The sequence below is a fragment of the Phacochoerus africanus genome, chromosome 16 (assembly GCF_016906955.1).
Source record: "Phacochoerus africanus isolate WHEZ1 chromosome 16, ROS_Pafr_v1, whole genome shotgun sequence".
In the NCBI taxonomy this organism is placed as follows: Eukaryota; Metazoa; Chordata; class Mammalia; order Artiodactyla; family Suidae; genus Phacochoerus; species Phacochoerus africanus.
In genome coordinates, this window is record NC_062559.1 from 28,053,337 (window position 1) to 28,125,425 (window position 72,089).

Here is a 72,089-nt window from a genome sequence, read left to right on the forward strand (position 1 = left end):
CTTTTCTGCACATCCATTCCAACATTTGCTATTTGTGGAGTTTTTGATGATAGCTGTTCTGACAGAGATGAGGTAAAATCTCATTGTGGTTTGGATTAGCATTTCCCCCATAGTTAAGTGTTGTTGAGCATCTTTTCATGTTCCTGTTGACCATCTGCATTTAGTATTTTTAATTTTCACATCCATACTCTATTCTAGTAGGTTTTTTTGGTAGATTTCTTTAGATTTTATATATGTGCAAACATATCATCTACAAATAGGACAATTTTTTTCCTTCCAATCTTTATGCATTTTATTTCCTTGTCTCGCCTTTATTGCACTGGCTAGAACTTCTACTACTATGTTAAATATGTGAAGTCATCTGAATCTATAAAATTTTGTGGGCAGGTATTTAGCTATATATCTTTAATAGACTTAAATTCATGCTATATGTTTCTTTGTGAGTGAGTTTAATGTTTTATATATTTTAAGAAATATATAAATATTTAATGTTTTATATATTTTAATGTTTTATATATTTTAAGAAATGTTTTAATGTTTTATATTTTTTAAAAAATGCATATGTTTCATCTATACAATTACATTTATTTGTATACAGTTAACATGAGATAGGCATATGTACACTGTGGTATATGGAATGACTGGCCAACAGGGAACTGCTGTATAGTACAGGGAACTCTACCCAATATCTTGTGATGATCTCTGTGGGAAAAGATCTAAAAAATAATAGACATGTGTATATATATAACTGAATCACTTTACTGTACAGCAGAAATTATCACAACATTGTAAATCAACTATACTTCATTACAATGTTTAAAAAATTTTTAAATTAAGTTATTAATAGCATTCCCTTACAATCCATCTTATGTATGTATGGTCTGTAGTAATGGCTTCTTATTTCATTTGTGACATTTACAATTTGCATCTTCTATTTTTTTTATCATTATGGCTATAGGTTTAGTAATTTTAGTTTAAGTGATTTTTGTTGCTAGCTTATTGATTACTACTTTTAATTTCTTTCTTTCCTTATGCTTTTCTTTGTATATTTTTCTTCTAGTTTTTTTAAGAATTTTCTATCCTCTAGATTTTGAGGTGGAATTTAAAATCACATATTTAAGGCAATTGTTCTATTACTATAAGCGTGAATAACTGTCTTTCCCTCTCAGTACTATTTTAGCTGTTCCACATAATCTGCTGCAGAGGCATCCCACAAATTTTCATTTAATTTTCTTCGAATTAAATATATTTTCCAGTGTACCTTGTGGGGTTTTTTTTTTTGGCATGTGGTTAATTATAAGTCTGTTCTTGAATTTCTAAATATTGAAAGATTTTCAGGATATATTTTTATTGATTTCAAGTTCTATTATTGTCATTAGAACATTCTTACAGTTTTTTGTTTTGTTTTGTTTTGTTTTGTTTTTTTGTCTTTTTAGGTCCGAACCTGTGGCATATGGAGGTTCCCAGGCTAGGGGTCTAATCAGAGTGAGGCCAGGGATCGAACCCACAACCTCATGGTTCCTGGTTGGATTCGTTAGCCACTGAGCCACAACAGGAACACCTCTTACAGTATTTTAATCTTAGTAAACCTCTTGAGATTTACATTATGGCCCAGAATATGGCCAACCTAGGTGAATGTTCTTTGTGCATATTTTAAAAAGTATATTCTGCTATTGCAGCTAAAGTCAGTTATATCAATTGTCATATGAATGTCAATTATGTCAGATTGGGTAATAATGTTTCTATATTCTTGCTGATATTTTTGTCTACTTGTTATTTAAATTACTGAAAGAAGAAAATTAAAGTTTGAAACTGTAATTGTAGATTTCTCTCTCTCTTTTTAATCATAGCAGTTTTACTTTAATGTACTTTGAAGCTCTGTTACTATGCACACACACACAAACACATTTAGGGTTGGATATCTTCTTCATTAAATAAACCCTTTATTAAACAATGTTTTTCTTTAATCCTGGTAGTATTTCTTGTTCTGAATCTACCTCACCTAACATTAATATGGCTACTTTAATTTTCTTTTGATTTGTTTTAACATGGAATATTGTTTTCTCATTTTTAATTCGTCTTTGTCTTTATTTTAAAGTGGGTGTACAGCATAGAACTGGGTCCTGCTTTTTTATATGATATTGACATTCTCTGCCTCTTAATTGAGATATTTAGCTCACTTACATTTAGTAAATTATTGACATGTTTAAATTTAAATCTACCTTATGTTACTTATTTTCTACTTATCCCCACCTTTACGGCCCTTTTTTTCCCCTCTTCCTACCTTCTTTTGCTATAACTGCATGATTTTATTTCATCTCTACTATAGACTTATTGGTTATATCTACTTTTTAAAATTTTTGTAGTTGCTCTTAGATTTAATACACACATACACCCCTTATTACAGTCTATCTTCCAATAATATTATTACCATTTCACATGTAACATGAGAACCTTATAACAGTACACATTTATATTCTCTCTGCTCTGGGTTTCAAATCAATATTTCCATGAGCTGCATTCTTAACTATGCTTAGGGGTCTCCTCCAAGCTCATATAGGTGCTGGAAGAATTCATTGGTTTGTCTGCAAAACTAAGTCTCTTTTTTCTTGATGTCCCTCAGGGAATGCCCTCCGTCCCTAGAATCCATTCCTGTGTTCTTGACACATGATCTCTTCATCTTCAAAGCCAGCAGGGTAATTTTCCTCTCTTCAAATCTCTCTTATACTTTCATCTCTGACTTATTCTGTGTATGACCTTTAGATCTAGATTTAAAGGATTCGTGTGATTAAGTCAGGCCCAAACAGGAGAATCTCCCTTTGCCATTTGAGGTTATATAATCACAGGAATGATTTGTCATCATATTCACAGGTTCCATCTACACTCAAAGCATGGGTCCCTGAGTGTCATCTTATAATTCTGCTTATCACACAAGGCATACAGACTCATATAAAATGTAATTTCTTAAAGAGTAAAGATAAGAAATTTTCAATCTGTAATGTCTCCAGTTAACTAAAAAATCATATTAAACTGTAAGATGCTTTTTGTCTAATACTGCCATGTCTTGTATATGCCTAACATATAATGGGAACTCAGTAAGTACTTGTTGAATGAAACACCTGACTTCTCTTTGTGAATAATAGACTTCTAAGGTATACTTTGATTAAAATTATTCTCCAGTGTTCTCAATTGCCTAATTGCTCAAAGCAATCAGGTATCCTTGATCCTACTTGTATGTCTCTTTTGGTTAAATGCTTCAACAAAACCACAAGTGAAATAATAGTTCCTAGTGAAATAAGCACCACTCCACTTAACCATTTCACTGTACTGTGAGAACTTTAAATATGAAAAATATGGAAGGAGAAAATCAGTCAACACACATGCATGTGTAATCTAGGCGTGTGGTTGATCATAGTAATCAGGAAGTAAGATCTATGGGATACTTTCTTAGAATCCTACAGAAAAAATAAGAGAGGTGGTGCTTCTAGATAGCTGACACATGTTGCAAATAAAGCACCATTTTTATAGCCTCAGCTCATTTCTCATCCTATACCACCCCCTTGCCTTGGACACATTTTTATTCCCTTTCCCATTTCAACTTTGTCTAGTTGCCACTTTACCCCAGATGCCTCTATTCCTTCTTTGCAACTTCTTCTCTCTGCCTATTCATGTGTTTTCCCATCTCTGGATTGATCTCCACCTATCCTTTCTTTCCAAGTATCTTTCTCCCTCTCCTCTTCTCTGTCTCTCACTAGACCCCTTATTCTCCTCATTAATATCCTATCTACTGGATCACCTCCTCTCCTCAACAAGTCCTTGCTCTTTTAAACAATTATTGCTTGCTATTACATAAATTAGTTTTTCACCCTCATTTCCCGAATACTAAGTCTGTAATAAGAAAAACTTGCCTTATCTATGATAAGGATACATATCCCTAATTTCAGCCTATAAGGACAAATTAAAAGAAAGATTAGGCATCTTAATCTTAATAATTTGAACTGGTGCACACTAATGGAAAACATATATTGTGCTAAAATATCTCTGATCAATTTCCATCTCAATCTCTAGTTATTTTACATAGAACCCTATTTTGTCAAACCAAGCAGCCCTTAGACTGTCCACTAGATGGCAAACAATTACATGAGGAGACAATAGAAAAAAAAATAGAATTATTGATCTTGTTATAAACAAAAAGTAGATTTTTTTTCTTTTTTTTACAAATGAAGCAAGTATAAAATATCCTAAAACCACTTTAAATCTTTAGGAAAAATTTCTTCCAAATTACTTTTGCCTTATAATTATTTATGAATCAGAAACAAAGCAAAGATAAACAGAGGAATGGTTATGTAGAGGAAATATTTCTCAGCTGGAGGGATTAAGCAAAAGGTTCACAATTATTCATCACTGAAACAGGAATAAACAAAATGAAAGTGTACCATAAGCAGCCCTGTAAGTAAAATGGTCTACATTTAAAAACTCTATAATCACTTAAAAGTAATAACTCTGTCTGGAGGGGAAACAATGATCACATGGAGGATGTGTTCAAATAATGTTACAGTTCAGTGAAGAATGAATACATTATTAGAGGTGGATTCGATTACCACAGGACATCACTTAAAGTCTGTTTAGCCAAATTAAAGTCATCTCTGCATGCTCTATCATATGCAATAAAATGATAAATATAGGTCAGAGGCCTTGATATTTCAAGTATTCATGCAAATCAGTAAACAAGTAGAGCTACAACAAGCTGAAAAGCTTCTGCATAGCAAAAGAAACAATCAACAAAATGAAAAAACCTATGGAATGGGACAACATATTTGCAAATCGTATATCAGATTAGGGGCTAATAGTGGAAATAGATAAAGAACATATATAACTCAAGAGCAGAAAGTGCAAAAAAAAAAAAAGCCTGACAACCTGATTAAAATATGGGCAGAGGAACTGAATACAGTTCAAAGAAGACATACAAATGGCCAACAGGTACATGAAAAGGTGCTTTGACATCACTAATCATCGGGGAAATGCAAATCAAAGTTATATATCTCTTTATACTTGTTAGAGTGGCTGTCATCAAAAAGTAGCCTTCCATAAGATATATATTATTACATGGGGAAAAAGCTATGAATAGGTTAAGGAGGTTAAGGGTCTTGAGATGGGAGACCGTACTGAATTTTCTATGTGAATAATGGAAGCATGAGAGCCAGAGAAAGAGATGGGAGAAAGAAGCAGAGGTCACAATAATTTGATTTCTGCAAGTCAGGAGCCAAGGAATGTGGGCAGCATCTAGATGCTAGAAAAGGCAAAGAGGAGTTCCTGTCTTGGCTCAGCGGTTAAGGACCTGATGTTGTCTCTATGAAGATGCTGGTTTGATCCCTGGCCTCACTCAGTGGGTTAAGGATCCAGAATTTCCACACCCATTGCCGCAAGCTGCTGAGTAGGTAGCAGATGAGGCTCTCATCTGGTGTTGCCATGGCTGTGGCATAGGCCTTAGCTGCAGCTCCAGTCAGCCCCTAGCTGGGGAACTTCCTTATTGCCATAGGTGTGGCCATTAAAAGAAAAATAAGAAAGAAAGGGCAAAGAAAGAGATTCTCCCCTAGGGCCTCCAGACAGGGATGAATTCCACTAATACGGCCTTGATTTTAGCTTTGTGAAACCCGTTTTGGACCTCTGACCTCCAAAACTGTAAGAAAAAAATTTGTGGTATTTTAAGCCACTGTGCTTGTGGCAATTTGTTACAACTACAGTAAGAAACTAATCTAACTCTTTAGAAATTTCAGGAATGTTAAAGCAAGAAAATAATTACCTAAACCTGAGTAAGATTCACTTACATCTCAGAAAAGACTGCAGGATAAAAGCAGTCACCTTATGTTACTCATAATTAAAAAGTTTTTTCCCTGCAACTGGTAAAATAATTGTGAAGAAAGTACTGACTTCTTGATGTAATTGGATAAGCACATTTGCAAGTGGGATTTACACACTGGAAGTGACAGTTCTCTTCCTAGTTTCACTGGCAAGAGGAAGATAATTCTGCACAATAAGGGAGACCAATGAGGGAATGTAAGACTGAGCTGCTTTGAGACAATTAGGGAAGGGGATATGTGGAATCCAGGAGCAGGACACAGAGTACATGTCCTGGAGACTGTGTGAATGAAATACCAGGAGCTATATGCTATGACTGACCCTCTCCCCATGGTTCTTTTATTAGTCAATTTTTGCTGGGACAATAAATAATCCCTAAGTCTCAGTGGCTGAAACAATGAACAATTATTTCTAATGAATGCTGGCTAGGCTCTGCTGGGCCTACCTGGGTTCTTGGTACCAGCTAGGCTTTAGTTCATATCTGCCCTGTGTCTCATGCTGGAACTCAGGGTGAAGAAGTAGCTGCTGTCTTACCGTGTTGTTCTCATGGAGGATGGTAGGAATACAAGAAGGTAATGGGCTCTTGATAGAAAAATGCAACCTGTCACTCCCACCCACAGAAGCCACATGGACAAGCCAAGTCAATGGGAAAGGGAGTAGAGTCAGGGAGAAAGTGGATATTTACTGAACAATATTTCAACCTACTGTAATCTGTAAAACTTCAGTCGAGCTAGGAAAATAATGATAAACCTGGTGTCATGTGAAAACTGGTGAAAGCCAGAGTATATGGTGAGTTTTGCATTAAGGTCAGCACATAACTGACACAGTAAACCCCAGAGAATAAGAAAAACAGCAAAAAAAAAGAAGAAAAAAAAACCTGGTTACAGTTTTATTTATTTAACCCAAAATAAAAGGAAAGTAAACTAACATTTTATGTGACATCTCTCTATCAGGTACTGTGCTGAATAATTTCATTCTCATTGACTTTCACAACAAATTTTTCAGATGAGGAAACAAGTTCAGAAAGATTAAGATTCTGGCCCAAGTTTCTATAATTTGTGTTCCTGGTGGTGATCCAAGAATGCAGCATTAAGAAAAGTTGAAAAACTAAGCCGAAAAGGGGGTCCAACTGGAATCAGTAGGCATAGAAGTGACTCTTTAGAAATAGAAGACCAGAAAAACACGAAAACTGGGAAGGACTTGTTTCTTATAGAAATGACATGGTCCATGGATTTCTGGGAGACATCAGAGCAGCACCAGCACCCAAGAGACTGGCTGGTGCCAATAGAGGCTGCAGTTTTAGCAATAACTAAAGGAACAAATTAAGCAAAGTTTGTGACAGAGCTAAGACAAGGCCACCCCAGCCCATTGGAAATACCCTTGAGGAGTTCCTGTTGTGGTGCAGCAGAAACAAATCCAACTAGTATCCATGAGGATGCATGTTCGATCCCTGACCTCGTTCAGTGGGCTGGAGATCCAGCATTGCCATGAGCTGTGGTGTAGGTCGCAGACTCGGCTGGGATCCCCCATTGCTATGGCTGTGTGTAGGCCGGCAGCTGTTGCTCCAATTCAATTTGACCCCTAGCCTGGGAACTTCCATATGCCATGGATGTGGCCCTAAAAACCAAAAAATTAAAAATTAAAAAATTTAAAAAAAGAAATACCCTTGAAAATTAGAAAGGTATGCCCTTTCTTCCTTGACATAGATCTGTGATCTGCATCAGGGCACATAGACTATCCCACTTAATCCCACTTAACCCTGTCCAAGAGGGTCCCACTTATTCCCACTTACTTACTTCCTCCAAGAGGGTGGCCTAAATCTATATACCCTATGGCATCACCCCAGTTTGGTTGGGATGAGAAGGGGAAGGGTGAAGGTTGAGGACTTCGTTTATAAAGAAGAGTACTCCTCCAAGCTATTCACATAAGTGAGAAAAGTGATCTACTTGTATGGCTACCTAGAGGAAGTTTAAATATTCACCTAAATTTGGCCATATATTAAACTGCTGTTTTCTCTTGTTAAACTTCTTAGAGTTAATATGCTCTGTTTTAGATACGCCAGGTACACTAAAAAGTCGTTCTCATCATTCTCAATGTAATAGCATTCTAAGATTTTAATATTTAGGAGAATTAACAATGAGCTGGTGATTAAACTCATGTCAAATATTGTTGCACTACACATTCATTACTACGTATGTTCAGTACAACATACTCTTTTAAAGTATGCATTTTCTCCAATGTGTGGTAAACACAAATTCAATTATAAAATATCAAAGTTCTTTCTCCATCCTATATAGTTTTTATGAGATGTCCCATGTCAAAATTCCATCCAGGTCTAGCCTTCAGGACCCGATTCACATTCTCTCTTCAAGGTTAACCTTGGTCAAGGCTCCACAAATGAACCCTCCCTCTTCTGACTCTTGGGCTCTTTGCTTGTACCTCTATTATGAATACACTTTTATTATGATGGGTACATTTTGATTGAAACATCCAGAGAAACTCTACCTATGAAGGCAAGCCTGGCCCAAAGTTTCTCTTTTATTTGAAATCACCTCTGACCACTGCCCTCCCAACCTACTCTAGGTAGTTTATCACTCCCTCCCTCTATGTTAATATTAAAGATAGAAACACATGGCTTGATCCTCATTAACTTGCAAGTTAATGAGGGGTTGGGGTTGGAGAGAAAACTAAACATCTGTGAGATCATTGAAGGCAGGCAGTATAGGATGCCTTTTTCTTCTTTGCTCCCCAGTATATAATATAGAATCTAGATCAGAAGTTCTCAGCCTGGGTGTTGTTGCTATTTAAGATGAGATAAGAACTTGTAGGGGGCTGTCCTGGGCATTATGGGCTATTTAGCAATATTCCTCCTCGATCTTAACAGCCAAAAAATCTCCCAGACATTGCCAAATATTCCATGGGGGACAAAATTGCCAGGACTTGAGAACCCCTGATCTAAACCATAGTCGAAATTTAAAGTGTGTTAGGTTGCTATCAGGAACGGTCAGGTTTTTCCCTTCACTTTAGTTCTTCCACATCCCTGGCACTAGTGGGGAGTTGAACAAATACATTTAAATAAGTTGCAAAAAATGTACAAATCTTTCCTCTGAGCCATTAAAAATAGAGTTTTTAAGGATGACATATATTCATCCATTCATGAGAGAGATGTTATGGTATGTTGATTAATGCAGCAAATTCTGGAGTCAGGCTGGGTAGGTTCAAATCCAGAGCACATGAGTTCATCTCAGCTTCCTAGCTCAGTAACCTTGAGCAAGTCATCAAACCTTGCTGCACCTTAATATCCTCATCATAAAATGAGCATACAGGTAGTACTTACCTTAACAAGACTGTGAAGACTGCATGGGTTAAGATATGTTATGTAAAATGCTTGGAACAGTGCCTGACATGCATCAGTTGTGCATTCAGCAAATTGAATACCTGCTATGGTCCAGGCATTTTGCAAGTGATGGGGATTTAACTATGAACAAAAAGCTCAAGCTCTCATGGGGCTCTCAATCCAAAAGGCAAGGAGGAAAGAGACAGATAATAAAGCACTGTAAGTGACTGAACAGCAGGGCAGACACAGAAGGCTGCACGGAGGATCCCATATGAGGCAAATAAACCCTTCCAGGAGACAGGTAAAGGAAGAGTCCGCCAAATTTAAAAAAAACTAAAAAAAAAAAAAAAAAAAGGCCAAAAATTTAGCAAATGTTTTGTTTAGAGGATAAGACTATAGGTGATGTATTATTTTTTCCTTTGTATAATACTCAAATATTTTGGATATGTATTACTACAGTATGTCTAAAAAATCAAAAAGGCTTTATCAGTGAGAGTCCTTATAAATAAAAGAGAATTTCTATTTATGTAGTAGTATTTATAATTTTTCTTCTCTTTGTAGCTGAAGTTTTATTATCTTTATTTGAATGTTCTGATGCATGCTTAAGACAGAATGTTGCAAATTTTACTTTTACCAATATCTCATTTAATATTTTCTATGCCCTTAAACCAAACACAATTTTTTTGTTGTTGCTTTTTCTTCCCCCAACTGATGGGTCACTATAATAGACATTTGTCTTTTGAAATTTCTTCACATCTTCTAAGGCAAAAATTTTTTCTCCATTTAACAAATTTTTCTTCAATGAGTAGTCAGCAAAAAGCTGTGATAGTTCCCTTAATTGCTCTTTCAAAATAGACTTTTCTAATCCGAGGCAGCAGCAAAGGATTCGTAAAGAGATTATAAATCTAGAAAACAAGTAGGCATATTTTTAGTGCCTTCATTAATGCTCAAAGATTTTTACTCTTAAGTATATTTCTTATATTCAATTCCTCATCTACAATACAGTTCTTATTTAGCATTGATACTCTGCATGTGATAGTCATGCTTTAAATAAATACTTGTCACTCCCTTTGAATGTGACAGAAATAAAAGTTAAGCTTGCCATCTTTTGTAGTATCTTCTGATAATTTTCTTGACCTAGCCTTTCCATTATGATTTGACACATACAAAGATTAAAATCTCACTACAAACTAGAGGTACATATTGCCAGGGTAAAATGATTCGGGGTGGATTTAACTGTTTGCTCTCAGGCGATACACATACACAAAAGATACGTAGAAGTAGTGTTTCTATAGGATATACTGCTTTATTTCCCTAAAGAAATGAAGTATAAATCACAGAAATTCTTATAGCTGTGCAGACATAGGAGAGGAAGAGGAAGATACAAAGATATAGATCAAGAGTCCAATAAACCAAAATGTCATGAAAGATTGTGTAAGATTAAGTTTGCATAAGGGGAATGTAGGGAAATTCTCTCTTAAATTTACTCACCTAGAGTCAATAGGGCCAAGCATTGTTCTAAGTATCATAACTTATACACATGAGTGGGTGGAGAGTGTCTAAATAGTTGTGGTGTTTGCATGATCACCTATTATCAGGCTCACTCTCTGCCTTATTTTTTTTCTTTTTTACACTATAGGTAAAGGATAGTATGGGACTCTGGTTGCTGGTATATATAGAAAATAAATGTATGAATTTTTATTTCACCCAAATTTTTTTAAATGCCAGTGTAAGATATAGTCACATAATGAATAAAAAGCTATTTTGCAGACCTAATAACTGTATTTTTTAAAATAAGCACAAAAAATATTTTAATGGATTAATGATATTCTCAATCCTTCCCAAGTACTGTTACTTAATTTTAAGTTTTATGCAGTGGGATTAGGTACCTATTATATTGACTATTAAATGTACTTATGTGAACTACTTTTAGAATAACATAAAAAACATAATAGTTTTATATCCTTGAAAATCTCTCTATATATGCAAAAATTGTTTTTATGGAGTTCCCATTGTGGCTCAGTGGGTTAAAAATCTGCCATTGCCATGATTTTTAAAGTCCAGCATTGTCTCAGTGAGGATCCCTGGCACTGCTGCAAGCTGCGGCATAGGTCACAGATGCAGCCTGGATCTGGTGATGCCATGCCTGCGGCATAGACCACAGCTCTGATTCAACCCCTGGCGCAGGACCTTCCATATGTCACAGGTGTGGCCATAAAAACAAACACAAATTTTTTTTGTAACTAGTCAAGAAACCGAATGAAAATGTTTTAATGATTCAATGTATCTTTATATTACATTTTCACTCAACAATGTCAATATTTTAATCACCGGTAGTGTTAATAAGGACAGTGCTTAAAAATATTTAGCATGTCAAAATAGGAGAAAAGTTCCAGTTTAGATATTACTTGCAAAAGCTGTGTCCATTCCTAAAAATCAATTAAAAAAAAAAAAGAGAAACTACCTGTTCATTTTCTATCTTCTTACCTTCCTCCAGTTCTTCTGTATTAAATATAGTGTCCAAAATTGTGTCCACTGAGGTGGATATCTGTTTAACTTGCTTCTCCTCTTCATAATTAGCAATTAATTGATGGTATCTATCCATAGAGAAAATATATGTGAATTCCAGCATTCATAGTCAGTTAAATTCATAATATATAATTATCAAGTGAAAACCATAGACATTAGCTAATGCCTTCCCAAGTATTTCATACACTCACTGCTGTCCTCAAGCCTCCTCTCAATCCAACTCCATCAACAGACACCATTTTTATTTCATGTACTCCCATTCTCTGGCACTTCTTATCTTCCTGCTACCACCAAAAAGCCACTAAGAAGGTAGAAAAAGTGGCTTTAGGTTATACTTGATATATAAATTTCTAAGGCTTCCATAATAAAATACCACAAATTGGGCGGCTTAACTGAAATTTATTTTTTATTTTTTGCAATTCTGGAAGGTAGAAATCCAAGATCAAGGTACCAGCACTTGGTTTCCTATGAGGTTTCCTAAAAAAGGGATCCATCTGGCTTCTCTACTTGGCTAGCAGGTGACTGTCCTCTTGCTGCTTCTTCACATAAATTGACCCTCTGGGCAAGAGCACCCTGGAGGTGTTTCTTTATGTCCTAATTTCCTCTTCTTATAAGGACACCAGTCAAAGTGGATTAGGGCCCATCCTAATGCACAGTCATTTTAACTCTTTAAAGACCTTTTCTCCAAATACAATTATCCAAATTCTGTGGTAGAGGAAGGTAGGACTTTAATGAATTGGGAAGAACACAATTCAGTTCCTAATACTTGGGCTTAACAGTAAATGGACAAAGTAAGGACAATTAGGCCAGTCTGAGACTGAAACCTTTTCTCTATATCTGAAAAGAGCCCCAGTCTAGCCACTAATTAATAGGCATGTGATTTCAGAATTTCAGTGAAAGGAACGAAGAAATGTATGAGTTAAAGCGAACTAAAATAAATATTGGAATATAATCCCGTCATTTGAGAGTTTCACTTATTTTTTAAAAAAGTAGGTTTATGGAGTTCCCGTCATGGCTCAGTGGTTAACAAATCTGACTAGGAACCACGAGGTTGAGGGTTCGATCCCTGGCCTTGCTCAGTGGGTTAAGGATCCTGCGTTGCCGTGAGCTGTGGTGTAGGTTGCAGACGCGGCTCGGATCGCGCATTGCTGTGGCTCTGGCGTAGGCCGGTGGCTACAGCTCCGATTCGACCCCTAGCCTGGGAACCTCCATATGCCACGGGAGCGGCCCAAGAAATGGTAAAAAGACAAAAAAAAAAAAAGAAAAAGTAAAAAACAAACAAAAACTAGGTTTATGAGAAACGTATTCTATGTTTCCACTCTTACTATGTTTCCCTATGTACCAGGAAAGAGAGCTAACAAATGGTACCAACAGCAGAGGCTGGATACTAAATATGGTAGATAGGCAATAGCAACTTAGGCAACATAAATCACAATTACAGAAAGCTTAGTGTCCATTACAAAGAGGGAAGAAAAAAAAAACAGGAAATTAGATTACAGTTTAGATTTATTTGCAATTTTTATTAAATGCAATTAGTTCCCACATTTTAAAGGTAATTGCTAGTCAATTGCCTTTTATTTTTACCTTTTTTGCATTTTACCTCTTTGGAAAATAAAAGTAATATACTGCTCTTAGAATTTTCAACATTGAAAATATTAAAGTAATATTGAGATAAAAATTCCATGGTCATTTATGTATTCTTAAATTATTAATGGAGTAAGCTACAAAAAAAAAAAAAAAAAGCACTAAAAACCCCTTGGGGAATATGAAAGATGACTGAAATTTCCTGCTTATCTACCTACCCAATAATAGCTTAACAACATATACAGATGTAAACAGGTTACTTAGATATACAAGTACTATTTAAAGAACAATGGATAGATATATTAGTGTACAGATATATGTTTCCTAGTTTCATATATGCAAACTTTTTTTTGTTTTTTGGGGGGATTTTTTTAGCTGCACTTGCAGCATGTGGAAGTTCCCAGGCCATGCTACAGTTGCAGCCTGCACCACAGCTGTGGCAATACTGGGTCCTTAACCCTCTGTGCTATGGGAACTTCCATATATCCAAACTTTTTACATGATAAATAAACAGGGAGAGCTATTATAAAGCAAATAATCCTTTTTATACTGTAGGTATTCACCAGTAATTTATCTATTTCATTTAAACTTTTAAACATATGGTTTGCTTAAACTAAGGTAAAGCAAGGTACAAATGTCCAATATTGCAAAGAAAGAGATGTTGTATTCAATTATGATTCACATATTTAATAGATTATGAATTCCTTAGTTTTGAAAGTTCAATTAAATTAACTTTTAACCTAAACATCTGAATGTGTATGTGAAAATTATCTTACTTTCTCTCTCTCTGTGATTTTCATATGAAGTTAATGATTAAAAGGTGAATAAAATAGGTAGGGGAAGAATAAGAAAACAACAAACTAGAAATATACCTATGCATAATTTAAAATTGCCCTTAAAATTATAAAGAAAATATAATATTTGGTATGTTGTTTAAATTCACTAGCTATAAAATACTTTCTGTTCATTGCATCTTATTTCTCATTAATTATTAAAACCAGAAAATCATGTTCATCATGAAAAGTTTTATCTTTGGGGTATGAGAATATACTGAAGAATTCTGGGAGGTTATGCTTAGGTGCAGCAGGTTAGGCATCTTACCAACTGTAATTAGCTAACAATAATATTAAAATTAATAAAATCTTTACTAATGTGTAAAAACAATGAAAGGAACTTATGCGAATTAATCATCTTTGCCCAACAATTTTGCACATGTGTTTATTTTCTTTACTGAAGTGTAATTGATGCACAATACTATATAAGTTTCAGGTGTACAACATACTGATTCACAATTTTTAATGATCATACTCCATTTACAGTTGTAAAATATTGGCTATATCCCCTCTGCTGTACAATCTATCCTTATAGTTTGTTAATTAATTAATTAATTTAGGGCCACACCTGCAGCATATAGAAGTCCCCTGGCTAGGGGTCAGATTGGAGCTGTAGCTGCCGGCCTACATCACAGCCACAGCAATGTGGGATCTGAGCCATGTCTCTGACCTATACCACAGCTCACAGCAATGCTGGATCCTTAACCCACTGAGCAAGGACACGGATCAAACCCACATCCTCATGGATACTAGTAGGGCTCATTGCCACTGAGCCACAATAGGAGCTTCCATTATAGTTTATTTTATACAGAGTAGTTTATATCTCTTAATCCTCTACCCCTGTATTGTGTATATACTCTTCCTTCTCCCCATTGTTAACCACTAGTTTTTTCTCTATGCCTATGAGTATGTTTCTTTTATGTAATATTCACTAGCTTATTTTATTTATAAATTCTACAAATGAGTGATATCATACAGTATTTGTCTCTCTCTTACTTACTTCACTAAATATAATATCTTCTGAATCTATCCATGATGTTGAGAATGGCAAAATTTCATTCATTTTTATGGCTCAGTAGTATTTGATTGTGTATGTATACTACTTCTTTATCCATTCATCTGTTGATGGACACCTAAGTTTCTTCCATATCTTAGAAATTGTAAATAATGCTTATATGAACATAGAGGTGCATGTATCTTTTTGAATAAGTGTTTTGTTTTTCTCCAATATATATCCATGAGTGGAATTGCTGGGTCATAGAGAAGTTACAGTTCTAGTATTTTTGATAAACCACCATACTGTTTTCCATGGTGCCTGTACCAATTTACATTCCCATCAGCACTGTATGAGGGTTCCCTTTTCTCCATATCCTTGTCAACAGTTGTTATTTGCTGTCTTTCTGATGACAGCCATTCTGACTGATGTGAGATGATAACTCATTGCGGTTTTTTTCATTTTCATTTCTAAGTATTTTTTATTTCCTCTTTCATTTCTGCAGTAATCCATTAGTTGTTTAGTAGCATATTGTTTAGCCTACATACGTTTGTGTTTTTTTGCAATTTTTTTTTTTTTGGTAGTTGATTTCTAGTACTTATTGCACTGTGGTAAGAAAAGATGTTTGATATGATGTCAATTTTCCTAAATTTACTGAGGCTTGTTTTGTGGCCTAGCATATGATCTATTCTGGAGAATGTTCCATACGCACTTGAAAATAATGTGTATTCTAGTGCTTTTGAATGGAATGTTCTCCCTATGTATATATATATATCTATTAAGTAGATCAGGTCTAATGTGTCATTTAAAGCTGTGTTTCCTTACTGATTTTCTTTCTGAATTATCTGTCCATCAAAGTAAGTGGGGTGTTAAAGTATTCTACTATTACTGTTTTACTGTCTATTCTCCCTTATGTCATTAATATTTGCTTTATGTATTTAGATGCTCCTATGTTGTGTGCACATATATTTATAATTATTATATCTTATTTTTGGATTGATCCCTTGATTACTATATAATGTCCTCCTTTGTTTCTTATAACGGTATTTTTTTTTAAAGCATTGCTACCCAGCTTTCTTTTGACTTACATTTGCTCATATCTTCATTTCAAATGCATTTTATTTATTTATTTGTTTATTTTTTCTCTTTTTGTCTTTATAGGGCCACACTGGCAGCATATGGAGGTTCCCAGGCTAGGGATCTAATCGGAGCTGTACCTGCTGGCCACAACCACAGCAACACCAGAGCCGAACCGCATCTGCAACCTACACCATAGCTCATGGCAATGCCAGATCCTTAACCCACTGAGCGAGGCCAGGGATTGAACCTGCAACTTCATGGTCCCCAGTTGGATTCATTTCTGCTGCGCCATGACAGGAACTCCCAAATGCGTTTTAACAACCCTGCATTTTTACTCTCCTTCCTTCATGACTACTGTTTTTCAGTCATATTTTATATCCAATTGTTTTGTATATCCTTTAACAGCTTATCGTGGATGTAGGAGAGTTACTACTTTTGTCTTTTAACCTTCCTACTAGCTTTGTGCATGGATGATTTCCTAATTTTATTGGACATTTACCTTTACTGATGGCAACTTTTTCCTTTCATAATTTTCATGTTTCTAGTTGTGATCTTTTCTTTTTTGTTTAGAGAAGTTCCTTTAACAATTCTTGTAAAACTGTTTTGATGGTACTGAACTCTTTTAGCTTTGGTTTGTAAAATTTTTTACCTCTCCATCAAATCTGAATCAGAGCCTTGCTGTGTAGAGTATACTTGGTGGTAGGTTTTTACCTTTCATCACTTTAAATATATCATGCCACTCCCTTCTGGCCTGCAGAGTCTCTGCTGTAAAGTCAGCTGATAGCCTCGTGGGAGTTCCTTTGTATGTAACTTTATTTTCCCTTGCTGTTTTAATGTTGTCTCTTTATCTTTAATTTTTGACACTTTGATTACAGTATGTCTTGGAATGTTCCCCTTTTGGTTAATCCTGTGAGACTCTCTGCCTTTCCTGAACTTAAATGTCTTTTTTCTTCCCTAGCTTAGGGAAGTTTTCAATTATTATATCTCCAAATATGTTCTCAGCCCCTTTCTCTCTTCTCCTTCTAATGCATATATTAGTGTGCTTGATATTGTTAAACTGTCATTTCTTTTCATTCTTTTTTATTTTTTCTGTTCAGTGTCACTACTCTGTCTTACAGCTCACTGATCCATTCCTCTGTATTATTTAGTCTATTGAATTTTTCACTTCAGTCATTGTATTCTTCCATTCTGTTTGGTTTTTCTTTATATTTTCAAAATCCTTATTAAAAACTTCTAACTTCTCAGTCTGTGCATCTGTTCATCTCCTGAGTTCTTTGATCGTCTTTTCAATCACTATGCTGAACCCTCTCTTGGGTAGGTCACTTAGTTCTTCTTCTAGAGTTTTATCCTGTTCCTTCATTTGGAACGTATTCCTTTTTTATTTCATTTTACCTAACTCACTGCTTTTATTTTTATATATTGATATGTTGGTTACATTTCCTTGGATAAGTGGTCTTTTGTAGATGTCCTATGTGTCCTAGCAGTGCATTCCCTCTTGACCCTAGAGCTATGTGATCTAGGGGTTCCCTAGGTATGAGCTGCATGGGTCCTTCTACTGTGGCAGGCTGATTACTACCCATTATCTTGTAGGCTTGGTTGGTGCCTGGTCTGGTTAGTTAACAGGGCCTGCCTATATGGGTCCTGCCAGCCATTGGTTGGCAGGGCTGGGTTCTGATGTGGCTGACTACAGAAACCTGGGGGACCCTATTGTTAGTGGGCAGAGTTAAGGCCCAGGAGATTGGAGGTCTGTTGCATGCCCACTGGTGGGTGCAGCCACGTCCTGAGGAGAGTGCCCACCTACTAGTGGGCAGAACTGAATCCTGGGGGTCTGATTACAAGGCCCAGGAGTCCCAGAACTGGTGTCAAATTACTGGTGGGTAGGACCACTTCCTGACACAGTTGGCTGCAGGGTCAGAGTATCTTCAAGCTTGTGTTAGCCTGCTGGTAGGTGGGGCCAGGGCTCAGGTGGTCCCAGAGAAAGATCTGGATTGCTTGTGGAGAGAACAGATTTCTGGCTGCAGAGCTGTGGTAGTCTTGTGGCTGCTGTCTGACTGCTGGTAGGTGAGTTTGATCCCAAGGCTAGAGCATGCTTGCTGGTGGGTGGGGCCAGGTCCACCACCTGTGGGACTGCAGTTGTCTTGTGGCTGGTGTCTACCCACTGGTGGGTGGCCCTGGGTCCAAGAATCTCTGGCTGGGAGACCCTGGGGGTAGAGTTGCCTCTTGCCTCTCCTGAAGATTCTCCAAGAACATCAAGTAGGTATGACCCAGACTCCTTTCAAATTACTTCTTCTTCACTGGGGTCTGGAGAGTGTGAGTTTTTTTGTGCACCCTTTAAAAATGAAGTCCTGTGAGTTCCTGTCATGGCTCAGCAGTAACAAAACTGACTAGTATCCATGAGGACACAGGTTTGATCCCTGGCCTTGCTCAGTGGGTTAAGGATCTGGCATTGCCATGAGCTGTGGTGTAGGTTGCAGGCGAGGCTTAGGTCTGATGTTGCTGTGGCTGTGGCATAGGCCAGCAGCTATGGCTACAATTTAACCCCTGGTTTGGGAATTTCCATGTGCTGTGGGTGCAGTCCTAAAATCAATAAAATAAAAGTGAAGCCTCTATTCCCCCAGCTCTCTGGGACTCCTGAAAATAATCCCTGTTGGACCTTAGAGCAAATGCTCTTTCAGCTTGTCTTCCCAGCACAGGATTGCCAGGCTGGGAAGCCAGATGTGGGACTCAAATCCCTCACTCCTTTGGGAGAATCTTGCAATTGTTATTATACTCTCATTTTGATCACCCATCTGGGAGTATAGGACTTGACTGTATTGCAACTTTGCCCCTCCTGCCCATCTCATTCTTCCTTCATTATATCTTTCATTGTAGAAGGTCTTTTTTGGTAGGCTCCCATCTTTTTTACCAGTGGTCATTTTACAAATAGTTGTAATTTTGGTGTGCCTGTGAGAGGGGGTGAGCTTGGTGTTTTTCTACTGTCATCATTGCCAATCTCCTCTATTGCCAAATGTTTTATTAATGGCTATATCATTATTTGCTGAAATCCCTGTCCTGGCATACTTCAAATTCAGAAGTATGAATACCACTGGGCATGCCACTGGGTATTAATCTGTAGACTCTGCCTACCTATAGTTCTTATATTGATTAAGCCCTACAAATAGGGGAAATCAAGCATTCCCGGATCCATGGGTCCACAGTTCATCATGCGCTTATGCCTATTGTGTGCTTCGTACTTTAGGGCTCATGTTTCTTTCCTTATTCTGAAATTACACACAGTGTAAAAAAGATATGCTATATCACTTACATAGTAAAACCATTGAAAGAAGCATATTCCTCAGCTGTAAATCCATAAATATCTTGGCAAGATAGGTCCACTTCTTGCTGAAGAAGTAGGCTGATTAAACTTGTTGGTTCGTTACTGAGAGCAATCATAAGGGCTGTTCTGGAGTGAGAGGTGTAAATAAATGTCCATTTGTGAATCGTAACCATGTCTTGTACTTTTAAAAAAACTTAGTCTTTTAAATTTACTGCTCAAATGCAGGTTCGGGACAAGAGAGAAAGAATGTAAAACATGGGGCAGATCTACTCAAAAAGGTGTGCCAATCTAGATCATATCATGGAGTGTAAAGGAGAGAGTCCCTAGGAAGCAGCTACGTCAGTGGTTTTCAATCTTTATTCCTGGGAACCCTGGTATTGTCCAGGATATGTCTCAAAAATTCTATATAGGGGTGTGTCCAAGACGCTAGGTCACCTATCCCCATTTAATCACAGCATCTGGGATTTAGAGACTGAGTTTCTATGTAAGATTCTAATGTTATAAAAATAGTAGTAATAACAATGAACCATTCTGGCCCAACTGTCTGATACTACAGATAGAAAAATAGATCTAGGGAATCTAGAAAATTTGTCCAAAATTATATGGCCAAATCTTTTCAATATCAAATATTTATATTATATATGTATGTGTGTGTATATCTATATCATTTATGTTTATGTTTATTAGATGGCTTAGTTCAAAATTTAAGCAAGAGCAGCTTGGAGTATTTAATGAGCTCCTAGCATTTAACATATGTGTGTGCATGTGTGTATATATGTATTCCTATTAGATAACTGTAGCTATGTGCACTTATTTAGCATTAATCATACCTCTGATTTTTATCTGAAGCATTCACATCTGCCCCACTCTTTAGAAGAAATTTTACCATTTCCACATTATTTTCAGTAACGGCAAGTAAAAATGGAGTATACCCATCCTGGAAAAGTTTTTTAAAAACAATTATTTAAAATACTGTACCAACATTACATGCCTTTAGCTTTAAGTTCAATTTAAAAAATAAGTATATCGATAAAAAACCTCTGAATATGCACCTTAATTTTTGAAATGTTTTGTTACATAACAAAACATGACTTCAAAGATCAAGAAAATAAATTGGAGTTGGCTAGTCAAAAAATAAAAATAAAGTTTCTGCTGAGGCTTAATTCATATTGTGGGCAAGCGCAGCCTGGAGCATTGAAGTAATGAGCACTTAGCACTTAACATAAATATTGCAAACCGTCAATTCACATGTCATAATATTGTTACAATTGGGTTTCCTAGGGTTTCATTTAAATTTCCAAGGCTGACACTTATTTTGGCCTGTCATGTAGATAAATTATCAGTGAACTAAAGTGTTAGAAAGCTTAAAAATATACTCATCAGTTATCCTGTCTTAATAAGAGACACGATTACTTTTAGTGTGACAAATGATTTTCTAATTCAACTCTATTCTTATAATTATTCATGAGTATATAAATAAAATAGAAAAAGACATAGTCTTTATGACTTTTTAATCAGCATTCGTTTATAGGGAAATCAAATATTCTCATTTGATGTAGGCCTTTGAACAGTTATAATTGTGAAATATGATATTGCATTGGAGATCAGGTTTGTAATTTGAAATGAAATGGAGGAGGATTTTTTTAAAAGAAAAACCTTATCAGTATTTGATAGTCTCATTCTCCTTTTCCTTCTCCCTAATTTCAGGTTGTAAAATTCATGCTTTATATAGCATATATCTCAACAGATATAATTTATCTGCAATGCATACCTTCTTTCACTGTTTTATAAAACATAATGTATTGTTTTTAATAGAATACCACCTTATTTTTTTTGTTTTTGTTTGTCTGTTTGTTTGTTTTGTCTTTTTGCCTTTTCTAGGACCGTTCCCACAGCATATGGAGGTTCCCAGACTAGGGGTCTATTCGGAGCTGTAGCCACCGGCCTACACCAGAGCCGCAGCAATGCAGGATCTGAGCTGCGTTTTCGACCTACACCACAGCTCACGGCAACGCGGGATCCTTAACCCACTGAGCAAGGGCAGGGATAGAACCCGCAGCCTCATGGTTCCTAGTCGGATTTGTTAACCACTGTGCCACGACAGGAACTCTGAATACCACCTTATTTTGAGCTTCAAGATTAGCTTTGTGTTCAAGCAGTTTTTTAGCTAATGAGACTCTTTGATGAGAGGCAGCATAATGAAGAGCAGTATTTCCATTTAAATCCACCAGGTTTGGGTCTGCACCATGTTCTAGAAGAATAGCAGCACAACTCTCCTTGTCACACTGTATTGCCTGTCAATACAAAAAGAATAGATGGGTAATCAATTTATTACTTAGGATCTGATGTAATAAATGAATGTTCAATACTATATTTTAAATATTAGCTATAAAAAAGGCTAACTATTAACTAGGAGAAGCACTCAAACACAATACAATTGAAAAGGAAAAATTAGTACACCTTAGTCAATGGAGATCTACTTTCTCCATCCAGAATGTTTTCTTTGCATTTTTTCTCAAGTAAGAGAGATGCAATATTTGAATATCCATTAGCACAGGCCAGGTGCAAAGGTGTTCTGTAACAATATAATGAAACACAAAGTTAGAGATAAGTCTTACTTTGAGAAGTTACCTGCTATGCCCAAGAACCCGCCAGGTCATATATCTGTACTAGAACAAAAATGATTACTCAGTCCTCATGGTCTAGATGAAATATCCCTCAAAATGTCCCTCAAAATAAGAATTGCCGTGATTCCATCCTTACCAAACAAATTTCTGATAACTAATTTGGTTTCTCAGAAATCCCTAAAATAAGAAAATCACTGATTACCTTTTTATTAACATCCATAATTTGGCTTAAATGTAAACTTTCTTATGTAATAGTAAGTTTCTCTAGTCTCCAACCCAAACATGTAAGGCCAAATGGCTTTAAACTGACCTAAAATAATTCCTTGTGGTAACATAGTAAATCCTGACAAACACTGATCCATCTCTTTCACTCACTATGTATAGATATGTATAACTAAAAAATTCAGTTTCAAGGAATTTAGTTGGCCTGTACTCAGTCTTTGGATCTACCTCTCTCCAACTCCAGTTCTTTTTTTTCATTAATTAAAACAAACACCAAAAAGTAAAAACAAAACCAATTTCTCTTTCTCTGAAAGTAAATTGCATTTGGGGAATTCCCAGTAGGTCTCTCCAAAGTGGTGGCTACACACCTGCTGAGTATTTCACTCTTCCAATTGAAATCTGAACCCTACTTGATGATTAAACTTATAAAAAAATCTCAGAGCCCATCTGTATGCCCCAAGGAACTCAGGAGATCATCTATAAATTCAGTAAAATAAAATAGTTATGAAAACTTCAGCTTTCTGAGGAAGTATTGAGCAATGTAGTCCTATGGTCATTTTCACAAAATCTGAAAACAAGACTAAACTATTTTGAGCAAACACAAGGAAACATAGCAAAGTTTACAATAACACTCAACCTTCAAGAAGGTCTTATAAAGACTTTTGATCAGAATATTTGGCATCCTTTTAAATGAAAAACCCTGGTTTAAAAAGACAAAATGCCATAAGAATATATAGATATAATATTTGCCTCCATTTCATTTTAAGCTTTAGGTTTAATTGTTCTTTTTTTTAATTGTAATCAATTGTTATTTCCCCAATACATCTTTTTTCTGCTGTACAACATGGTGACCCAGTTACTCATACATGTATACATTCTTTTTTCTCACATTATCATGCTCCATCATAAGTGACTAGACATAGTTCCCAGTGCTACACAGCAGGATCTCATTGCTAATCCTTTCCTGTTCTTAATTCCAGAGCTCACAATTAGAATATGCAGCAAATAATGCTGTTGTTATAGCCATTAACCAAATATGTATACATATAATGTAAATGCTTCCACACCGATGTGTTTTTTCCTGTAAAAAACAAAAAACATTTTATTCTTTTGAAATAGTTGAATGCAAAATGTATATTTATAAAAATCTTAGAGAAATGTTTTAAAACCAAGAATATTATTCCATTTCTCAAAAATCCATTAACTTTTATAAAGGTATCATCTTCCCAATTGAAGACTTTATATTGTTACTTTATAACTCACAGTATTTCTCTTATTAAATCCCCGTGAGGCCTATTGGTGCTTTCTAGGGTTTTAGGCATGCTGGTGTCCTACTGTTTCATTCAAGTTCTGTTTCTTCCCAGTCTCTCACTCTCTCATATGTCAGTGAAAAAATTGTCATCAGAGGTAGTTGGACAGGGGAAGTAATTGTCAGATCCCAGAAATCGCTAAATGAACTTTAGCCAAAGGTGTGACTCAAATAGATATGAAGAGTCATTACTCTGGAAACTGAAATGAGAAGTGTCATCCACCACACTGGGTGTAGGACCAGAACACAGCTGCAGTCTTCAATTAGGTCTCATCGTGAGAATCAACTGACTTGGAATCTTGATAACTTAGAATTCAGGGTGAATGGAGAAGTAACCAAGGAAGGTACCTCATACTAGATCATTACATTATTTTCAACACAAGGGCGGGCAGTTTAGATCTAATCTGGGTTTGAGTGATGTGACTATTCATTTGGAACTGAGCCTTCACCTGTCATGCTATCTGAGGGACTTTCTATTAAAAACCATAAAAGCAATTTAATTTTGTTTCTGGGAAAGAAACATTTTTAAACTTACTAGGCACAGTACTCTTGAAATAAAAATGTCAGTAAAAGCCAAATAAGCAAAGCACATTAACAGGGAGCTACTCCAGTTTAATAAGAAGTGTCTGCCACAGTTCTTTGTATATCCTGGTTTAAAAAACACTAATCTAGTCATAATTCTGATTTGAGAGAGGAGATTTAGGATCAAGGTCATACAAATGCAGAGCTGTTCCTCAAATGCAGATTTTTTTCCCAAAACAATGGTCTTCCCAGTAGACCACTATGGCCTTCAGAACAACCTACTCACTAACTGTCATGGCGTTTCTCTCATTCTCTCCTAACCAGAAATTTCCACTTTTAGTGTCATTATTTTTACCTGAATATATATTTAGAATACTATTTCCATAAGGCCATTGTTAAATATGTACGTTCACTTACATCAGAGACCTTTAGCATGATGCTTCTAAAATACATGCAACATTCTATAAAACCTTATAGTTCACCTTTTAAAAATTTTCAAGCAATACAAAGAAGAGTTCTCCCACAACCATTCAAACTCTACCTGCTCTCCCCTTCCCAAATCGCATCTCCTCTCAAAAATAGTGATTTTAAGTTTACTATGTATCCTTTCAGATTTTACCCCATTCTCAGTCTTTCTACACACACACATACACACATACACAAATATTCAAATAGAATGTACAGTTTGATATTTTTAATGTAGTTTCATTGAGGTATATTTAATATATAGAAATTTAGATGTACAATTTTATGAGTTTTGGTCAATACATAGTCATATAACCACCAAGATAAACAGGACAGAGAACATTTCCATCACTCTAAAATTTCCCTCATGCCCCTTTACAATCAACCCCCTTCTTCCAACCCCCATCTAAAAACCCTTGTTTACCAATTGGCTTTCTGTGGCTATGCTTTTGCCTTTCTAGAATTTCATATAAAAGGATCCATTTGATATATAGTCTTTCATATCTGGTTTCTTTAACTTAGCATGACACTTTCAAGAGTCATTCATGTTCTGATTGTATCAGTAGTTCATTAATTAGTAAAAGATATCCTTTTATCAATGAATAGTATCTTTAAATTGTCATATGTCTACAGATGGCCAACAAACACATGAAAAAATGCTCAACATCGATGATTATAAGAGAAATGCAAATCAAAACTACCATGAGATACCACCTCACAACAGTCAGAATGGCCATCATTAATAAATCCACAAATAACAAGTGCTGGAGGGGGTGTGGAGAAAAGGGAACCCTCCTGCACTGTTGGTGGGAATGTAAACTGGTACAGCCACTATGGAGAACAGTTTGGAGATACATTAGAAATCTATACATAGAACTTCCATATGACCCCGCAATCCCACTCTTGTCATACATTTTAGAGGATCATTCTGGCAAATGTATGGAGAATAAACTGAAAAGGATAAAAGACAGATGTCTACCTGGGAGGACACTGCAGTAACTCTGGTTAAGATATGATTGTGGTTTTGACTAGGGTGATAATGATGAAGGTGGCGAGAAATGGGATTTCAGATGTGTGGGACCAGAAAGACTTGCTATTTAATCAGATGGAAGATGTGAAAGATTGGAGAAGTCAAGGATGAATCTAGGGGTTCTGGCCTAACAACTGAAATAAAGGATATGGTATTTATAGAAAGAGAAGAGCAGATCTGAGGAGGAATATGCAGGAGCACAGTATGGGGATGTCTCAGATGCCCAAACAGTGATGGGATGGAGCCAGTTGATCTCAAAAGCCAATAGTGAAGTTTTCAGGAATTATTTGAGCCAGTTGATATCACATTGGTAGCTTGAAATCAGGGCTTCTCTTCTTTCCACACCCCACCCCAACTCAAGAGCCTGTTATTAAACATTTACAGCCTATTAGATATCTAAGTGATAATATAGGCATTTGTATATGAGTCTAGAGTTCAGGGTGAGGTCTAGCTGAAGATAAAAAGTTTTAAAGCACTGGAACACATACATTTAAAGCCAATCTCTCTTCACTGGGCTAGTGACAGAGAGAGAAAGAGAGAGAGAGGGAATAATTTCAAGGTTTGAGCCCTCAAATATCTCAGCCCTCAGTCAGGAAGATAAGGAAAAATCAGGAAAAGAGCTTGAAAAGAAGTGTCCACAGAAGTAGCAGAAATGCCAGGTAAACCAAGTGTCCTGAAAAACAGTATTTCAAATACTACTGATAGTGTAAGTAAGAGACTTGGCTGACATGCCAGCCAGGTAAGACTGTAACTTGACCAACCTTGTTTTGAGGTTATTCATGACCTTATAAAGGAATTCAAAGGAGTGGTGTAAGATAAAAGTCAGATAAACTAGATAACTCTGCTTTTGTTAAAAGAGGAGGAGGTAAAACTATCAGCAAGATGATACAAATCCTCTCACCATAGTTTCCAGTTGGCCTATTATGATGAAAGATGATGTTTTTCATACTCTATGACCTAAAAACTCCCCACAAGGTTCTAAGGTAGGCACATATACTATATATTTTTTCTTATTGATGCCAATGCATAACTCCTTCCTTTCTTAATAGATAAAATTTTGTTTTTTCAGTAAGTGATTGTTGATGAGCTATTTGAAGATCTTCTGCAACTAAAAAAAATTTTTTTTTCATAGAAGATCCACATTAAAAAGTTAATTGTTTTGCTGTTCCAAAGTCTTAAAAATCTTAATAACCACTGTTGTGGGAAGTCACCTTTATTCTTTTCCTCTTAGTACATTAGGAATATGGGGAATCTTAGTATCTGGGGACAAAATATACCAAAGGAAAAAAACAAAAAACTGGGCAGTGAAAGGGTGGAGTGTGTGGTGGAGGTTAAGGCAATGGGAGGAGTGGAAGGAATCAACATGGACACAAATGAATTCAAATATCCAGGTGAGCATTTCTAAAACTAAGAAGCTGAAAGTTGGAGGTGTGAACCTCTGCCAATAGTTACCAGACCCCTGCGCTATGGGAAATGTGGAATGACAACTGGTGGGGCAGCCCAGACAAGTCCTAGTGGCCCCAGCTTCCCCTCCACGCTGCCCTTGGACACTCTGGTCACCTGTGTTCTCTGTCCTGCATGTTCACATCTTGTTTCTTGAGCCGAAGATACTTCATCACCTTCTCTAAATCCCCAACTGCGGCAGCTTGGTGAAGTTTCTTTAAACCCTTATCTCGAAGGTTGTAGCCTGGATATGCGGAGGGACCAATGATGGCCCGGCCTATGGGTAGGTGGAAGCAGGAACTGTGAGGCTCATCCTTCCTTCTCCATATGTTGAAGAGCTTCTTCATGGCGGCACAGGAAGCAGTCTCCTTCAGTGGGACCAGGATGTTCCTAGGGCTCCTAACTGCCCCACCTGCTTTTCAGCCTCGGCCCCCTAGCTCACAGGCCCCGTTAGCCAGGCCCTTGCCCCGTGCAGGAGTCAAAGCCGGCCAGAGGTCAGAAGTGGGCCAGAGACAGGAAGTGGGCCAAAGACCAGAATGCGGAGGGCCGCTGTTTTCAGTTGCCTAGCAACGCCCAGAGCTTCTCTCACCCGGTGGTTAGAAGCCAGCCCGAGGTTTGCCCAGACCCAGATTCTTTACTCAGGATCTTAGATTAACTGCTAAGCAGAAATTTGGGGTAGAAATTTAGCAACTTTCTTACAATTAACTCCCTTTCCATCAGTGATAGACCTAATGGCTTGAACTCTTGCAAACCAAGATATTACCTTCCTCCTGGCAGAGATGAACCCGCTCCCCTGATCTTTCCTCCAGCCTACCCCCAGCCTCTCACCCACGGCTCACATTGTACACCTTACATTTAATAATAACTGAGATCCCTTCATAATCACAATTTCAAACATACCTTTGAACATCACCTCTCATATTTCAGCTCACTTTCTTCTCATCAAAAAAAATCCTTGTAATTCCATGTACCTACAGTCCATTAATTCTGCCACCTTTCACTGACCTTGACCACCCCACTTTGTGTCCTCACTTCCCTACTTAACTAGGTTAATTTCCCTAGTTAATCATTATTACTCCCATGCATATACCTTCAATATGTTTTCCCCCATTCCTTTTCTTACTTGTCTTCCTAAACCACAGAGCTAGTTAAATATGAAACATCCATCTAAACTTACCTTCCCCCAGTCAATGGATATGACTAAAGGAAAATACAAATCCATGCAGTCTTTTCTCATTTCCAGTTCATTAAAACCCATCTGAAGTGAATTGATATACTTCCTAACAATTCTTTGATAGATATATCTCTGATCCATTCACACTCACACTTTCCTTGAACATTTCATGTCTTCTCTCTTTCCAAACTTCCTCTTGGCTGATGACCTAGTTTCCTGATCCATGGAGAAAAGAGAATTAATCAGAAGAGAAATTCTGTAGGCTACCAGGACATCAATTCACCTACCAACACCTTGCCAAAAAATATTTTACCTTTTCTCGTGTTTGTATTCATAATAGGTCAGTGTTTCTAGCAAAGACCAGTACTTCTCTTATCTACTACCCCACCCTCTGTATTGCTTTAGCAACTCTCTCTCCCCTGCTTTCTCATGTCTTTTGTTCCCTTCTTTGATGACATTATTAATATAAATACATGCTAGTATTTTTCCATCCTAAAAACAAATGAAAAGTAACCACACCTTTCCTTGCAACCTTGCCTCATTTCTCTCTTTTATGGCAAAAAGCCTTAGAATTGTCTATAATCTTATAATCTCTGTCTGCAGTTTTTCTTCCTTTGTTCTCACCTAATTCCCATCATTACCGTTTTCCATTTTCTCTCAGTCCCCTCTGCTTTAAGCATGATTGACCATGATCTCCATCATGTGAAATCCGATTGTCATTTTTCAGTTTTCATGTTGATCCATGTTAATCTATTGCTTGCTCCTTGAAACACTTTCTTCACTTGGTTGTTAAGATGTCACACATCCCTGGTTTGACTCCTTCATTTCTAAACATTCCTTCTCAGTCTGGTTTGCTGATTCCTCTTTGTCTCCAATAATGGAGAGATCCAGGATCATCCCATTAATAACTTCATTTTTTTCCTCTAAATCACTGAAGTCATCCTGGAATCTTACCTTTTATACCTGCACTTAGACTGCCAGCAAATCTTGTCCATTCTAATGACAAAATATATCCAGAATTTCCTCACCTATCCGTATTCCCTTCTGGATATGATCTCATTTGGTCCCATGGTTTTAAATATCATCTATATGCTATCAACTCCAAGTTTGGGAGTTCCAGTCTAGTCCTTTATCCTGAACTCAGAGGTTAATATCCAGTTGTCTATAGACTCTATAGGCATCTCGTACTTAACAAGTCTCCACTGATCTCCTGATACTCCATTCTGTCACTGTCTTACTTAAAAACAGGTAACTCTATTCTTCATGTTGCTCAGGTCAACAGTTTTAGTGTCATTCTTGACTTTCTTCTTTTTCAAAGGCCACATATAATCAGGTAGCAAAACCTACATGCACTACTTCCAAATGTGTACAGAATTTGACCACTGCTGCCAGTGCAGTCCAGGCCAACATCATCTCTTTCTTGGGAACATTTATGCCAATCTCTCAGGACCCTTCCAGCCATAAACAATTTTTGTTTAGATTGAGAAAAGTGAAAATACAGTATTGGCACTAAGTGCTAATTAAAGCCCCCTCCCCCCATTTTTTAACAGTAAAGCACTTCCGAATAATAGCATTGTACTAGATGGTCTTTCAACATTGCATGTATAATAATGATTATTAAGTGCTAGTTTAGCATTGGAAATGCCTGATGTACAAACATAAAAAAAAAAAATTCTACTGAGCTTAAATGATACTTAGCTACAAGGATAGTTCACAGATCCACTTATACTCCCATCCTTGCAAATCATTATTTCATACCTTCTCCATCTGTCTTTTACTTTGATGACCTTGCTTCATATTTTGCTGAAGAGAAAAGCAGCCAGAAGGGAACTTGCAAAAGCTTGCAGGACCACACTGACCCACTTGCCTGCACCTTGCCCATCATTTTTCCTCTTTGCCTGTTTCTGTGGATGAAATATCCCTGCTCCTACGTAAGCCAGTCTGTCCACTTGGAAAACAGATGATCACTGCTTGACCTCTCAGGTCCATTTGCTCCATTAATTCTCCCCTCTCCGACTCTGACATGATCTTTTTTTCTTTCCTCAATATATGCTGTAATTCTCCAGTGCTAAAAAACCAACAAACATAAGACAAAACTTGGAGCTACTGTCCATATTTCCTTTCTCTAAGCACAAAGTTCCCTTGGCAGAGTTGTATGGAATGATTGTCTCCAGTGTTTCTCCTCACATTCTCTCTTGAACTCACTTCCATCAGGCTTCTGTCTCCTCTTCTAGGAGATGACATTTTGGTCCTGCAGAACCACCCATCAGTGCCCAGGACCTCTCTATTTGTATGGGAGGGACACAGACATCTAGAAGTGTTATTACCTTCTCCCTCTAATGAGCTGTTTCCACCTCTGTTTGTATCCTTGTCACCCAACCCACTTTCATTGCCTGAGTTCATGCTCTTATTTTCTCCTTAAGTTATTACAATGGGCTCTAAATGATCACTAAGCCTCAATTTTCACCACAAAACTAGCCTGGAGTATTTTTTAGATAATTTGTTGAGCTCTTGATGTTTGCTTATCTTACGGGACCAGGCTATGCCTATCTGAGAGAAGAAAACTTTTGAACAATTCTTGCATTGGTATTTCTTTCACAGCATAAATAAATTTGTGTCACTTTCCTTACTTAAAAATCCACCTTGTTTCTCATGGAGAAAAATTAAAAATCCTTAGCAAGTCCTTTAAGCTTCGCTGTGGTCTAGGTTCTAAGTATATCTTTAAATCACTCTACCCCTGCTCTTCTGTGCTTCTGCCACACTAAATGGCTTTCAGTCCTTTGAAAGAGTCAAATCATTTATAACCTCAGGGCTTTCATGCACTCTAATCTCTCTGCCTGGAATGCGTTTTAGCTTCATTTTTGTACCATAAGTGGTTCTTGTTTGCTGGTATGTACAAGAGTACATACAAAAAGCAGTGGTGTTTTCTGGAGGAGGAGAGGATTTAGGCTTAGGTGACCCCGTGAGAGCTGGCAACAATCAGTTGAAAGTGATACTTTGCTACTTTGTGTCTTGGGATCCCAATCTGGGAGTTGACCATCTCCAAATATAGATCCTAAAATCTGCATCCCCCGCCAGGTGGAAAACCAGAAAGAATCCCCAAAGCCAAGCTTCAGGGCAACAAATTGAGACCTTAGTCACTAGATTCCCCTTCGAGGACTTTGTTGTTCTTGCCAGGAAAGCAGGGATGGTGTTAGAATGAGGCAATGGGACCTTTAGGGTATGAATCTAAGAAGTGCTAATAAGGGAGTTCCTGTTGTGGCATAGCAGAAATGAATCCCACTAGTATCGATGAGGATGTGGGTTTGATCCCTGGCCTCGCTCAGTGGATCAGAGATCCGGCATTGCTGTGAGCTGTGGTGTAGGTTATAGACATGGCTCGGATCCCACGTTGCTGTGGCTGCAGCATAGGCTGGCAGCTGTAGCTCCAACTTGACCCCTAGCCTGGGAACCTCCGTATGCTGTGGGTGTAGCCCTAAAAAAAAAAATGCCAAAAAAAAGTGCTAATAGAGGCCAGTTGAAGCCATCAGATTTAAATAGCATTGCATGAAGTCTCCTTTTCTTTGCTCTCAGATCAACTCCCAAGACCTATGTCCTGTGTAGCCACCTGTGTCAGCCTATGAAAGCTCCTAAGTCACCTACCCCATAGCAGTGGGGGACTACTTACTTACTTTAGATAAGGGCTACTTACTACTAAGGTTGACTACTCAAGTTACAAGTTTGACATAATAATGAAAATCCCTCACATCTGTTTTAGGAGAGGCTGCCATAATTTTTAAGGTTCAACAGGATTCTTTCTCTGAATCCAAAGGACCTGTTTCCCCCAGGAAAGAATCATTCAAATCCATCCACGTATCAGTATCCAAATATTAAAGTTATCTTCCATCTTCCAAGACAGTTGGGGATCAACATGAAGGTTTAAAATTATTCCCATGAAGATCATTTGGTTTGAAATGTACATGGGTAGAAAAGGAAATAATTTTCCAAATTAGACTTGGCCTCTGTTAACTCTCTCCCATTAGGATGATTGGCCGCTGTTAATAGGGACCCTAAATTTTTTTATATGCAATCACAAGTATTTTACCTAGTGATTTATAGTATATATATAACTTTAGTTACAAATTATGGTATTGGAGTAGCTGAGCAAGTCATGAAATTTCAAACCACAAACAATAGGCCACCTAATAAGCAATGTTAGGATCTAAAACATTTTGTGAAAACTGCAAATTTGAAAGCTTAGGAACTATGTAAAAATAGACAAAAGATTTTATTTAAGGATCCAGAACAGGACAAGTAATAAAATTTAAAAGTGAATCCTTCTGTTGCTTCGCCATCTCACAATATATTTGTATATGTCATCTTATGAAACCTTACAAAAACCCTTGTGAGTTAGGAAGGGCAAGCATCTTATAGAAGAAGACACCAAGCCTCAGAAAAAGTACTTGACAAGAAAAATTGCTGTGTTAGAACTGGGACAAGAACTAATAAGCTTCAGGACTTCAGGTCTATTCCTATCATGTCATGCTACCTCTGGTTAATTTAATATGCTTTCAATTCAGGATGACTTGAGAATAATTTTTCATGTAAATGCTAATATAAAGCTAGTAAAGCTCTCAAATTTGAAGTGTATAGATAATTATATACTAATTTTATGTAATTATTAGTAGTAGTTATGAGCTGTCTCTTCTGTTATCAGACACATGAGTATTATGTAATATGAACGGTACCTTACCTTAGTATTAAAAATAGCAATGTTATTTACCACATTTTTTTCTACATAATGATCACCGTGTAGTTTCTCAGAAAAAATAATAAAAGGGATTCAAATATCCTTCATCTCAAGCCTAGCTATCCCGTTAAGACTTCTCATAGTGAATTTTCTATTGGTGGTCCTGACAAAGATAGAGAAAGTAGACTTATGAAAGTTTTGATAACAAAAGAGCTATTTCAATATAAACATGTAAATTTCATTGTTTTTCTTTTTTGAAATTCTACAATTTGTGATTATTTAAAAAGTTAATTGTGAAATTCTGAAATAATGTCTGAGGAGAAATTTATTTAGCTTCAAAACTTCAATAAATTCATTAAATCCATATGTTGCCTTTGTACAAATTAGGAAATAATTATGTCATTTGTTTCTCTATAATTACAGATAAATTGGATTTCTTATGAAATAGGATTGTTATTTTTACAACAAATCATTTCTAGTGAATGATTATTAAGAGACAATCACTTATGTTATAGTGATTTATCGGTGAGAAAAGTACATGTCTAAACTGGAACTTTAAACAACAGAAAACAACACAGATTGCAACAAGACATGTCTAAGGTGCTGCACACTAATACGAATAGGGTATCACATTTTGTATTTACTTTTGGTGATCAGTGTAGAAATTATTAAAGCAATTCCTAATTGATAATTCCGAGCTATTTTATATATGTTTGCATTAACAATCTATTACCAAACTTCCTTTTTCATAATTTGGAGAGAATGTTTTGTTTCTCTTAAAACAAAATACTTTTCTTCCATTTATTGGATAATTGTCATGATTTGATTTCTTGATCAATTTAGACTGCCAGAACAAGTTCTAGGTAGCTTAAACAACGAACATTTATTCCCATCTTCTGGAGGCTGAAAGTCTGAGACTAGGGTGTTTATATGGTGGGGTTCTTGATGAGGGCCCTCTTCCTGGTTTGCTCGCTGTGTCCTCCTATCATGGAAAGAGCTAGCTATCTCCAGCCTCTTCTTACAGGGGCACCACACCCATTTATGAGGGCTCCCATGACTTAATTACTTCCCAAAGACCCTGCCTCCAAATACTATCACATTGGAATTAGGGTTTCAACATATGAATTTGGGGGGGGGGGCGGACACAAGCATCTAGTCCGTAACATTTACTAGTTTTGTTAGAACAAGAAATTTTATTGCCATCAGGCAGAAGATTTGTATTTGTATGATAAATATAGAAATAGCCCATTTCTGGACTTAAAATTTTAATAGAAGTATAAAAATATGCCACAAAAACAAAAATGCTGCCAGGAAAATTGTGCTTCCTTGGACTTAGTGACCTTTATGACTTGAACAACTGTATGAGGCAACCATTAGTTTTATCTAAATTTAGTAGACCATCTATAAATCAGGACTTTTATTAGATGTCAAAAAGAAAAGCATGGGAGTTCCCATCATGGTACAATGGAAATGAATCCAACTAGGAACCATGAGGTGGTGGGTACGATCCCTGGCCTCGCTCAGTGGGTTAAGGATCTGCTGTTGCCGTGAGCTGTGGTATAGGTCGCAGGCACGGCTCAGATCTGGCAGTGCTGTGACTGTGGTGTAGGCCGGCAGCTGTAGCTCTGATTAGACCCCTAGCCTGGGAACCTCCATATGCCATGAGTGTGGCCCTAAAAAAGCCAAAAAAAAAAAAAAAGACAAGCATTAAAAATATGTGTGTCTTACTGTCAAGGTACTCACAGAGTTAATTAATATGGTTTTTCAAAAGTCTCGTCCAAGGAAAACATGGTTTTCATTTATTCACTTATTCACTCAACCAAACATCATTGTGTCTTTTAGGTGTAGTGGTATTTCTCTAGTATTGGAGGACAAGAAGCCTTTTTCTAATTTCAATACATTGAAAATTATTTGCTTTGTATTTCCATATGCTTCTATTTTGGGGGTAACATCTACATTTTCTTACTTTGATCTTTATAATTTGATTTTCAAGGTAACGAAGTCATGCTACAGAATTCTGTAATAGAAAGATTAGTGGATAGCTTTTTTAAATGGTTTAAAAAACAAACAAGTAAAAAAACCAAGTTAGGAGTTCCCCTCGTGACATGGCGTAGCAGATCTGACTAGGAACCATGAGGTGGTGGGTTCCATCCCTGGCCTTGCTCAGTGGGTTAAGGATCTGGTGTTGCCCTGAGCTGTGGTGTGGGTTGCAGACACAGCTCAGATCTAGAAGTGCTGTGGCTGGGGCGTAGGCCGGCAGCTGTAGCTCTGATTCAACCCCTAGCCTGGGAACCTCCACATGCTGTGGGTGTGGCCCTAAAAAGCAAAAAAAAAAAAAAAAAAAAAAAGAAGCCAAGTTAATGAGAAAGGTTTTCTTTGTCCTTTGGCATCAGACTCATCATCATGCCTTACAGGCTGACAAAGCATGATTGTGAAAAAGGATTTAGAATGTGACATCATGCTACACTGACCATCCTGCTATCTCAGAGTCCAGCCTCTTTAGTACCAAAAAAGAGAGAATCTCAAGAAGTCACCACTTAAAAACTAGAATTGCAAACTCTTTCATAATAGCCTCTTATGGGAAAGAGAGTCAATATTGACTATAAATGCTCTTTTTCAAATGTTTCTCACTGATCCTCTTCCTTTGAAAGATGAACCTGAACAGTCTTTGCCACACAGTATGGCTTACTTTCTACAACTAGTTTCTCTATCATGAAAATTCCTTTTAAAATGGCATTGTTTGGAGTTCCCGCTGTGGCACAGTAGGTTGAGGATCCAGTATTGTCTCTGCAGCAGTGAAGGTTCAATCCCTCACCCAGGGGACTTCTATATGGTGCGGGAGCAGCTAAAACCAAACCAAACCAAACCAAAAACCAAAAAAAGGCACTGTTTTGGCTTACATGGAACAAATAAAAATTTCTCCCACTAGAGAGGACAACTGATGTCATACTCTGATAGCTGGAATATGTTGATATAAATTGTTATTTGCATATCTGGCAGGTTCCACTCCGGCAGATTCTCACCATTTCCTCAGTGGATCATCTTAAACTTATCTCATTGAGTATAACATCCAATGAGGTTGAGTTCAGAGTAAGGAAGTTCTTCACATAGGGACTTTTAATTTGTTCCTCCAAGAAAGGAACAACCAAGTTTGCAGGACTCAGTTAACAAGGTAGATAAAATGGCTAGGGCTACATGAGTTTACTAGCATCTTCTTGAAGAGAAGAGGAAGTACATACTTGGAAGTTCACACATCTTTTTTGTACTCCTTTCCCCTGGCAGCTGGAAAGTTTTTGCAAAGATCATCATCTCTTATCTGTTTTCTTTTTGTTGTTGTTGTTGTTGTTGCTATTTCTTGGTCCGCTCCCGCGGCATATGGAGGTTCCCAGGCTAGGGGTTGAATCGGAGCTGTAGCCACCGGCCTACGCCAGAGCCACAGCAACGCGGGATCCGAGCCGCGTCTGCAACCTACACCACAGCTCACGGCAACGCCGGATCCTTAACCCACTGAGCAAGGGCAGGGACCGAACCCGCAACCTCATGGTTCCTAGTCGGATTCGTTAACCACTGCGCCATGACAGGAACTCCTCTTATCTGTTTTCTATTACCTACTATCTTGCAAAGTATGGTGCCTTCAGACCTTAGGATGGGGCTTCATGGTACACTGAACAGTCTCAACCTACACTCCCCTCCCAGAGAATCAGAGAGAAATCAGTATGTGGTCTCCTTACTGCCACTAGAGAAAGAGGTCCAGAAAAATGGTGCAGAAATGAATCTGACTAGTAACCATGAGGATGCAGCTTTGATCCCTGGCCTCGTGAAGTTGCTGTGGCTTTGGTATAGGCTGCCAGCTATAGCTCCAATTCAACCCTAGCCTGAGAACTTCCATATGCCAGCGGGTGCGGCCCTAAAAAGACAAGCAATCAATCAGTCAATCAGTTTATTTGTATGCTCCAATTGTGAAATCAATTCTATATCATGATGCCATTTTCTGATTTGACAGGGTTAAGTTAGGATTATGATAACTAATTCACCTCTAGGTGTCAAATTTTGATAAACCACATTCCCTGTTGCATATAATGATTGTGGAGGTGGGGAAGTGGGAGATTTTAATGCATTAATAGTCTACCAATATTATAAGCAATATTCACTCTGGAATATCTTCTGTCTATGTTCCAAAAGAATACTTTAAAGCAAAGCATCAGAGTACTGTATTGTTAATATTATCATATATTTTTTCTATTGCTGATTCAAATCCATTTTACATTTTAGCAATGGATAAGAGTTCTAAAGAAGACTCATCAAACAAGTAGGATTTTATAGACTCATTCATTACTTTTTAAATAAGGGAATGAATAGAAATGGAACTAACAGTGTTTTACTCTGCCCTGGAAACCATATTATGTAGTTAACATGTGTTCTGGGCATAATCATCATAATAACTTTGCAAGGTTGCCATGCTGTCATATTCTTCTTTTTGTTAATTACAAAATTGCCATTCAGAGAGATTGATTAATCAGCTCGATATCCCTTGGTTAAGAAGTTGCTGAACCATAATTTAACTCCAAGCTGGCTAGGCTCCCAAACCCACTTCTCCCCCCATAGCACCTTTGCATTGATAGTATCCAGGTATGCGATGAAGAACTGTTTTGTGAAATCAGATTTAGCTATATGTTTGCTCTTTTTAATTTTTCTTCCTGAGAAACCTGATTAGGCCTAGAGTTTGTTCATTTTAATATGTTTCATAGTTAAAGTAGCAGTTGGTACTTTGTTTTTGCTATGCAGGGTTTGAGGACAGATCTCAGTTAGCTGTGGCCTGGAGACTAGAGATCAGTTGATTGTCTTCTTTTAATTAACTAATCTTAATTAATGATGATCTGCATAAGTTCTTTAATGGAGAATGTAATTTGCCCTAAACTATCCTTCCAATCTTCATATAATGCTTAGTTTTAATATATGAAATTGAATATGCAAGTTCATATTCATTCATTTCAGACTTCAAGCATATTCCCATTGTCTGTCTATCTTTTCATACTAAAGAGATCTAATCTTTTTATGATTTCTAACCACTTTGACTCTGCTTTTCTCTTTTCTTTCTCTACCTCTGGCATTCAAAAAATATGTACTGGTCAAAACTTCATATCACCTTTTGCACCAGGAAAAACACTTTCATTTACAATAACCTTATAGGTCTGAAGAGAATCTTAGCATTTTTTTCCATCAAAGGAATTCTCTTAATTACTTTTGAGTAGTTTCCCTAGGATACAATAGATAACTTGAGGTTCATCATTCAGTATTAGGATATATGTTAGCTACCATTAACTCTGACAAATTACTATGTTCCAAGCCATGTTCTTGTGCTTATTATCTTAATCTCCACAACAACCCAAGGAGGGTTGTCCCATTTTTCTGGGAGAAACCAAGACATAGGAAGATTAATTTATTTAAACTCAGTCTGACTCCCTTCACTGCCATGCTACCTGGCCTCACCTAACTCTAATTTTAAAATTTCTATAAAATTATACCTATCTGTCTAATTCTTTTCTGCATAATTACAATAAAGTTTACCCATTAGGTTGAGAGACCTAAACACTTTTTAAAATTGTAACTTTTGAGATAAATAAAATTAATTTTTTAAAAATGTGGCTATCATTATGACCTCTTTCAGATTGTATATTTTAAAATGTTATATAAACAAACCATATTTGCAGCAGTCTCTGGAAACTTATGTTTGAGTTTTCCTCTTTGTAGAGTCCAATTTATTATAATCTATGATTTTCCTCATATGAGTCAAATTAGATGAAACATAAGATATTTTATGCATATTTTCAGACATCAAACAGAAATCTTATTTTCCTGACAATCCACCTCCCAACACACACACACCCACCCACATACATGTTTGTTGTACATGTCAGAATGTGTTATATCCCCTGAGATGTCTGTCTGTCTCACCTCAAGCCCCTACCCCTGAATTCTTTTCCCTTTAACATACTTCAAATATACTAACAATTTGGTACCATTTTCATTATATGGTATTATAAAGCCAGCATATTGGGAATAGAAAACTAAAAGCAAAATGTTTGTAGTATAATTAAAAAATCACCCTAATGAGAAAAGAAGCTATATCACAGAGCTGAAAGAAAACAAGAGTAGAAATAATAGGATGAGATTTTGATCCTAGTTTTATCAATACTTGACTTGTGTCACTCCTGTCAAGTAATACATTGATAAAATAAAAGGATGTTTTAAAAAGAAACATGTGCAAAAAAGATGGCAGTAAAAGGGTATAATAAAAAAGAATCAATACAAAAATTGGATGGGAATTCCCATTGTGGTGCAGTGGGTTAAGAACCCAATATAACATCCAGTATTGCCACATACTGTGGTGTAGGTTGCAGATGTGTCTCAGATCCAGTAGTGCTGTGGCTGCGGTGTAGACCACAGCACCAGCTCAGATTTGACCCTTAGCCTGGGAACTTCCATATATCACAGGTGTGACCATAAAAAGAAAAAAGGAATCTGATTGCAGCAGCTCAGGTCAACCAGGCAGTTCAACCCCTGGCCTGGCACAGTGGGTTAAAGAAACCCGGATATGTTGCAGCTGAAACTTGGGTTCAATCCCTGACCTGGGAACTTCCATGTGCCTCGGGTGCAGAAAACAAATTAAAAATAAAGGATGTTGGTGTTCCCGTCGTGGTGCAGTGGTTAACAAATCCAACTAGGAACCATGAGGTTGTGGGTTCGATCCCTGCCCTTGCTCAGTGGGTTAACGATCCGGCGTTGCCGTGAGCTGTGGTGTAGGTCGCAGACGCGGCTCAGACCTTGAGTTGCTGCGGCCCTGGCATAGGCCGGCAGCTACAGCTCAAATTAGACCCCTAGCCTGAGAACCTCCATATGCCACGGGAGCAGCCCAAGAAATGGCAAAAAGACAATAAAAAAAATAAAAAAAGGATGTTTAAATTTTTTTTATGCTAAACCTAAGAAAAGATCTGAAAGATGTCTTAGAGAATGGTTTTCTACTCCTCCATTCATCAGATGACAATAGCAGGCAGTAGATGGTATACTGTTAACTAATGATAGAAGACTGCTTTTTGTGTTTATCCTTAGTGTTAAGTAACCTACACAGACTCTTTAATCCTAAAATAGAAGAATGTTGGGGAAATAATTAATACGAATTCTGTCCACTTAAAAAGATAGTTGCTGGTGGCTTCAAATGAACTCAAGATATCCTAGGGTTCTGAAAGAATTTGATGAAACAACTCGTGACCTTGCTGGGTAAATTTTTGAGTCAGGATGATTTGGGTGAGGTGCTCCACAGACATATACAAGCTGCACAAGGACAAAAGACTTAATATTGTTAATATTGTTCCTTGGTATAGTCACATTTTTGAGCACGTTATCTAGGGTGCATTAATGGTTGACAAATGTCCTTAACAAAACTCCAAAATCTGTTTTTTAAAGTTTGTGAACACATAGAAAAGGAAGCACTAGGAGGCAGCATTGATTCACAAAGGTGAACTATGCTCATGTCCTGTACTTTTCCCACTATGGAGAGGAATAAAGATAATGTCAAAGCATCAGACGAAATTCACATGAATAATTCCTATAAACAAAATAGAAATGAAGACTAAGTATCTTGCAATTAAATTAATTTGTAGCTGGTTGAATGAAAGACCTATGCTGTTTAATGGATCAGTGTCAACCTCGATAGAGGTAGCTTTACCTTGTCAACATTTATTTTTCCATCTTACATGTAAACAGAAAGTAAATTTCTTTTTTTTTTTTTTTTTAATGGCGGCATCTGCGGTATATGGAGTTTCCCGGGCTAGGGGTAGAAATAGAGCTATAGCCGCTGGCCTACACTATAGCTCACAGCAACACTGGATCCTTAACCCACTGAGTGAAGCCAGGGATCAAACCTGCATCCTTATGGATACCGGTCAGATTCGATTCCTGTTGAGCCACAACAGGAATTCCAGAAGGTAAATTTTTTAGTCAAATTTGTTCATGACCTAAAAACTGAGAATAGCAGTCTCCCCCCTCCCTTTCCCCCTCCCCCAAAGAAAAGCCCAGGAGTTCTCTTGTGGCACAGCAGGTTAAGGATCCAGCATTGTCATTGCAACAGCTGGGTTAGCTGCGGTGTGGGCTTGATCCCCCACCCCCACCCCCGGGAACTTTCATATGCAGCAAGAATGGCTGGGGGGAGAAAAGCCCCAAATTAGCTAAAATTTAAAATGAGTAAAATGAAATGTATAAAATGAGGTATATAATTATGCAAATTCAGAATGAAGAGGCCCCAGTTTACATATGAGTTTCAGGTTTTCATTTTCAAACTCCCTGAGTTGAGTATATGATTTCCATTAAAAAATACTGACTCTTACCATATATTGCTAAAATATTGTATACTTATTACACATACCTTCCATTTAACCTGAAATCCTCATGATTTATATACCACAAACTCTTGTAGTGATGTGATGGCCAGTGGGACTCTGAAAAAACTAAGGTGATAAGACCCATGTTTGTAACTTTTCTACTATTGGTTTTGGAATAACTAGAGTAGCTGTTGACTGTTACGGCCTACAGATCATACCAAGTGTTTTAAATGTAGAGTAGTTTCACTTGTCACAGTCCTGGAAGGCAGGTTATTATCCCTGTCTTAAGGATTCTGAGGCATAATAGAGGATTCATCTGGGCATATGACAAGTGCTAGTTCTTTTAATAATTCCACCACACTTTCCTTACTTAGCTATTTTGTAAGTATTCTGTTTTTGCTCCTTTTCAGACGTACTGAGCCACAATCAGTGAGAACAGGGCCCAAGAAGATTTGAAGCATCTCTGGTAGCCAAATGAAAATGGTTCCCAATACAGCTTTGGGAAGTGCCTAAAATAACTAAGCATTTCCTTCAGGCTTCTGGTAAAAGCAGAGATTTTGAGGTTATACTTGCTGTTCACAGGCCATATTACATAAGGGGTACAAAACCTTGGTTGAATTGAGAGCCCTGTTATTCACAAGCATGACTTCCTATAAGACATGTAACCCTGTTAAGCTTCAATTTCTCCATTTGTAAGATGATCAGTATCATAAGCACTTGGCATCATGCCTGGCACATGATACACACTCAGTAAATACGCCTCCTAATTTCAAAAGTGAAGGCACAGAATATACTATATTGCCAGTTAAGGATTGCTTTTTAACTATGGTTACTGTACAAGTAGGTTCACATGCCATTAAGAAGGGACTATATACCTTCTCATCCACATGGTAAATCTTTTGTTACACATCTGAGAATGTTGACATGAATAGCCTACATTTCTATTAAACACTACTTAAACGTTTTTATCATAATATTTCACAGGTTAAAATTCAAAATGACTTTATAAATGTGTTAAACAAATATTTAAGTAAAGCAAATATTAATAGATTATCTTTATGCTTTAAATTGTTAGCTGTTATCTTTTTAGTTAAAAAGGATTAATAAAAGGAGTTCCTGCTGTGGTTCAGTGGATGAAGAATTTGACTGCAGTGGCTTGGGTTGCTGCAGTTATGGGTTTGAACCCCCCAGCCCAGCACAGTGGGTTAAAAGGATCAGGCATTGCTGCAGTTCACAGATATGGCAAAGGTCACAGCCATGACTCAGATTCAATCCCTGGCCCAGGAACTTCATGTGCTGCAGGTGTGGCCATAAAAAGAAAGATTATGTTTTAAACAGTTAGTGTCTTTTTGGTTAAAAAGAAACAAGTTAAGTCCTTTTTGCAGTTAATTGCCTTTTACAATAAACTTTAGTGAAAATACCTTGCCAAGGATTTCTTTGATTCATTAAGCTGGGCTTAGATTTTGTGAGTCAGAAAGCATGAGGTAATTACAGGTTAAAAATGATTTGAGTGTTTTTATAAATAACTGATTAAGAACAAAATCTCATTAAGAATATAAAAGACTTGACACTGCATATTAATCAAGCTGCCATAGTTATGGCACTTTTACGATGCTCATGCAAAATGAAATCCAACTTGAATTGGTTATGAGCATAAAAAACAACAAAAAACCTATGCACCCAGGAATAAAGAATTGCATGTATTTTCATGCATTTCCCCTACCATTTAATAAAGGCATCTGATTTCCTATTTGGGGAATGATTTTTCTGTAATCAATCAAGAAAATACATCCTTACACGGGATTTTAGATTCCAAAAGGAGGAAGCATCATATTGGAAACTCATGAGGAAGAGGGACTATGGTTTGTTTACTGGTTTCTGTATAATTTTTGTTCGGTCAAGATATTGAGAAAGCATCTGATTCTGAACATCATATGTGCTTAGAATACATTTCACTTGGCAACTGAATGATTTGTATTCCTTATTTGATTTTTGGAATTAGTTTACCAATTTAAAATTTCGCTATTTTATTTAACTAGAACATCTGGTTTACAGTCTCTATAATTAAAGTGGGCTTTTTGTTTTACCCACTTTGCATTATTTTCATTTTATTACTAACTTGATTATAAAACATTATATTACAAAAACCAAATATTTATGAATAGCCAGTACTAGCTAAACTTCCTCTAATCCTCCCAGACACAGCCTTAAACACAGGAACATCAACCCAACTATTCTGGGTGATTTTGCTTGATGACCAAAGAAGAGAACTATCTCAACAGTTCTCACAAGTCGTTTCTGTGAAAATATTTTCCTCTAGAAAATGTTTTATTTGTGAACAAAAAATTACCATGTCTAATAAGTAGTTTTCAGTGTTAAAAAATATGAAATCCACCTTTAAACTCAGAAAGGATCCATTCCAGAAGCCCTTTTCAGAATTTATACATCTTGCCATTATCTCTTCCTATTCCGTCTGCATTTTTATTTTGAGGCAGGGGTCAGCAAAGGATGGCCTGTAGGCAAAATCCAGCCTGCTACCTCTTATTGTAAATAAAGTTTTATTGGAACACATTCATGATTATTAATTTATATATTATCTGTGGCTGTTTTCTTGCAATAACAAAAGCTGAGGTATGAAGGAGACCATAGGACCCTTAAAGCTTAAAATAATTACTATCTACATATTTACAAAAAGAGCTTGCCAACTATTTTTAAACACTGTCATTAAAAAAAACTATTGAAATTTTGTTTCAATTACAAGGATATAAGCATTTTTCCATTCTTATCACAAAGTTACACACTTTGGCCTACAGATGACTCCCTGAGAAATCCAGTGGACTAGCCTGGATATCTAAACACTACTTATAACAATGTTTCTATGGACTCTTAAAAGCATAAACAACGAAGTGTGAAAACAGCCTATTGGTGGATGAGGGGCATTTATCTACTTAATTGATTTCACTCAAATAATCAACCAAAGAACAGGACTGACATGCTTGAAGAAAACATGTTTACTTCTTTTGAAATTGGGTTCATGGAACCAGGGAGTCATGGAAAGCTGTTGACAATAATAGCAAGCACTGCCTCAATATAAACTTAAGGTTTATTTACTCACATTTAAAAACAATAGAACACTCCTTTACTACTAGAAATTCCCCAATTCTTAAAATTAAAAGCTAAGATGACTTTTAAGATTGTGTGCAAGCAATATTTTTTTTTCAGATAATAGACAACTTTGTTAGCATTTTTCCTTTTCTCAACCAAACACACTTTTTAGTAAACCACACTTATAAAGTGCTAGGGAGCAACTGCCAGGGCAATATGATAAACAGGAATGGTTTAGATAACTACAGGAGACAAGACTTACTTTCTTACAACTTTCTTAAAAATCAGGGAAAGATGGAGTTCCTATTGTGGCTCAGAGGTTAAGTACCCAACACTGTCTCCGTGAGGATGTGGGTTTTATCCCTGACGTCGTTCAGCAGGTTACGGATCCAGCGTTGCTACAAGTTGTGACATAGGCTGCAGATGTGGCTAGGATCCTGCATTGCTGTGGCTGTGGCCTCAGCTGCAGCTCTGATTAGACCCCTAGCCTGGGAACTTCCATGTAACAAGTGTGGCTGCCAAAAAGAAAACAAAAAAAAAGGAAAGAAACATACGTATCCTGCACTATTGGTATTTGTATGTTTAATTTAAATAGTACATGAATTTCTCTTTCCAACTAGTCTTCCACAAGTATTAAAATATATCTTTTCTAAAACTTCTCAAAATAATTAGATTTTTACACTATTCAATCAAAAAATAAAACCAAGCTAGCAAATGTATGATTTAGACCAAAAACAGTTTTTCATGAAAATGTAGAAATATTTTAATTTACATATCATATTACAATGAATCAATATGGAGTCAAAATCCACAATGACACATTCATAAAAAATTCTGCACAGCATCCTCAGAATAATCAGTTTCTGTACAAAGATTTACAGATGTCCATCATATGTAGTTTTTTCTCAGTGTGCCACAGAATTCAGAGGTTCTGCTCGAATATTTCCCAAATCAAGTGCTGAATCTGTCTCTTCATCAATTTCTCCAATGACTGCCCTGTAATTATTTAAGGGGAAAAAAATAAATCGGTTAAAACAATCTTATTTCTGACTAAAACTGAGAGAAGATGGTAAAAAAAAATACTTAAGGTGAAAAACATTTTTATAAGGTAGTGAATTACATATGGCCAATTTCAAGGTACCAACAGACATGATCTACCAGCTTGCAAAACTCCTTGAAATATAAAAATCTGCTTCTGTGAGTCAGTACAAGCTGGCTCCAGCATACTGCTAGGTCTACAACAATGTTTCTTTCTTTTTTTTTTTTTTTGGCTTTTTAGGGCCACATCTGTGGCATATGCAGGTTCCCAGGCTAGGGGTCAAATCAGAGCTATAGCTGCTGGCTAATGCACAGCCACAGCAACACTCAATCCAAGCCATGTCTGTGACCTACCCCACAGCTCACGGCAATGCAGGATACTTAATCCACTGAGCAAGGCCAGGGATCGAAGCTGCATCCTTATGGATGCTAGTCAGTCAGATTTGTTTTCTGCTGAGCCACAAAAGGAACTCCTTAATTTTTTTTAAATTGAAGTTTAAAGTAGAAGAAAATGTCTTAAAATCAAATTTACAAATTAGAAGAAAAAAGTAATGGATAAATACTTGTTTATAAATTCAGCTAGGTTACAAAGCAATAATTATTTAAAACTGTTCACACAAGAGATTTCAAAGACATTTTCAAACGCTAGCCTTGGACCCTAGATATATATTTATGTTCCTTTGAAATTAGGAGTATTTTGGAAGAACACTTTAAGAAGCCTCTCCAATGACGTATTCAAGGGAGGGCCCTTTCTGGACCCCATCCAGGCTACTTAACTATTAGAAATTCAGACAAATCTCGGTAGATAAAAAACCCTTCTCCATATAGCAAGGCAGTATATATCTATAGTATATTTAACTTGCCTTAAAAAAAGACATGTTTTACTTACACATTGTCTCCTCTTACGATGTATAACCCTAGTACCACTTGTTCTACTCCCTGTGAGGAACTGAACACTCGTTCATGGCTTTCATCCAAAATCAAATTAATGGTCTGGTCAAAACCTTTCAGGGTTCCCTGTAAAAGAATATTCAAGAGAAAAAGACAAATATTCTCATTTACCTGAATGTGTAAATTCAACCACACAACAAATTTAGTTGCCAGGTACTCCAAAAGAAGTACCCTTTTTAAGTATATGTAAGTCCACTGGAAGATAGAATGCTTCTTTATGACCAACAGTATTCACATTCTTGGGCGTTTACCTCTTGGGTTTTTTTTTTTGGGGGGGGGGAACCCACCACGCTTCTGACTAGTGTGCAGAGTTGTTGAGAACTACAGGGACACCTATGTACTAGTTTATTTCCAAGGAAAGAGCATAAAAGTCCAGGTAGTCCAGGAGCTAATATTCTAAAGATGCAAACTAAAACAAGGGAAACTTAAGGGAAATATTCCTATACATAGCAGCAATGTAACAGTATCACTTCATGTTACATACCAGTAAACATGCTGCACACATTATCTAAACAAATCCCTATCCTTTGCCTTAGATACTATAAATATTCCTACTTCAGAGGAGAAAAATTGAGGCACAAAAAAGTAATCTTTCAAGGTTTCATGGGTAGAAATAGCAGTTAGAAGCTAAACCATGAAAGGCTAGCTTCAGAGCCAAACCCCTGATCTATATTATACCAAGCAAATAGAATTTACCACTTTTCAGAGATTCAAATCAATTCCATAAATATACACAAACTTCAACTGGAAATAACAGCTAAGATTTGAGTACTTAGTATTGCAAAACAGTGTTCTATCGGCCTCATGTGGATTTACTTATTTAATCCTCCAGTAATAGTTGATACAAATGTGACTGTAACAATTAGAACAATCTAGAATTTGCAGTAACTATTCAGAGAAAGTTTTATGGAAGAAGCTTGGTTCTTAATAAAGGAAGACATAAGCCTAGTATAACATAGTAATTCAGATGCTATTGAAGTTTCTAAAGACACATCAACATATTGGTTTTAGTTGGTTAAATCTCTCAAGCTCACCATTAAAGTTGCATGTTTTGAAACTCAAAATATATAAAATCAGAATGAAATAAAGAGAAAATGTTAACTTAGAATTTGGAAGAGAAACAAAATATGGAGTATTTACTAAACTAGGTAGCAAATAGTTCTAATCACACCCATACATAACTTCTTGGCTTCATTTACACATAACTGTTCTATGAAGTGAGCCATGTATCAAAGAAATACAAACTACTGAACTTTAGTGCTCAAAATGCCTTTTAAAAATGGCTTTCCTTCTTCTATCAAGTTAAAATAATTTTCCAATTTATTAACCCATCTTGTTGACAAAACAAGAGCATTTAAACTTGAGATTTTCACAAAATAAAAAACCTATTTACAAACATTTGTTAACAATAGGCTTCTCAAAGTTAAGATGAGATTAAAAGATTTCAAACTGTCCTTACTTGACAAAGTGCAATGTGAGCTACCTTAAAAAACAAAAATGTGATTTTCTCTTAAGAAGAAAGCAAGACAACTGGCCTTAGTTTTGGAATTAAATCTAACTGAAATCCCAGTTTGGTTCTGCCACTTATATCCATGTGACTGGGAAAGTGACTCACTTTTTCTGAGCGTGGTTCTGGCCCTAGAATACAGGGTTAACTCTTCACAGAGTTGTACTGAAATTAAGTGATAGAACACATCTGAAAAATGGCAAAGTCTGACACTTGATATTAGTCACTTAAGGACCCACTAAGGAAAATCACAACGATTAAAAAAAAAAAGAATCAAAAAGAGAACTCCAGAATGGGAAAATAAAATATTCAATTATATGAATTAGATACAGGTAGACAATGAAGTTTAGCAGCCTTAAAACTTCTTTGAAAGTGAACAATTGTATGAATTATAAATGAAGAAATTAAGTAGCCAAAAATCACAGGATAAATTTCTCAGATCAAGGAACAGATCAAGGGGAGAATCTAAGGTTTTTCCAGAACTAAAATGGGATACTGTGATAAAAAGACAAATGAGATGAAATAAATTTAGCCATTCATCCTTATGTATTCTACAATTCTATAGAAGACAAGAAGTCATACAACCTAAGAATATCTAAAGAGTATTAACACCACACAAGTCTTTTTTTTCTTTTTTATGGCAGCACCCGTGGCATATGGAAGGGCCCAAGCTAGGGGTTGAATTGGAACTGCAGCTGAGGCCTTGCTGCAGCTTGTGGCAATGCTGGATCCTTAACCCACTGAGTGAGGCCAGGGATCAAACAGCATCCTCACCAAGACCAGTCGGGTTCTTAACTTGCTGAGACACAATGGGAACTCCAACATCATACAAGTCCTACCATTTATTTTATAGATGTAGTGTCTAAAAAATACTTTAAAAAGTTTCTAGGAGATATACACAAAATTTCAAAGAAATTTCTACAATTTAGTGAATGTTACATCACTGAATGGGGAAGGAAATAAAGGATGAAAGAGGAAGATAAATATAAAATACAGGCAGATACCTGCTGACTAGACTAGAAGCTCCCTGAAGACAGAGTCTATTATTCATCCTAGCCTCTAGAATCCTTGTATTAACTTACACTCAATGTTTACTGGTGAAAAAAAAAAAAAAGGACAGGCTGTTCTTTGTTGGAGATAAAGACCTGAATCACAAGAAAACTGCAATGAAATTGTACTGTGATGCCTAGGTATTAGAGATCAGAAGCTCTACATAAAAATCTACAACCGATAAACCCAGAAGAAAGCAGAGAAGGAATAAGCCAAATACTTACCACAATCATTCTCCCATCAGAAGTAATGACAGCAACAGTTCCTGATAACTGAATCAAGGAAAGCGTTTCTCAGGGAAGGCAAAGTGAAAATTTTACATTTGACAATGGTTTAAATTACTAGGAAAAAAGGTGACAGAATTAAGATACAACTATTTAAATTACTAGGAAAAAAGATGACAGAATTAAGATACAACTATTCAACACATTTGCTCTCATGTACAAATCTGTTGCTGTGTTGAATACTTTACGTTATTCAATTCTTTGTGACAATTACACAATTAGAAAAATATGGAAAAAGAGCGTCCCTTTCTGTACATGATCAGTCTATTTGATCTTAAAACAGCTGGGGTGTTTTTTTTGTTTGTTTTTTTGTTGTTTTTTTTTTTTTTAAGTTGAGAAATATTGCCAGTCTGGCAACTGGGAAAAATATTTCTCCCTTTCTTAGATCTGTTTCTTCGTCTATAAAACAAAAATTGGATCAAGGCTAACTAATCAATCCTGAATTTCAAGTACCTTAAGGCAGTCTTTTAGGACTTGGCTTCTGGGATTCAAAAGAAAAGCTACAATCAGTGTCATCATTGATATTAATATGCTTGCATCATTAAAAGCATTTAGCATTTCACTTTTGTCCCAAATTTGTACATGAGAGCACAACATAGTGTTTCTGTCCTGAGACTTAAAACGGTAACAGGGGTACAGTGTACTTCACTCAGACTTTTTAAAGTTACCTGCCCCTCATAACGACCCATCACGACAGCAAACATCATTTCAATTCCATCAACAAAGAAGTTTAAATTTTCAAGTGGTAAAAGGGCAGAAACTTAGTTTGTGCACAATATGTAAAGTTTTTTTTTTTTTTTTGCTATCCTCGATCGATTAGCAAAGCCTATGCATAAAACAAATACATGGATTTATAAGACCATCGCCACCGCTAGTAAAACCGTTCATCTTATACCGTATAGACCCTAGGAAAAATAGTAAAGTTGAATCAATAGCTGATTTCTATGGAGACAGGGAAAAGTTCGGAATAACCACGTAGGTGTATTTTTTTCAGATTAAAATTAGAAGATACCTTGGACTCGCAGAAACGATGGTTTCCAGCCCCAGCGGGGGGATTGGTGGGTCCTAGATCCTTAATCCCCGCACTCGCATCCCGGGCCCCGAAGCGTCCCAACCTCCCGCCGACCCCCGGCCTTTCCAGCGCAGACACGGGCCTCGCCACTGCCCCACCTAAAACCCGCGGCGGGTAGTTCGAGGATACGGTTGATGTAGTTCTCCAAGGCGGACGTCATGATGTTCGGCCGGGCCGCTGGCCACACAGCAGGGCGGATGACTACAGAAGCTAAAAGCGCCCGCCAGGAACCAGCGGCGGCTCCCGCCGACGGGCGGCGCAAGTACCGCGAGAGTTACTGCGCAGCAGCCTCCGCGAATCAGAGATGGAAAGAAACCGGCCAACCGACAGTACCCGAGAGGCAAAGCGATGGGCATTTTACTGCGCGTGCGCAGTATGTTGCTGCTGGTTTCAGGGCTGTGATCTCGGAAGCCGAAAGGGACCGAAGCGAAGGGGAGGCGGAAGAGAAGCAACAGCTTCCTGCAGGTGGGGTAGTGAGGAGACGGTGGGCGAGCGGGTTTACTAGCGGACTGGAAGGTTTTGTGGCCGAAGTTGCTGGGGAGAAATGTTGAAGACAGAGAAGGCAGGAGAAAACGGGATAAGGTGTTTTCATCACAGGCGAAGTAGATGAGTGCTGTTCTGGTATGAGATGTCTACGCGGGGAAGTGGAATCTGATTTTCTGCTGCACAGGTCGAAAATTAACCTTTTAGAAGCTAAATGGCCCAGAGCAAAGTTGCACACGTTGTAACCGTATGGTATACATGTCTGGAGAACACAGCAATAAAAAGCATGCTCGCATAGTCTGCGTTTGCCTCTGGAAGTGCTCCGTCGTGGAAGCGTTATTCTTTTATTTAAGAAACAAACAGAAAAGTGTGTGAGTCTCCCTTAGAAAGTAGCCTTTTACCGCGCGGCAAGGTCTCCCTACCCTCAGGGTGAAATTAGTTACTCTTAAGACAGATTCGCTGCAGCACCCTGGAAAGGACTGATTCAGGAAGCGTCTTCTAGATAAGCACCAAACTGGGCCTAGTTATGCGGTGGTAACAAAACTGTGGGTATCCTGGCACGAGTAACAGCAACTCATTTGGCCCTCAGTTGCCTTAGATGCTGCCACAGCCATCATTTTGGATATTTCAATGTTACTAGAAAGTTTCACTCTTATTTTACTGTGGTACCCTAATTTCAAGTTGAAGTTAGAAAAGCATCTATATACAAAATACCAGTGAGAGTTATTTGCCCTTTTTACAAAAGCGCCTTATGATTACAGTTAGGCTTGTGATTTTTTAACTGAAAAATTGTGGATTTGAAAACTCTTGCAGTGTCAGCAGTTTTCTTCTGAAAAGTCAAGCATCTGTTTTCATTACAGCATACCGATCACTCCCCAATGTTTAGTATTTTATGTACTGAAACTTACTCTGACCTGTTTTGAAATCACATATACTCAGCAGTTAGGTTGTGAGTGTCCTATGATTTTTTGGGTGGTGGTGGTAAGTGAATAGCTTCCATAAATTAAAAAAAATGAAGCTATTGTGTGGTTTGCAGATGTTCGACATTGAACTAAAAGAAAATTAGTGATAAATGAGATATGATTAGTAAGGAGTTTTTAAAAAGTAACATGCCAAATATTTAAAATGAGTAATACATGTAGTTTTTCATAGAATGTGTTTATATTGAAAATGTTTGCTAAAATAGTGATTTACAGAAGTAATTTCATCATCAGTGCATTACAAGTTTATGACCTTGTGTAGTTTCCATTAAATTAATAATATGCCAGATAAATATCAGATGTGTGGTGTTTATGGAGCATCCCCAAATCTCTTTTATTTGAAATTTTTTTACACACATTTTAATACCATGTTTTTTGTAGTCCCTAATGATTACAGATATGGAGAGAAAGCCTGTGGATAAAGAAAAGAAAAAAATAAGACAAAAAAAAATGAGTTATGTCTGGCTACAGACATTACATATGTGATTTAACTAAATTAGCCTTGTGACTTTGGGAATACATGGACTTAGAGAAATCAGCACCTTAAAATAGAGAAATAAGTTAAAGCTCCAACAGAGGGAAATAATTTATGTAAATATCTGACAACTGAAAAGTTAGAGGTAAAATTTGGAACTTAAATCAAAATCAATGTACTACTCATTTAAATGATACTGTTAAAGAGTCAGAGTATGTTGGAATGCTTTTTATTTTGTTAATAGAGCACTTTTATTCCATTAGTTCTAAATCTAAACTTTGAGCAGAAAACTAAATTTTATTTTGTATTTAGTTCTCTTAAGATTTAAATGAACTCAATATTTTATATATCTCTCAACCCAGTCAGGAATCTCTATCTCAGTAGTAAATACAGCTGCCTATATCTAAAACAACAATCAAGAATAGGGCAGAAAAGAGATGGGAAAGGGTAGAAAGGAGTTTCCTAGATAACTGACATTCTTGGAGTCACTTTCCATTAGTAGAAACTAATGGATATAAAATGTGTCTCTCTCTGGTTAATAATTCCCCTGAGAAGCAGGACGTAACTCATCTCCCTTTGTATCCTGTATTTCATTAACCTAAAGAATCAGACTCATACTAGATTCTCAGAAAACTGAATTTGCACTTTCTGTGAATGGTTCATGGGAAAAAATGATAAATGGAAAATTAAAATTCTACTTTTAACCTAATATGATAGGAACTTTTTACTTTTATTTTTATTGATTTCTACAAGTTCCAAAAGTGTCAACCAAATAGCAGTATACATTGAATAGATCTTTCTAGGCTTCTCCAAGGCAGAAAAGGACATAAATAAATTCTGATCTCTCCTTACAAGGAAATTCCTGAATAGATGCAGAGCTTTAATTATAAACACAAAATAATTAGTGTATGGAAAAATAATAAACATCCCAAATTATAAAGAAAGGTAATTGATTTGGAAATATTAGTTGATTTAACACTATGAGTTACAAAGTGTTTTTCTCATCTATGTCTATTTTTCCTTTTAAGGTATTAAGATAGACATTTTTAACTCAGTTTTTTAAGGGATGAAAAAAATCAAATGTAACTGAAATGCTAATTGAGAAGTGTATAGGATCATAATTAAGAACACTGATTTAGGAGCTAGCCTCTTTAGATTTGGATCCTATGTGATTTTGAGTGGATTATTTAACCTTCTTGCCTCAGTTTTCCCATCTGTAAAATGGAGAAATGATGGTACTTACATCATCAAATTTTGGGGGGACTAAAAGTATTTTGGTAAAGCCTGACATATTATAAACACTCTATAAATTTCAGTTATTATTGCTCATGGACATAGACCATATCACAGTTAACCTATTTCTCAGTCCCGAAGCTTGTTCTGTTAACAATATTTTGTTCACTGCCTTTTTTTCTGATTGGACAAACTGAGTACTACACATTTTAATTGCTTAAGGAAGAGGAAGATGGATATATGTTAGAATCTTGGAACATTTTATGAAAAAGGTAAGACAAATTGGGGCTTGAGTAAAAGTACAAATTAACTTCAGGAAAATTAATCAGACATTAATTATTTGGTGGAAGTAAGAATTGAGGTTAAGGCTAGCAAGACTCCAGGTATGAGTTTCTGATTTGTAGCTGTGGGAATGGAAAGGCAGAAGACATTTGATTCAAAGGTAGTGACTAAGAAAGGCAGGGAGGCAGAAAGCAAATCACAGACTGCCTAGTGATAGTGGTTGGTGAATTGGAAGAATGGCCAGAGTAGGGAGATACAGGAAAAAACAGGGGTGCTTGTTAATAAAGAAGATGGGGCCAAATTGTAGAACTGTGTAGGTCTGACACTGTGCATCAGCCAGTGGTGAGGCCACCGAACATACTGGTCACACTGTCAGTGGCATACACAATACCTTAAAGGTCTGGAGAACCAATCTATCTCAGTAGGTCCACTGTCTCATTTATAAGAGATAATGCATATTAATAAAATACTTATAGGAGTTCCTGTTGTGGCGCAGTGGAACGAATCTGATTAGGAACCATGGGGTTGTGGGTTCGATCCCTGGCCTCGCTCAGTGGGTTAAGGATCTGGCTTGCTGTGGGCTGTGGTGTAGGTTGCAGACATGGCTTGGATCTGATGTGGCTGTAGCTGTGGCTGTGGCCAGCAGCTATAGCTCCAACTGGATTCCTAGCCAGGGAACCTCCATATGCTGCGGGTACAACCCTAAACAGCAAAAATCAATCAATCAAGTTAATGGCCCAGAGTTCCTGTCATATCTCAGTGGGGATGAACCCGACTAGTATCCATGAGGATGTGGGTTTGATTCCCTGGCCTTGCTCAGTGGGTTAAGGATCTAATATTGCCATGTGCTATGGTGTGGGTTGCAGACTCGGCTCAGGTCTGGCATTCTTGTGATTGTGGAGTAGGCTGGCAGCTGCAGCTCCAGCTCAACCCCTAGCCTGGGAACTTCCATATGCTGCAGGTGCGGCCCCCCCAAAAAAAGAAAATTTAAAAAAAAAATGTAAAAAATAAAAAGGTAATGGCACAGATGTGGGCACTTGTGACTCTTCAGGTTCTTAGGAGAGTTACAAAGAGGCAGATTCAACACTTTAAAATTTTTATTCAACAAATGCTTCTAGTGCATTTATTTTCTTTTTATTCAACATTTGGCCTCTGCGTTGTTAACATTAAACATCTCTAACAGGGACTGGCAAACAAAAGTCCTCAGACTAAATGTTTTTTTCAATGGCCACACCCATGGCATATGGAAGTTCCTGGGCCAGGGATTGAAACCGAGCCACACCTGTGACCCATGCTGCAGCTGCAGCAATGCCGGATCCTTTAATCTCCTGTGCTGGGCCAGGGATCAAACCCATGCCTCTGTAACAACCCAACCCACTGTGTCACAGAACTCCAGACCAGATTTTTTTTGAAAGTAAAATCTTGGAATGCAACCACACCTATTAATTTATGTATTGTCTCTGCTGGCTGCTATTGGGTGACAGCAGCAGAGTTGAGTAATTGTGACAGAAACTCTATGGCCCACAAAATATTTAATATCTGGCTCTTTACAGAAAGTTTACAGACCTCCATTTTCTAACGTCCACAAATGAAATTTCTAACGATTTTATATCCATATTACCAAATTGTCCTCTACAAAGTTTGCACAGCTCACGCTCCTACCAGGAAAGTGAGCTAATTCATCTTCCTGGTCAGCCGCAGGTATTACCATAATGCCTAATTTGACCAGCTTTGAGATATGATACCTCCTTTTTTTCTGAACTTCACAGTTTGCATCGAGAATAACAAAAACTCAGATGTAAGACTTGAGAAAAATGTCTGTGGTGTCTCCTCCCTCTCTCCCTTCCTTCCTCTTGTTGGAATATCACTCTGGAACCCGGAAACATTTTCCAAGTCATTACTCCCTGTGATAACTCATGTAATGGAATTTGTTCATGCATAAAATAATGTTAGAAAATAATGATTTGCATTTTAACATATGCATCAGAAACTAAATTAAAAAGCACAGAGAGGTCATAGCACAGTGGATTAGAAGAAATTCTCAGCAGACAGAAATTCGAAAACAAAAGATATTTCAAACTAAAGACAACTGTTTGTCAGGGGTATTTATCATTGTTTTTCAGCTCTTTAACATCAGAGTTTTCTTTTTATTTCTTGGGAATTCCCTACTTTATAAGTTTGGGTGGAACATAGAACTCATTCTATTGGGTACTTTTTTTCCTTGTCTTTCTTATAGAAAGAGAGGCCGAGGCTCTGTTTATGACTGCCTCACTCACAGAGGATGCACTCTTGTGGTCACACAACTGCCCAGGCTCAAGTTCATTAAGGAGGCATGCCATTGGTGCTACTGTGGCTTCTAGGGCCCACGGGCATGCCAGCAGTATTGGGGCCTGAATGCTTCAGTCTGTATTGTTCTGCAGTGGTGTCCACAGGGTCCTAACCCAGCTTTGCTGTGTGTTTGGGACATGCTATATAGTTATGTAATTTGTGAATCTTGTTCTCTAGCCTGTCACACAATTATGTGAGCTGTTATATATCCTTTAGTAATTTCCCTTCCTACATGAATCAGCTCAAGTTAGTTTCAAGCTAAGCAATTAAGAATTCTGGCAACTGGAGTTCCCATTATGGCTCAGTGGTTAATGAATCCAACTAGGAACCATGAGGTTGTGGGTTCGGTCCTGGCCTTGCTTAGTGGGTTAAGGATCCAGCGTTGCCGTGAGCTGTGGTATAGGTTGCAGACACGGCTTGGATCCGTCATTGCTGTGGCTCTGGCGTAGGCCAGCAGCTACAGCTCCTGTTAGACCCCTAGCCTGGGAACCTCCACATGCCACGGGTGCGGCCCTAAAAAGACAAAAGACAGAAGAAAAAAAAAAAAGAATTCTGGCAACTAAGACTTCTGAGTCTAGAAATGTTCTGGAAGCATAGTGTTAACAGTGAGCTACAGTGATCATCAAATACTTTTTTTTTTCTTGCTTATTTAGTTTCTAAATTTTTTGAAACAAAAATTTTAAGCTTAAACCTCTATATACATGCTTATTTTAAAACTCTCAATTTTTAAATTATAAATGTATTAGTTACAACGAATGTGATTCCTGTCACATAGTATTTTGTTTATATGCTTTAAATACATTTTCTTTAAAACCCTGGAGTTGCAGATTTAACTTAAAGTTTATGGTAAAGCTTGCACTTATCAAACCCATCGACTGACTTTATTTTTAATATAAGTAAATGTGTCACCATGCATTCTGGGAGAACTGTTGGAAAGTCAGTCCACCACAAGCCCTGACCATCCTTACACATCCTTTCTGGGCCTGCTGTCAGTGCAAGGCCCTGGTCATTTTTTTTTTTTAAAGGTTTTCTTTTTTTTTTTTTTTTGCTATTTCTTGGGCCGCTCCCGCGGCATATGGAGGTTCCCAGGCTAGGGGTCCAATCGGAGCTGTAGTCTCCGGCCTATGCCAGAGCTACAGCAACGTGGGATCCAAGCCGTGTCCGCAACCTACACCACAGCTCACGGCAACGCCGGATCGTTAACCCACCGAGCAAGCACAGGGACCGAACCCGCAACCTCATGGTTCCTAGTCGGATTCGTTAACCACTGCGCCATGATGGGAACTCCCCCCTGGTCATTTTTTATCAGAGCTAATTGTAGCTCAATTTCTAGGTAGGTAGGTGTACAATAACAACCATTTTCTTATTCTTTCAAAATTATTTCAATGTGCTCCAGTGACTTGAAATTGTTGAAACATGCATCTTTGTGATTGAGGGCTTTTTCTGTCCATGTGTGGTAGGCTGGAATGCTGGGGAGTTTTATTTTTTATTTTTTGAATTTTTATTAATGTGTTTGTTTACTGTTTCTTTAGGGCCTCACTTGCGGCCCATGGAAGTTCCCAGGCTAGGGCTCAAATCAGAGCTGTAGCTGCTGGCCTACACCACAGTCATAGCAACTCAGGATCTGAGCCATATTGCATCTGCGACCTACACCATAGCCTGTGGCAACACAGGATCCTTAACCCACTGAGTAAGGTCAGGGATCAAATGTGCATCATTAAGAATACTGGTTGGGTTCTTAACTGGCTGTGGAATTCAGGGGAGTTCCAGAAAGCGGTCTTCAGTCAAAGACTGACAAGGAAGGCTTATAGATACCTCACCCCCTTCATCAACCAGGTGGCCTATTCAGGTGGGATATCTCCAGTCATTCAACATAGAAGCTGTCTTGTAGTGCACCCCTCATTGGCTGCCTGCCTTCTTGTAACACTTCTCCACTCCCTTACTGGTTTTCCCTAAATAAGTTACTTACACTTGAATTCTTGCCTCAGGGTCTGCTTTGGGGGGAAACCAAACTTAGAGATCATGAATACTTTTTCCTTTCAAAGAGGCCTGTATCTTACTTGAATTTGAGAATAGCCGCAGTCTAACTGGAATCTTTGTTATCATCTGATTTTAGCTGATCGTCTTTTACACGATGCAAAGGATGGGATGGGGCTTCTTCCCCTCTCCACAGACCTGGGCAGGCTCTTGAAGTATCCCTGGGTAAGCAATCACTGCTGCCACCAAAGTTGGTTTAAAATGGGCTTTACTCAAAAATGAAATACCTCTGCCAGGCTACTGCACTGAAGCTTCAGTTATACTCCAGGATATAGCAAGAAGTGAAGCACAGAAATAACTTCATTATCTGACCATGGCACAATAACTTACCTTCATTCTTAACACTGCACTGTTCTAGTTCGAACATTCAGAAGCGTAGGCTGGCCTCAGTTTGGTGATTTTGGTGATGGAGAGGAAGTTTTGAGCTACCCATGCCTCTTTACTGGGGTAATTAGGTATGAGATGGTGAATTTGTAAGGGCCCAGGGCTTACAGAGTTAGTCTTGCAGGCATTTCCAGTACTCATGGCAGTCAAATACTTTAAAAAAAAATCAAATATTTGAAAAGGCTTCTCTAGTCTTCCTCAAATCATTTTGGGATGATAACAGTTTATGAGTCCTATTTTTATGAGACTGTCCCTATCATATTACCCCTCTGGGTCCTGGGGTCTCTTTATAAACCTTTCTGTTTAGAAGAGTGTCTTAGGATAGAGTCTTCCAAAGTATGACTGGAAGCAAGAATTTATTTGTATGTCAGCGATTTATTAAGGAAGTGTTTCCAAATGAAATCGGTAGGGAAATGAAGGAAGCAGGAGAGGGAGAGGAGGGAAGTAAGGGTGGGTGAATTTGCAGGCTGGGTCTCACCAAGGGTAGCTTGAGTCTAATACCCACAGGGAATGCTAGTGTGTGAGTTGACACAAGGCGGTTTTGTCCTCTCCTGAAGCAAGGGACGTGGGCGTCCCTAAACCCCACCTGTCACTCTTTAGGAAGGGCTTGGGGGAGGCCAAATTCCAGCTCACTGTGAATGAGGACAAAACCCAAGAAGTCCAAGGGAAGGTAATGTTCCAGAAAAGAGTGCAGGTCCTGGCCTCTAGAATGCTCATAAAGTCGAAAGACGGAAACATGAAAGCAATACGAGGAGATGGTTGGGGCACTGACAGTGTGTGCTTCAAGTTCCTAGTCCATTTGAGTTTGGGGGATATTTCAAGTGGGAAAATGTTAGGAGGGTCAGAAGATAATACCAATTTGATAAAAGAGATTTATAGAATGCATTTCCTCTTCTTAACAAGGTATACAGCCCCAAACACATAAATTTGTGATCAAAGCAATTCTTTTGTTATGGTGGCAGGGATAAGAGGCAAGGGCTTGTAAGGAATTATGCACCATATAGAATAATTTTTTGTGACAGCATTAACAAAGTCTTATATTATTTGAGCTATTTCTTTGCACACTTTGTTGTTGGACTGCTCTTTAATACGTAAGTAATCCAGGTTTGCCCAGGAGTTATCCTAGCTTGTGGGCACAAGGGAAGTCTTAACGATAACTCAGATTTCTCTGGTTCATGCCTAATCTGCCCCATGCAGGATTTCCATCCCCCATTCCAAGTCTTCCTGGTCATTCTGGGAGTCCACCTGGGGTGTTTCATAATAACTCATCAAGTGTTTTCTCATTTCTTCGATGCTAGATTTCTTTATTGATCACGGAGGCTTGAGCATTCTCTTCAAGGGGGCCCACTCCACCAGCGCCATGACTCATGCCTCTGGTGACAGGATGAATGTCTGTGAGGGAGTGGGAAAGAAGGGGGCGTTCTCTCTCACTAAGCTTCCAGATCTTCAGGCTGTCAAGGTTGCCAAAATGATCTATTCTCAATGTCCTTCCTGAGCTAAAGCCTACTGTATTCAGATCGCAAGTGAGGAGGATGCCTCTCCTTGTCTCTGTAGCAGAGCTTGTTACTGGGTTTTGTAGGAGTGCTGCGTGTGTCCCCAGGTCCTAGAGAATCTTTGCAACAATGACTATTTCTTGCTTCTGTCTCTGGCTGCCTCCCCGTCCTCAGAATTTAGACATGATCATGGGGATGGGTAAAGAAAACGATCCTCTTCTATAGAAGTCTCTTTCCACTCTGTGCAAATGAGCTCATGCAAATGGATAAATGTAAACACTTCAGAAGTTCCCTTGTCCTGAATTCTAGCAATTGATATGATTTTATCTTCAGTTTATCTTCCCAGGAATACCCCTCCAAAGACACACACGCACATGCACAGGAGACCTCTCTATAAATATAAATGTTGCCATGGGGTTTAACTTGTTCCACTCACTTATTCAAAAAATTTTAGGAGTTCCTGTCATAGCTCAGCAGAAACGAATCTGACTAGGATCCCTGAGGATGCAGCTTCAATCCCTGGCCTCGCTCAGTGGGTTAAGGATCTGGCATTGCTGTGGCTGTGGTGTAGAGCAGCAGCTACAGCTCCATTTGATCCCTAGCCTGGGAACTTCCATATGCCGTGTGTGCGGCCCTTAAAAAAAAAAAATTATGTGATATAGTATCAAATGAATGAGACAATTTTCTTGAGTACTTTACCATTCTCCATAAAGAAAAAAAAATACGTATATGTAAATATCTCACTAAGGACCATAGGAGTCAAAAAGGAGAAGTATGCAGTGGTGTTTATTGACACACAGTTACTGTTGGGGACAGTGTTTCTGCATAGCGAGGCTTCTTGTCCCATTGTAGTTAGTATCTCTGCTGCTTTAGGTTGCCAGTGTAACTGAGTATGAGGAGGACACTGCTAAATGGAGAATCTTGTTTCCTGATCATTATCAGTTCTACAAACATTGGTGGAGCCGAGTAGAGGACTCCTGTTCTTGCGTTTACACTGTAATTACATCACTTCTGAAGTAAACAGAAGTAGGTGAGGTGGTTTTCCCTGTGATTTTGAGCTGGTAGACATAAGAATAAAGTTATGTACAATTAGCTCAAGTATTAATGGGGACAGGATCTTGGATGGAATCACAGTATTTGGAAAGATCCGATCTTAGCACCAGTGGGCTATTTCATGTATCCAAGAGCCTGCCTGTGCTATGCTTTAGAAATTGTCTAGAACTAATGCTCTCATTTTGCACATGGATAAACTGGTTAAAGGATTTGGTTAAAGAGCCTGCTTAAGATCACATGAATACTGAATGGTAGAACTGAACCAGGACTCAGACCTCCTGAACACAACACTCCCCCCAGTTGTCCAAATTATCTCCCCACGTGGGCTGGCTAGCTTTTAGTTGCAAATAATGGAAACCCTAAACCAAGGTGGATTAAGAAAGAAAAAAAGGCAAAGGTATATAAATTCATGTAACCACATTGTCCACAGACTCTTCTAACTTTAGGCTCTGTGGGAGTCTTATTTCATGAGTTCATGATGCTGTTAGGATACCAACTTCATTTTGATTCTTGCAGCTCTGCCCTCCTCTGGGTGCTGGACTCATTTATGTGCTAGATCTCTTCACGGTAGCTTTAATGGGCCTGACATTCTTCTCAGCCTGTGTACTTCGAGTCCCTGGTGCTCCCACAGAAGAGCAGGGAAACTGTGCTCTTAGGATGATGCAGCAAGTCTCTCACATTTCATTGGTCAAAGTATGCTATGTGCCCATCCCTGATCCAGTCACTTGATGAGGTACAAGATGCTCTGAAGAACCTATTGTGGAAATTTGGTCTGTCCTTTCAAACCACACAGGGGATGGGTGAGCTCTTCTCTGCAAAATGAGGCCCATTTGGTAGGGAAAAAAGAGGAAGTGGATGCTGTGGAAGAAGCCAGCTAATATCCACTCTTTAAGATGTATTTGAAATGGATTAACAAAGTTCCAATATTAAGACAACCTAATTAGCTCATAAATTCAGTCATATTGAGTTGAATCATAATCCCTACATATAACAGCTGTAGTACCTAGAATGTTATTAAAATGTCTGTTTTTTTCCTTTTGTGTTTGCTTGATGTTTTTTAGTATAACTATGAACCTAACTTTAGAAATAAAGATTTAAAGATTTTTGACATTTATAATTGCTGTCCTTTCAATGAGGAGTCTTAAAATCTTACGGTTCAGAATTTAATATTTATTTTTTTCCAGAGACCCCTGCTCACAAACTTTGAACAAAGAGTGATATCCAGGGCCACCACCAACTCAAAGAACAAAAAAGGTTTTCTGTGGCTTTTCCTCTTGTGTTGTCTGCACCTGATCAGCTCCCCTACACATTCTCAAATAGCCTCTGAAAATAGACTTTTTGTATCTCTTCCAACAAACCCCATAATTCCTTATTCTTCTCTTTTCTTTAATAATTACTTTAAAAGTTTTACCATATCTTGGGGTGCTATGCACATTGAATAGAATGAACTGTGCTAAACAAACATTTTGGCATAGGTCCAAAAGAACTATACCTTTTTATGTCTGAGAAAATATTTTAAAACTCACCACCTACACAGCAATAAATGGTTTAATGTTAGTCAGTGCACCATCAGAACTCTTTCAGAGAATTTCATGAAAGACATACTAGTTTATTTCCATGGAGAATTAAAAGGTATTATACTAAGGAACATTACGTATAAACAGCTCGTATTTCCTGTAGTCTTTATTAAGAAAATTATTTTAAAGGTTGAACTAGCATTCACATCAGGGTTTGATGAGTCAGAGCAGTGCTGATGTTATAACAAGGTAATACTTTTGCAGTCTTCATTGACAGGCCAGGATTGCATGGGCTATATTAGAGTTTTATGTAATATATAAAACAATACATCATAATTTAGCAGATGTAATAATAAATGGTGGTATATATTTAAGTGCAGTAGTAGTGAAAGAAATGAATTATTGAAATATTTTTGGTATTTTTATCTTGTTGGGTATTTTTACTTAGGTCAAATATAGCCTGAGTTGCTAATTAATGGTAGTAATATAAAGTATCCCTAAGAAATAAAAGAATTTAAAGAAGTGAATTTATTTAACAAACAGTTGTCCTCATATATAATAAAACATCATGAAAACAGTATAAGGATGACTGAAATTTGGGGAATGTTGACTTTGCCCTTCAGCATGTCCCTTCAGCATATGCTAATGGACTTGTACATATAAACGAAATGTTATCTTTGCTGTGGAGGTGATCCTAGATGTCCTCTGAAGATTAAACAATAGCAACTGTAATGCATTCAGTGCAGAGAGGAGCAGAGTCATCTTAAAGAGATGTTTCTGCTCCTATGCAAAAAGATATTAGCTTCTTTAAGGAATGAATATGTACTTTAGAAGAGGGATGCTTAGAAATAAAGGTGCAGAAAAAGGAAATTTGTAAGAGCACGCCCTCACCTAGAGAGAATGTTCTGTCAAGAGGCCTCTTGACAAGGATATCACTATTGTCACCTGGAAGCCGCTGTCATTACACATTCCATCAATATAAGTCTTTGTTCTACATCCTTGTTTTCTAAACACCCTCATGATAGCCCCGCTCACAGTCAGGCTGACATATCTAGACTACTTGGCAGTCACACTCCTTATTGCAAATAAACCCTGGTCTCTGATGAGCTTTGTTAATGGGAATCAGTTTCCTGAGACTGCCAGTTGTAGTCACATTGATGAGATTCAGTTTGTCAGTTTGAAGGGTTAAAGGACAGATCCTGGGCTGGGTGACTTCATGATCACTTTGTGGGAATCTGTCTGGCTGGGCATCACACCCTGGGAATCCCTGGTTCTCACGGCTCACCTTTTCTCATCTTGCTCAGCTCTGCTGTTCATGATATTTGTGATTTGAACCAAACTTCTAATGTTATTTTCTGCCGTAGAAAAGTATGAAATAAATAGTCTGCAGATAATCCCTTAAGGATAAAAGATACTTACTTCTTTTATTTTTGATAATATAAAGACTTAATGTTTTACCAAAATTTTTGAGTTATTTGAGTACCCACCTGGCCTGAAAGTGAAGTCTCAGATTAAATATTTCTCATTCTAATGACTGTATCTTTCTCGTCCCTTTTTCCTTTATTGCCAACTCTTTTTGAATGAGCCATTTGCTCTCACTGCCTCCACTTCTTCAGTGCCAAGTTTCTCCTCTCCACCCCCCACCATCTGGTTCCCACCCCCATTATTATAAACTTTCTCCAAAATTTCTGACTGATAATAGGCAGAGCTTCTTAATTCTCATTCCACTTGACTTGTCTACAGAATTGGAAGCTATATTTCATGTCCTTTGTTTGAAAATATACCTCCTTCTGTCCCTGATTTCCAGGACCTACTGTCTCCTTTTAATTTTGCTATTGACAGCTTATACCCCTCAACTTTTACTGGAAGCATTTTTAAAAAAGAAACAAAACATGGCAGAAAAAGTTAATCTGCTATTCCTACTCTTTCCCTCTCCTCTCTGTCCTCCTATTCTAAGGTTGAATTACCATTAACACAGTTTTCTCCATCTGTGTCCACATATTATGTATGTTGCATTATGTTTTAAAATTTTGCATATGCAGAATGATACGATAGCATCCTTTGCAGCTTGCTTTTACCAAACATTATGTGTTTTAAGTTTTTCTATTTTGATGTATATGTAGTTCATTCCTTTTAATTTCTCTGTAATCTTCTGTTAATGAATTAATAGCAGTTTCAACTACCCTTTAAGTACAGACTTTTTAAAACTAAGCCTTTATTTTTTTAGAGCAGTTTTAGGTTCACAGCAAAATTGAGGGAAAGATACAGAGATATTCCATATATTTTCTACCCCCAACACATGCATATCCTCCCCCATTATCAACATCTCCCAAAAGAGTATATATTTGTTGCAGATGGACCTACACTGATACATCTAATCAGCCAAATCCATAGTTTACATTTTCTTGAATTTTGATACTGTATATTCTATGGATTGGACAAATGAGTAATGACATTACAGTATCATATAGAATAGTTTCACCACCTACAAATTCTCTGTTCCACCTATTCATCCTTTCCTCCACCTCAACCCCTGAGAACTGCTGATTCTTCTACTCTCTCTCTATAGTTTTGTCTTTTTCAGGATGTCATATAATTAGAATCATACAGTATGTAGCCTTTTCAGATTTGCTCCTTTCACTTAGTAATATGAATTTAAGGTTCCTCCATGTTTTTTCATGGTTTGATAGCTCATTCTGTCTTAGTGCTTAATAATATTCCATTTTCTGAGTATACCAGTTTATTATCCATTCACCTCCTTCTTGGTGAACATGTTTCCAACTCCTAAATACAGCCCTTAAGAGACATTTTTTGTTGTTTATTTTAACTTTCTTTAAATGATTTCATCTATTCCCATTGCACCAGCTCTCAATTATAGACTAGCGACCTGTATAACCCCATTAGCCTCAGAGATCAATTGCAAATGATTTGAGCTAGCTCCACTCCTATTTCTTATAGGTATTGAACTTGTCCAAAATGAAAATCATTATTATTTCTGGAAACTTTCACTTCTCCTACCTCTTTTCTTTTCCCACAATTGAGAACACTACCGTTCTCTCAGTCACCAAAAAATAGAAAGCTTGGATTTATTTCTTTTTACTAATTTCCATCTCTTTTTCCCTCATACCCAGTCGTTTATTAAATCATACTTATCCCATATACAAAATGTTTGTCAGGTTTTCTCTTTTACATTTCTGCTTCCATTGGCTTAGACTAGGTCTTCATCATTCTTATCTAAACTAGCACAATTCCCTTCCAAATATTTTCTTTGCATCTAATTTGTCTCCATTATTTTTTTATCTTTCATCATGCTGCCAGAGTTACCTTTCTAAAAAAAGGGCTGTAAATTTTTCTATAAAGGTGTAGATAGCAAATATTTTAGACTTTGCAGGTCATATGGTCTCTATGGTAACTATTCAACGCTGCTGTTGTAGCATGTTAATATCCGTAGACAATACATACATGAATAGATGTAGCTGTGTTTCAACAAAACTTTATTTACAAAAACAGTCAAGGAGCTAGATTTGACTCAAGGGCTGTAGTTTGCTGACCTCTGTCCTACAACATAATTTGGATCATGTATCTCCCCACCAAAGCCTTTTGGTTTTCGACAGAACGTAATAGTCACCATCCTTCTAAATATGACATAATCCCTACTTACCACTTAAGGTCAATTGGGTCAAACTCTGAAGTTCTCATCTATATTTTGATATGTCCCAGATGGCTCCTGATTTGCTGGAAATGGGAGATGGTTAGTGGCAGGTGTGTGTGGGGGTTTGGTCATGGGAGGGTGCGAATGCTTCTGTCTGATGTTCCATCTTCTCAATAAAACATGGGCAGGGACACTGGCTGAGAGATAAAGATGGAAGAGGTGAGATAGAAGATGGAAGAGAGAATCCAGATCAATATGATCATCCTGGGGAGCAGAAAAGTAAACTCATTAGAGAAGTGAAGCAAGATTTCTGGGTGCTATCAAGATTCAAACTGTGGCCTGAGATTATGAATTTAAAGTGAAAAGTCATCTGATTGTGTGATCTCTATGATTACTAACACTTGCTGTTTAGCTGCATACAAGAAAGTCGGAAGCAAGGTGAGTTCACACCTGGATTGGGGTTTTGTAAGGTGAGTTTAACTGAGGGCTAGAAGAAACCAGGCGTTGAAAGTATTTGCAAAGGGGCACTATGTTGATGCTAATGGACTCTGTGCTGAACAAGATAGGAAGTAATCACAGGCGTGGGAGGAAGAGACCAAATGTCCCCACATCACTAAAGATCCACGTGGAATGGAAGTACTTGTATGAATGAACTGAATGCAGTAGGAGGTCAGCTCTTTCTATCTGAAAAGGTTCATATTTTAAAAGAGATGTAAAGGCCCAGGGTGTGGGAGTTCCTGCTCCTACAGTGGCGCAGTGGATTAAGAATCTAACTGCAGCGGCTTGGGTCACTGGAAATTTGAGATCGATCCCCAACCCAGCACTTTGGGTTAAGGATCTGGCATTGCCATGGTTGCAGTGTAGGGTGCAGGTATGGCCATAAAATTAAAAATAAAGAAAAGTCCAGGATGTGACGTTAAGTGAATGAGTGAAGTGGAAAAAGGAAAGTGCCAGTGGAATATGGAAATCAAGAAACTGAGAAGCTGGGGCTTTTTGATAGATTATCCACTTCTTGTTATCAGCAAGGCTGAAGGAAGGAAACCAGGTGAAACAAGATTCTTTTCCCGGAACAGAAGACTAGTGGATGAGGCAGTGTGATTAGGAAGTTGGCAGAAAAATGTACGAAGGTGTGGAAAGAGTGATATATCCCAATGACATTAACATTAAGAGAACAATGATTTTGGCAAGAGGAAAGGGGTGAGCTAATTTGAAAGTAGCAAGGAACACACTTAGCTCAACTCTTGGCCCTGATGTTTGCTCAGGATCCAGGTAAGATTCAAGTAAAGCGAAGAAGTGAGGGGACTATTTGAAGAAAAGGGAATAGCTAGTCACAGGTTGGGGTCACGAGAGACAGTGGAAAGGTTTATTTGGGAAGGAGGAAAGTAGAGAAGATAAACAGTTTGTGAGAAAAAGAATGACTTAGGTTGGGACTCGTGCAGATGGGTGAGGTGCGTGGGCATGTGAAGATGGGATTGGTCCTGAGAGGCTCAACTTGTAAAGCTCTTGGTGGTGTGTTAGTCTCAGGCGTTATGTTGTGGTATGGCCTCAGGACTAATAGTGTGTCTGCAGATGAGAGTTCTAGAATCATCTGCCACAGTCAGTTCCATTACTTTGGACAAGGCACCAAACCCCAAACCTCTCAAAACCTCAGTCTCTTCACATGGGCAGTGAGGGATTGGTCTAAATAATCTCTTGAACTTCTTCAGGCATTTTAAATATCAGAGTAAAGAAATGGGGTCATGCCCCTGGTAAACTTACTAGAAATTAGTATTCATCTGGTATATCAGTGATGTGTTGGGAGCTAATATTAGGGAGAATGAGAACTATCTGAGAGTTTATGCATCTGCTACACTTGCCTTCAGAGCATGTTAACGATCTCAAGAAAACCAAGATAAGTGACAGAACAATTCAGCATATTTTAGAGACATTTGGTTATGCCTTCCTGCTAAAGCAAATACATTTTGTAACTCATAAATATGAGTTAGTAATAGATTTATGATCTCTCAAATGCTGAATAGTAATTGAAGTTGAAACTGAATTGCCAGACCTTATCTTTCATTCTTCTTCCATTCTTTTGTCCCTTCATCCAATCTGTATTATTAGTTACCTGTATTATTGTTAATATAACAGTAGAATAATGCACGGATGAGACACTTAAATGCATGCAGTCATTTTTGGTGAAGGCAATGAATTAGTGGTGAAAATGCTTCTTCATAATTAATTTTTTTAATATTTAAACTAATTCCCTAGTCTATGTGGTTGAATCGATGTGTCAATTCAGTCAACCCTATAATCACACTAATAGCCTACTGGTTAAAAACTGCTTATTTCAATCCAAATTTGGGTCTAATCATATAATGAATCCTACCAGCTGCAGAGCTTTTCTTGAGATCTCGCTATTTAGCTGAGTTCAGTGTCCTGGTAGGTATTTTGTTGATTGCTTAAGACTCTTCTGGGAGAGAGATCTCAAAGGAAGAAAGCAGCAAAGCTTGAGCTTGGTTAGGGAAGGACATGTATAAAGTCAGAGGGGGAAATATGGATATTAGAACTTAAACTCTATGTATGTAAATTAATTTCACTCGAGCAAAAAGTTAAAATTGGAATATTTCTGTAATTGAAAAATAGATTTGCATATGTATGAATGTGGTTTAGTGGTTTGTTTATCTTGTGATATTGAATGTAATTTTAAATTTGTGTGGTTGAGAAATATGACATTTTAGCTAATTTTGTCTTTGTATCGTTAACTACTGTTTGGGTAATTGGCCACTAGATGGCAGGGCTGTGATTTGAGTAAAGATCACAAGACACGAAATGGGCATTTTGTAGGCAAAGGGATTGAAAGAGCCAATGCATGGAATGTTTTGAAATGCAGTTTAGCAGAGGTGCCTATCAAAGAAATGACTTCAGTGAGCATGGCCTCTTTTGTTCTTGCTACCTGCCTTTTTTGGCAAAAAAACCCCTGTATTTCCTAGCTCCTCCTTCATCACTTTGGAGCCTTTTCTCAGGGCTACCTGAAATGCTGTCTCCCAGGCTTAAGTCCTAAATGAAACTTTAAAAAAAAAAAAAAAAAAAAAGAGTTTAAAAGCACAAATGAAACACAAACCTATGTGTTAGGCTTTTGTAAATGCTGGAGATGTAAAAAATGAATATTACCTGATTTCCATCATCAAAGAGGTGATGGTCTTGTAGCCAGATATATGTGTAGCTTCTTTTTTTTTAAGCCTTATGATAGAATGTGATAAATACTATTACAGATTTTTAAATTTCCAAGTATAATGGGAACATAGGGTCTACTACAATTAATTCATCCTAGGATGATGGTTAAGGCAAAGAGTTCTCAGAAAATGGTAGAGAAGATAAAATCTGAGAAGAGCTCATCTTTGTATAAAAACAAAGCATATTCTAAAACTAAAAAATACAAAGTAAAACATTTTTAATGGTTATGGATAAAGTGGAAATATAAAATTTTAAATATGATAAATTCCTATCTAATCTTTTTTAAAATTATAATTGATTTACAAAATTGTATTCATTTCTGTTGTATGGCACAGTGATTCAGCTATATCTCTCTACATTTATATGTAGAGAGATATAGCTGAATGTATATATATATATTCATACACACACATGTATATATATTTTTTATATTTTTTCAATTATGGTTTATCTCAATATTGAATATAGTTCCCTGTTGTTTATCCATTATATATGTAATAGTTTGCACCCACTAACCTCAAGCTCCCAGTCCTTCCCTCCCACACCCTACCCCCCTTGACAACCACAACTCTGTTCTCTATGTCCAAGAGTCTGTTTCTGTCTTATAAATAGGTTCATTTGTGACTTTTTTTTTTTTTATTTTTAGGGCTGCACCTGTGGCATATGGAAGTTCCCAGGCTGGGGTAGAATTGGAGCTACAGCTGCCGGCCTATGCCACAGCCACAGCAACACACCAGATCTGAGCCACATCTATGACCTACACCATAGTTCATGGCAACGCTGGATCCCCAACCCACTGAACGAGGCCAAGGATCAAACCCATGTCCTCATGGATCCTAGTTGATTTTGTTACTGCTGAGCCACAGTGGGAACTCCCATTTGTGACATATTTTAGAATCCACATATAAGTGATATCATGGTATTTGTCTTTCTGACTTACTTCACTCAGTATGATAATCTCTAGTTCTATTCATGGTGCTGCAAATGGTATTTCATTCTTTTTATGACTGAGTAGTATTCCACTGAGTATATGTACCACATTTTTATCCATTCATCTGTGGAACATTTAGGTTGCTTCCATGTCTTGGCTATTATAAATAGTGCTGCAGTGAACATGTATCTTTTTGAATTATGTCCAAATATATGCCTAGGAGTGGGGTTTCTGGATCACATGGCAGATCTATTTTTAGTTTTTTGAGGAATCTCCATACTATTTTCCACAGTGACTGCACCAGCTTACACTCCCACCAAGAGTATAGGTGGGTTCCCTTTTCTCCACACCCTCTCCAGTATTCGTTATTTGTAGACTTATTACTGATGGCCATTGTGACCAGTGTGAGGTGGCACCTTGTAGTTTTGATGTGCATTTCTCTAATAATTAATAATATAGAACATTTTTTTCTTCTTTTTTAGGGCCACACCCACAGCATATGGAGGTTCCCAGGCTGGGGGTTGAATTGGAGCTACAGCCACAGGCCTATGCCACAGCCACATCAATGCCAGATCTGAGCCTCATCTGTGACCTACACCACAGCTCAACCAGATCCTTAACCCCCTGAGAGAGGCCAGGGATCGATTTGCTTCCACTGCACCATGACGGGAACTCCATGAGTATTTTTTCTTGTGACTATTGTGTGTTTTCTTTGGAGAAACGGCTGTTTAGGTCTTCTGCCCATTTTTTGACTGGCTGTCTAATCTTTACTTATAATCCACTGGTTCTCAACCAGGGACAGTTTTGTCTTCCACAACACACTTGGCAATGTATAGAGACATTTTTGATTGTCGTAGTGGGGGAAAGAATGCTACTGGCAAATAATGGGTAGAGGTAAGGGATGCTGCTAAACAACTACCATGCATAGGACAGTCCTCAACAAGAAAAGAAAATGTACCCGGCCAAAAATATCAGTAGTAACAAGGTGTAAATACAGGCAAATGCATCCAGAGGTTTAAAACTGGACAGGAGAACACCAATAAAAGTTCAGCATTTAGTAATGAATTCAGTTTGGAACATGAAAACTGGAATTTTTGTCTCAAGATTAGGAGCAGATGAGGTCAGGTATTTGGAAAGAAAGGTTAGAAACAATATCTTGGATTAAAGATATGCAGGCAGGCCCACTTGACTACATTTGGGTTTGTATGGACAACACAAGCCTAATTTTGCCTTGGCAAATAAGGGCTAGTAGGTGGGGTGGCCAGAATCAGCACCATGGAACATACAGGCCAGGGTTTGGATCTAAGCTCTGGCATTTATTAGCTCGGTGACTCATTTTACTTTCTAAGTTTCCATTCCTTTAAAATGGGGGATTCGTTGAAAGGATTAACAATGTATGCTAAATCCCTAGGACATTCAAAGTACTTAATAGTGATATTTAATAGTGATATTATTGTGATATTGTTGAGTCCTAAATATACATCTCCTTCCACAGCTGTCTTCACCTCTTTTGGAAAAGTGGTTAGTCAGGATATAACCATATTGCAGAATATTGAAAATAGAAAAACATAATAAATTGTGGGATAT

At 37.5% G+C, this 72,089-nt stretch overlaps 2 protein-coding genes across 2 annotated transcripts; both read right to left on the reverse strand.

Annotated features, from left to right (window-relative positions):
- Positions 1 to 9,352: 9,352 nt before the first annotated feature.
- Positions 9,353 to 27,557, reverse strand: ANKRD7 (ankyrin repeat domain 7). The gene is made up of 7 exons (XM_047763122.1): positions 27,268 to 27,557; positions 21,993 to 22,107; positions 21,653 to 21,826; positions 20,363 to 20,469; positions 19,521 to 19,658; positions 11,661 to 11,793; positions 9,353 to 9,529 (listed from the first exon to the last, which is right to left on the reverse strand). The coding sequence occupies exons 1-7, from the start codon at positions 27,495 to 27,497 to the stop codon at positions 9,353 to 9,355; spliced, it is 1,074 nt and encodes a 357-aa protein (XP_047619078.1). The 5' UTR covers positions 27,498 to 27,557.
- A 17,717-nt stretch (positions 27,558 to 45,274) lies between these two features.
- LSM8 (LSM8 homolog, U6 small nuclear RNA associated) lies at positions 45,275 to 50,718 on the reverse strand. The gene is made up of 4 exons (XM_047763676.1): positions 50,568 to 50,718; positions 49,307 to 49,347; positions 46,464 to 46,591; positions 45,275 to 45,532 (listed from the first exon to the last, which is right to left on the reverse strand). The coding sequence occupies exons 1-4, from the start codon at positions 50,596 to 50,598 to the stop codon at positions 45,442 to 45,444; spliced, it is 291 nt and encodes a 96-aa protein (XP_047619632.1). The 5' UTR covers positions 50,599 to 50,718; the 3' UTR covers positions 45,275 to 45,441.
- Positions 50,719 to 72,089: the final 21,371 nt, after the last annotated feature.

Bases quoted from the DNA above. Each gene is read 5' to 3' on its own strand.
- ANKRD7 (XM_047763122.1), bottom strand. From the start codon at position 27,497: ATGAAGAAGCTCTTCAACATATGGAGAAGGAAGGATGAGCCTCACAGT. The intron at 22,108-27,267 runs GTGACCAGAGTG...ATATTGTTACAG, and splicing joins ATGCAGGACAGAGAACACAG to AACACCTTTGCACCTGGCCT. The intron at 20,470-21,652 runs GTGGTATTCAGA...AAACTTTTCCAG, and splicing joins ATCTTGAAGCTCAAAATAAG to GATGGGTATACTCCATTTTT.
- LSM8 (XM_047763676.1), bottom strand. From the start codon at position 50,598: ATGACGTCCGCCTTGGAGAACTACATCAACC. The intron at 49,348-50,567 runs GTATCCTCGAAC...TTCAGTTATCAG, and splicing joins CTTGGAGAACTACATCAACC to GAACTGTTGCTGTCATTACT. The intron at 46,592-49,306 runs GTAAGTATTTGG...ATTCTTTTACAG, and splicing joins CTGATGGGAGAATGATTGTG to GGAACCCTGAAAGGTTTTGA.